Here is a 72,089-nt window from a genome sequence, read left to right as displayed (position 1 = left end):
TCAACATACCATAGAAAAAACCAATTTTAAAAAGCGAATACCTTCTGTTACCTAATTTAATAATTTCAATTAAATAATAGAATATTAAACCTATAATAAATCAAAAAAAAAAAAATGTTTAGTATAATTTAATGCACTAAATTTTATTATATATTTTATTTTGTGCGAAGCAATAAATGTATTAGTTTTACATTGATGAACTTTTTACTATTATTATTTTGTGTGTGTGTGTGTCTGTCATAACTTTTTAAAGAAATAAAACTGATTAGATTTTTGATGTTGAGGGTTATTTTTGATTGCTAATTAAATTTATTTGATACTTTTGGAAATAGCTATGTAGAGATAAAACACTTAGAAAACTTTGTTTAATTTCGCTTAAGAGTTAAGCTATCTGTTAAATAATTAATAAAAATATCTTCGGCTAAAACTTCAAGTAATTGGAATTCATATGATAAATTTATCATATATTATTATATATATTTTTGTATTATATTATTATATTATAATATTATGATTATATTATTTACCTTAACGTTTAATATAATCAACATTTTAATATTATTTTATGTGACTTATTAATTTTAAACGTAGTTTTACCTTTTGTAAACAATTATAATGTTCGCATCATATTAGAGTCTACGAGATCAGTACATAGTGACCATAGTGCTATATATATGAAATGTAATGCTATGTTTCTAATAAATAACAAAAAAAATATTAAATAGTAATAAATAATTATTTTATTTTGTCTTGAACTTTTAAAGCTGAAACAGTCAGCATTCAGTTCAATGATTTATTACCTTACAGTCTATAAATTAGACAAACAAAAAAACTAAATATTTAGGTACCAATACGTCGTGTACTAACAATGATATGGAAATGCAACTGAATGCGTAACTAATTAGTTGACAATATTTTGATGTTTATTTATTTATTTTTTACTTTTTATTTGCCATCAATAAAATGTACCTATAATATATTCTTACGGTGAAATAAAATATATTGTTTAGAAATTTAGTTATTCATTTTATAGTTTAAAATGTTTAAATTTTTATTTATCAATATAATGTCTAAATTTATTCTTATGTTATTCATAAGTTGTTTAATACACACTTAAGTATAATAATAATTAATAATATTATATACGTGGAGGTATTTTAAAAGATTTTACTTTCCACGTAGAATTAACTATAGACGAATTCATAACAATCGGTTCTTATGCATATGATAATATGATACATTGATATGTATATGTAGAATTTAAAAATATATTTTTTTTGAGTTGGTACCGTTTTTTTGGTCAAAAGAATTTGTACAATTCAAAGTTTATTGAAACTATTTCAAGTTTACATGTAGGGATTAAATATCATATTTGTAAAAACATGATTGTATTCATACATGATTCAAATGGGCCTAATTGATTAGGTACCAAATAAATATAACATTAATAACATTTATTAAGATTTTTATATTCATTGTATATAGATTTATTCTAATGTTGCGGGAAGGGAGGAGAATGAACTATAAATTTAAAATATCACGTTTTACATATTTTTTATTCATGAATATAAATGATATTCATTATATTATAAACATGTCAAATTGAAAACAATTAATCTGTAAAATACATGTTTAAATTACAGGTAAATACATTTATATTTTATCTTAAAAATTCAGTCACTGTCATCGTTACAAAATTACAACTTTTAACTTTCTTATTCTCTTCATCCATTTATAATTCTTTTATATAAATGTTTGGATAAATTTTTAAATTCTTCAAAGTCTAAAGATTACCAAATTTACTCTCGATGTTCAAACTCCAAATATTTTGCAGATTATTTTATTCATTTTGTGTTCACTATTATACTTATCAATATATTTTTTAATAATTTTAATCGGGAAAAAAATGTTTCTACTAGTACAGTTCGTACATATAAGAAAAAGATATAAACGTAATGATCTTTCGACTAAAATATAAGTGTACTTTTGGTACACTATTAGTTATATTTGATTCAATTATTAGAAAAGTGTTTTCATACTTATTTTCAATCGATATAATCAATAATAGACACTAACGCAATACGCAAAACTAAAAAAGTAAAAACTGTTCAAATTAATTTTTAAAATCTAAATTTTAATTTATAGTCTTCATTATTAGCTTTTTTTATGATATTACTTTTATAATAATCATATTAGCCCCTAATATTTTGGAACACAATTTTAAGATTATTAATTAAATTAATTAAATATATTATATTTTATATCTATATAATATGTCCTCTGATATGGACTAATATCTTTCCAAATATTTAGCCATTACGTAAACATTAGAATATCATGTGCTAAAAACAATAGAGCAAACAATAGAGCATTAAAACAAAGATTTTAAAACGTTGGACTAAATTTGAATCTGTGCTCACATATTTTGTTATTGTTATTATATATTATCAGATACAACTGAAATAAAATGAAACGTAAACAAATTCTAAACTTTTTGTCATTTATAGGAACTAGAATTCGAAAAAGAAAGAATAATCAAAAATATTAGATATTTCTAAATTTCTGTGCTATTTTATTAGGTACTACGGTTCAAATTTTAAGCCAGGCTTCACATTCAAATCATATCATTTATTTAGGTTTCAGATACCGAGTGCTTTCGGATAAATTCACGCGTTCAAACATCGGAATACAAAATTTAAACAGACTTTTAGATGTTAATAGCAGTTATTACTTAAATTAATATGGATTAACACGAGTGTGACTTGTAGACCGTAGTTCAGTGAAAAATGTTCCTAAAAAAGTATTGAAAGAGTGATCAAATAAATTACTTAAGTATATACCATAAGTCATAACTCATGAGAAAAAAATTTCTCGAATATTATTATGTAGTGATTATTATTATTATTAATATATTTTGCTTACGTCGTCGGCGTGCGTCGGCCGACGATTCGGACCGACCACGACGACAACGAAGTCTTATTATCATAATTTTATTATCAGATGACAGAGAAGAGAAGTAATTCTGTGTCATTCTGTGCCATTCGCTTACTCTATGTTATGTAGTGTGTGCACGATAAAAATAAATGTTTTCTTGTTTTATTCTTATTTTCTTTTCTTTTTTTTTTTTTAAATGAATGCAACCACTCTCCCATCAGTTTTCAGAAGTGGAATACAACTGAATAAGTTATGAATGTGTAATTTTTTTGTTTACCTATATGAAAGTGAATTTTAACCAGTATGCCAAAAAAATAAATGCGAATGTCGGAACTGTTACATGATCCCGTGGTAACATGAATGAAAATAACAGAAATAACACTACCACGATGAAGGACTTGAGAATGAATACTTCATTTACACTTCATTGATGAACATCAACTTGAGGACGATGTACAAAGAATTAACGTTGAAACGAATAATAAATCGAAGATACACAGGAAGAACATGTCAATATACCGAATGTCAACATAGGTAATATAAATGGGAATACACTACTTAGTTCTTTCGTTGTCACAAAACACCATGCTTAATGGAGATGTTGAAGTCACAACAGGCTAATAAATCATCGAACGATATGATGATTGCCAAAAAAATCTATACCAGTTTTTAATGGTCTAACAACGGGTGCGCAAGCTCAAGATTGGCTACGGACAGTGAATGGTGTCGCAAACCTACATCGTTGGCCAGATAATTTTAAACTTCAGTCCGCGCGTGCAAATTTAGATGGTGCCGCCCGTCATTGGTTTATGACGAGAGATAATGAGGACTGAGCTGATTTTGAAAGTCGATTTCGCAAAACGTTTATCGGTGTGGTGATGACAGGCGATTACTGAAAAGAGATGTATCGCAAAGTCCAAATACGAAACGAGAATTTACGCGAATATTTTCATGAGAAAATGTATCTATGCAAGCAAGTAGGTCTATCTTTCTACGAATCGAAAATACAAGTTCTGGAAGGTCTATATGTGAAGGATTTGAATATGTATCTATTGGGCCGTGGTCATCAAGACGAAGACGACCTATTGGACGACATGGTCGAGTATAAACGATTAAATATATCACGTGCTATACGTTTTGGCCAATTGTCAGTCAATAGTAAAGACAGCGGTTCACATACGCCTATACCACGACAGCAGAATGATACGCCTACACCTATACTAACGAAGAAAGAAAGTTCGAACAATGCAACAACAGATTGCGAGGGAAAACCAACATTCAGATCTTATTTTAATTGCAGCTCGAAAGCACATATTTCACCCTAGTGTAGTAGTGTCCTAAACCAAAAAGAAAAAAAGGAGCATGTTATGAATGTGGTTAGATGTCACACCAAATTGGAAGTTGTTCAGGACGTACGAGACAAAATCCCGATGCATCAACAAGAAAACAGCCAGGGCCAATGAACATCGACGTAACACTGTAACAGATGACAACGTACCAGCCGTTGACTACCCGAAGTCGTACGAGGAACAGTGCCACATCAACGTTCTTGTTGCCGAACACAAAGTTTGCGAAGTCAAGTTCAATGCGGTGGTCAATACAGGTAGCCCTATCAGTCTTCTAAAATGTGAGTCCGTTCCTAATAACTATTCTGTAATTAAACCGGTATGTAATAGTAATTTCTACGGAATTAACGGGGCTAAGTTAAATATATTAGGTGTTTTCGTAACTAATGTCACAATCGATAATAATTAATAATGTTATAGATTTTAGATTTTATACTGTACCAAATAACACCATATCATCTGATGCTATTTTGGGTAGAGATCTCCTGTGTAAATCCGGATTTAGAATTGGATTTGTAAACAATAAAGTTAATATTATTAATCTAAATAGCGATTTCATTGTGAAAGGTGTCGGCGATAATTTTAGTGAAATATTATGTATTAATAACTTTGGCCAAGATGAAAATAATCGCAATAGTTGTTTGTTAAATGTAAATCCCGATTTAGACACGGAGATAAGAAATGAGTTTATTAAAATATATAATGACTATAATATTATTTTAAAAGAAAACGTAGTATAGCGCGACAGTAATGTAAATTTTGATATGAAAATAATTTTAAAATACGAACAATTATTTCATTTTGCCCTAGACGCCTGTCGTATAGTAAACAAAATAAGTTACGTGTTATTTTAGACGAGTTATTGTCTGAAGGAGTGATAAGACCTAGTAATAGTTCATATAGCAGCCCGATCGTTGTAATCGTACTAGTGAAAAAGAAATCTGGAGACTAGGTTGGGCATAGGCTATAAAAAGCTTAACAAAATAACAATTAGAGATAATTTCCCGACACCCCTGATAAGTGATAAACGATCAGTTAGACCGGTTACGTGAAAAGAAAATATTTACTTTATTAATTATTAGATTTAAAGAATGGATTTCATCATGTCCATATATTGTGTGGAAAATCTATGCCGTATACATCTTTCGTCATTCATAAATCCACGAATTTCCACATGGGCGTTATTTTTACAAAATTATGATTTCAATATTTTTTACCGCCCGAACAAAAATATGCAACATGTAGAATTGTAGATGCATTCAGTAGGTGTCATGCTATTCTAATTTTAGAGTCTAATGCGTTTGAACAGATACTCGCTCTTAGGCAAAATACAGATGACATTATTCAAATTCGGGACGAGTTGCTAATAAAGGATAGTAAATTATTCGAGTTACGTAATGGATTGGTATACCGGAAAAAAAATAAAAATGTTAGATTTTACTTACCTAAGTCTATGGAGTCGAACGTTACACGAACGTGCCATGGAGATATGGCACATGTTGGGTTGTTAAAGGTTATTGAGAACATTTCGCGCATACCAGATAAAAATAAATGTTTTTTTTTTGTTTTATTCTTGTTTTTTTTTTTTTTTCTTTTTTAATGAATGCAACCACTCTCCCATCATTTAAAATGACTTAGTCTTTCGAAGTTCTAATTGTATTTATGTCTTTATTATATATTAGTAGTTATTTAATTTCTTTTTAAGCAATTATTTATAAAAAAATAATTTAGTTAAATTGATTTTTTTAAGGCTTTTTATGGATGTTACGAGTTTGGATTAATTTTAATGCAAAGCACTTTATATAGCCTTTGAAATTTGATCACTCTATGAAACATGAAAGTATTTTCCACCATGTTTTTGTTTAAAAATATAGGTCACGCGAAGATTCCTTAAGTAATAAGCATTGCATAGAATAGTCAAAATTTTAAATTTAAGTTTAATTAAAATAATAAAAAATAGTAATGAATAAATCATAAATCAATTTTATTTATTTGTTATTAATAATTTTATCATTATTAACTAAAATAATTACAACGATTGAAATAATATTGTTTATAAAGCACTGCACTATATAAGATAACACTGGAAACTTGATAAATATTTTAATTCAACAGTAATAAATAATGATTAATTAATCATTAGTACTTATTTGAATATTTTGTACAGAGGATTGTAGTCTATTTTTAAGGAATCCAATATAGGCAACACAAAGAGTAAGTATGTACAAGGTGTGTACATATTACGTACTAAATTATTAAAAGTGCACGCGTGCAATACTTTTTATAACGCATAATAATTTTCGCAGCATAACTCCGACCATAAGCCCATCACCAAATTGTCATTACACATCAAGTGTTAAATAATGATGAAATTTAAAAGAAATTAAATCAAATTTGTAAAAAATTTGAATTAATTATAATGTCTACTTGAGGTCGATCAGTTCACATTTTTAAAATTCTGATTTAAATTTCCGAATAACCAACGTAGAAATCCAGAAATTTCAAAATATTCAAATTAAATTATAATTGTTGGGGGGGAGGGGAAGTGAAATTGGGAAAAGTGGACTGTCCGATCTCAACAAATTCAAATCAGTTTTAAAAAGTATTATTGCATTTCTAGGTGTCAATCAGTATGACAGACAAAAGATTGGTATGTTTTGGCTAAAATAACTGCCTGTCATCGATCCCCTAAAATTTAATAATTTAAAAGTTATTTTTTTATGATAGGGGCGGTAAATTTTATTTGGCATAGGGGTGAAAAATAGTTAAATCCGCTCCTGTTACAACCACTCCCCAGTCATTTCAAATGATCGCATTCATTCTAGAAATGTACCGTAAGTGTAATAATAATAATAATAATAATAATTATATTAAATATTCTATAATAATTTAAGTAGGTATATTTTTGTATTTTAAATATCATCATCACACTATATTCTACTGCATTAATCAAGGTATTATTATATATTTAGAATTTAGATATATAAATTATAAATTATTTACAAAAGTGAGAATTAGTAAAATGTATAAAATATAAAAATATAATGCATTTTATAACTGTTGCATATAAATGCAGAACTTCGACACAGATTTGAGTTTTGGCAGTAAAATAAAAATAATCATCTGGAAAAAAACGTTTCGGTGATAAAATAATCGTCAGAGACGAAAAAAAACCATTTCGGTAATATAATAATCGTCAAAGACAACAAAAAAACTGTTTCGGTACGTAATAATAATAGTAATCATTACTCCTTGTGCACTCGAAGTGCTGCATCGGTCTCTGTCAGTCTTTCGTACGTACAACTGTAGAATATTGTACATATATACATCATATAAAAGTACAAAAACGTCACTCCCACTTGTCGCACACACGTCGATCGTAAATAATCATCAGACCGCAGTCCCACGGTGTACAAAATGTATTTTTATTTTACGTGCACCTCGTGTTGTGACGCGTCGAGCCGTGCGACATGACAAACGTATCGTATCAGCTGCAGTGTATTACGGTATACTATATTTAATATAATAAATTTATCATATCATGTGCACGAGGGAGGCCAAGAGAGCCATAATATTACAATCCGTGCACGCCGGTCTATCGTCACCGTATGGATGAAACAAAAAAAAAAAAAACAAAACAAAACAAAATAAATAATAAAAAACCGTTTTTAAACGGTCGAGGCCGTCATCGTACGTCGTGCGCACATGACGTGCACACGGTATACACACTTTCGGTCGAAACGCGGTCGTTAATTGGCTCAAATGTTGATAAATCCGATTTTAATATATATATTATTTTATATTATATTATTATTATTACGTCGGGAGCGGCGTTGACGCACGGGAAGACCCGTTACCCGTATATACGCGATGTGTACGCGTGTGCACTCGCCGCCTGCAGCAGTGCAGCGGGCGGCAGGCTTGAATGGGTTCGAGCACCATAATATAATATTATTATTATTATTATTATTATTATTATTACAATCTATCTCTACGACTTGCGGCGGCGGTGATGTATGAGCACACAAATCACGGTTTGTCAATAACAAAATTATTATTATTATCAACATTAGACGTGCATTACGGTTACGATCAACGCGTTAAGTGACCCATCAAACGACACTTCAATTTCCAAGGGCCCTGTCTCATCATTTTACACGACCGAGGGGATGTGTACACTCGCCGGCCAAAACACGCGGTGCACCGTATACCTATAACATATCATATACTATACCGTATAATGATAATATATTATCATAATATATAATATATATATTATAATATTGGTTTTAATATACACATTCAACAGTCTATACTCTATATTATAAATTATTATAAATATTTACGATGACAATTTTTATGTTTATGTACACGCACGCCGTGCCTATGCTATATGTTTGAGAACGTAGATTTAGAGACATATTTTTTGTGAAGAAGAGGAAGGAGGCCTCCAAATCTAACCGGGCGAGGGGCATATATTTTTTATTTTTTTATTTTTTTATGGGTACTTATCTAGCTAGATTATAAACGTGGATCAATTGATAATGGAGTGAAAAAATTGTAGTGCTATCTATTTATTCATTCAATTAAAAATCGACATTGGTTTGATATCTCTGATATTGATTATAATATATACGTATTTCGTTCTAATCGAGCAAACGATTCGAAACGGACCGACGGAATAATTGAGTTGTTGCGGTGCTGCCAATGTGTACTTGAGCAATTTTTTTTCGATTTTTGTTTGCTCTTCGGCCTTCGTAATAAATATTACTGGGCGTAAGATTTTTAATATCGTCAAATGAAAATAATACATGCAATCTCAAATGTATCATTATTTTACACCTAAGTTGTTTCCTAATTTTTTGTTTGTTTGTTTTTTTTTTTGTCAGTTGCTGCAGTATGTCGGTATACCTTCTATAATATAGCAGTAAATTACCTATTTTAATAACATTTAGTGCGTGTAACGACCGTGAGAGGGTTACTGCAATGCATTCGAGGTATCTTTATGTGTAATTTATATAGGCTTGGCATTTTGACGCATTCCCATATTCAATAATATGTAACGATCAACTCATAAAACCACATTATTTTAATGTAGGTAAGTGTATTATATTAATTATAATGTATGTGTATTGTATAATATTATATATAGGTGTTATTTTGATCACTGATTGCGATTTGCGAGTGTCATTATATACACGTGATCTTCTAAACAGCTATAGCAGAATTACGATGATTGTTTTATTAAGGTTGCACTTCATATATTGTTCTAATGTTAGACTTTGAAAATAAATAAATAACAATTATTATTTACGAAATGGTTCATAACGGTAAAAGATCAATTATTGCATGTATATAATAGTCTATATAGCTTATACATATAGATAGGTAGGTAAAAATGTTAAGAACATAGGGTAGAAATGAAAGATAATTCGTTAATTTTGTAGAAAGTCAAATGAAAAAAAAAAAAAATCTACACTTAATATTTTCTGAAATCCGATAGGTTTAGGTATAATACGCAAGACGTAAAATAAGTCCTGGAATATAACTACAATTTTATGTATGTGTGTGCCGCCTGAATTGTGAACCGTTATTTCTTCAGAAAATCGTTTAGGGTGGACATTATATTATACGATCGAAACGATTATTTTATAGACACCAATAAACTGTATAATAAACATATATAAAATGTATTATATAGACTAACCCCTATATTTAGGTAATTAGGTCACAAAAGGGTTACTATTATAGCGTTATCCTCAACATGTGGTATCATATCCTTAAAAATTTCTTTCGGAATATTGTAAAAACATAAATGTTATTATTACGTATGAAGTATTATCAATGTATAACACATTATACTGAAAAGTAAACCGTATGTAAATTTACGACAATAGATAACGTTTAACACATTTTTAATGACCTTTAATGTCATGATATTTATTGTTAATCTTATTTATAGATACGTATCACATTATGGTTTATTATAATAATTTATAATATAATATTTAATTCGTATAATAGTTACTACGTCGTCACAAACCATGACAATAATAAACTTTTTTTAAACTTTTAAACAAGGCTATTGAATTTTTTTAACAAAAATATTTTATTATTGCATTATTATTAGTAAATAGATGGAAAAAATATTTTTCGACCATATTCAAGTATATAGGTGTAGATTATGGGTACAATATAATGCAAATCCAATAAGCATTGATTACATAATATAATATGATGTTTAACAATTTTACACTACCTATTATTATTAAGGAAATAAAAAAATTAAACTAGACATTTCAAAATTTAAGTCTAATTTTGTTAATTGATGTAAAATATAAATATTCAGTCGTTTTCAATATCATTAGTTCACAGTTGTCACAAATTAAAATGTATGTGTATTTTTACGTTTTTAGTTAATTATAAATTTATTATTTTTGAAAGAGGTAGCGAGTGAGAATATTAAATTTAGTATATTATGTAAATATGAACCTATAATTAATACGCTTGTTAATTGCTATAGAAACTACTGAGCCACAATTATTCAAAATCTATATACATTTTAAATCATTGATTTTCCCACGTTAAAATAAAAATTATTGAAAGTTGATGAAATAAAACCTAAATTTTTGATAATTATAAATAAAACGTATATATTCATTATTTCTAATTAGCTTTCTTTTCATCAATATAATTCTACATAATGATTACAAACGACCGGTCAGTTATAAACTATTTTTTCATTGATTTATTTATTTCATTAATTCTATATATTTTCTGTATAAACTGCATTTTTATCGAGCGCATCAAGATCTACCACGGTTTAATGCAGCCTTGGACTAATGTTATGTAGCCATGATAGACCTTAACGGTTTCATTTGTACTTTTTAGCATTTATGAGCATTACATTTTTCCACACAGCGTTTATTTTTAGTCGTCGTTACTTGTATTGGCACATCAAATAGGTTAATAAAATCAAGTATTATAACCATAGATAATTGTTAAAAAATTCAATAATTTAAATTAAAACCTTATATTTGAATTCATATCGTTTTACGGTACGTCATTATTGATATATAAATTAATAATCAACATTAATATAATATTATTGTATATGATGATTTTTAAGATAATTAGTTTCCGGGCAGAATTGTTTTTCATATGCAATGATCAATCAATGAAATTATTGAATTCAAATTTAATTGAACAATCATTACGTCATTACAATAACTTATTTAACGACAAGGTACTAAGCATACAAATGAGTGACTTCTCCAGTTTTTTTAATCTGAATTCGACGTAACTGAGCAATCGCATTATATTATATTTTATTATGTTTTATCGTCCGTTCGTTGTATTTATTTACCACGTGGATTAGATAATGAACTCAAAAAAAAATTTTTTCTTGTGCAAATTATCAACACTTTTGGTCACACGTTGTAAAATTGCAAAGGCGAACGTACACAAGATTTACGACTAGACGACTGACCCGATTTTTTATTTTTACACTTATGCAATCTCTTGTTAATTTTTTCATTCATTTAAACCAAAATCGTTGCAGATGTGTCTCGTCTGCGTACATGCCGCCACCGAATTAATACGCACACATATATTTATATATTATACACACACTAAAAAATATCCGCTCTCCCGCGCCGCCTGTACCGGATCCCGTGTAATAATAATAATCTAGTCTGATAATAATAACGACGACTCAACTGTTCCGCTCCCACGGGAGACGGGGCCAAAAGTTTTGTTCTAGCAATATAACTAATGACAGCGTAGCGGTTCACACCACAGTCCTGTATTATATGTTTATAAATGACGTAAGCTGCTAATCGAAATATATAAGCGCGGGCGCGCGCGTCTAGCTGATTAATGCGTGAAAACTATACAAATTATTTTGTCAACAACTCAAAACACGATATTATTTGTTTTCATAACGTTTCTCGTTATAAGAGTAGTGTTGTTTTAAAGTGCGGTGGTTTAACGACAGCAATGACTGTGGAAACCAACCGTTTGGTGGCAATGCCATAATGTCATAATGTATATATTAATATACATTACATACATAATTTAGTATACAAAAAAAAGTTGTGATAAATATTAAGCCTACTTAATCTTATCGGTCTAATTTATTATATTTTGACTCGATAAACTATATGCTTTACTGTAAAGTCCAATTGTACAGATCTGGCAGTTAAAAAAGAACTACCCTGCTGTATACCGATAGTCGTGGTATAATCAGCATAGCGACTGAATAGTTAATAAACGAACATAATAATATAGGTACATATGTAATTTTATACATATACGTATAATAGCGTATTACAGGATATAGTGTGGACTTTAACGTCAATAACCGTTGGCCGTCGGGTCGTGATTTATCTAATTATCTGAATTTTCAATAATTTTAAATCATAAATTATAATAATTTGCACGTTTCGTATAAATTTATGAAATATTAATTGTAAGATAATAGGATATGATTAATAGGTATAATTATATTTTATTTGTTCAAATTGATTCCAATTTAGCTTCCTAGTAAAATTAATTAAGTATATATACTTTAAATGTGATTATTTGTTGAGATATATTTTCACTCATTGAATCCACCATGGGTAGCAACAATTATTATTATAACCATATAAATGGGTCACGTGTCAAAAAGGTTGAAGACCATTGGTATTAATGGTATTATAATACTCCTACTCATTACTATATTGATGTGCTTGAAGGGTAAAAAATAAAAACCATTATGTTCAAGTTTAAGTTTATTTGGATAAGTCCCTTAAATCGTATACACACGCGTGTACATGTATAGGGATGATTCATTGTTATTTCAATGAAACAAAATAACATAACCTAATAGTATGATATAGTATATTATACCAATACTATATAATATAATATAATGAACGGCAACAAAATTACATTATTTTACGTCAAGTAACTAGTTTTATTAGTAAATCGCGCCGTATATTTTAACGACTATAATAGACTATTGTATGGAATCCGAACTATCAGTTTATTATTATTATTAATTATACTATTATGATGTTTTGTTTACGTAGAAATGTTTCGACTATCCATTACTCTTCATTTATGAACTTAAAAATTTACTTTATTATTAAGAACATTAATACGTCTTATTAATGTTTGATGGAAATAGATAATGTTATTTTATCTTTCACACAATATCTATCTAACTAGCAACACTCACGAAATAAATTCGAAATAAAGCTATTATACATAATATTTAATTAAAGTCATCCATTACTTACTAAACATTTTAACTTTAAATTGGCAAACTATATATCTGATTTTCTACTTAAGCGTTTGAAGTTTTCATTATTTCTATTATATTCAATAACTATTATAAATTTAAATAATTTAATACAATTAAAAATTCTAATGTTATTTATCTGTGATAAATATTCCAGTTTAAATCTGTTATACGCAGTACACAAAATATTCCTGTACAAATTTAATAGGATATATAAATATAATAAATTGCATAAGCACAATGAGGAGTTGCAAAGAAATCCTTAGTACACCCAAAATATTCCTACTAAATCAAATATAAAGAAATTAAAAATTAAAATTAATAATAATATTTTGTTGTTTATTTAGATACATACACTATATAGGTAAAGCTATTGCTGCTGATGAACCTATTTATAACTTATTACCATATACAATCAATATCTATATAATTATAATCGTACTTTCATATTTTACTATCATAAAAACATATCACGTATGTTTAAATTAAATATCCATGTAGATGATAACATTATTATATGAAAAAAATGCTTTTTATCTACCTTATCGAACTCAATTTCTTCTATCTAAATTCATAATGATAGTATTGCATTTACGATTTACGAATGCTTCATGAATATCTATCTACCTACCTATCAAACGTCTTATTATTGTCAAATCAAATAGTCTGAACATATCTGTTAAAGTTAAAATGTTACTAGGTACGTTAATACGTATATATCTTAAATTTTAGAAAAAAGTGCAAACATCTTATTATTAGATTCTAAAAAAGTGATGAATTTATTTATTTTACAATCAAATTAATCAAATTTAACATATATATTACAATGAATCACTCGACACAGTCGACACTGACTGTGTAGCAGAATAGTACCTATACCGACTTTTTAAAGTTAATTTTTTGTAATACCTATATATTTTATTATTGATTTTTACACTATAATTACACTATACATCAATGAACTCATTATGTAGTAAAACTATTAAAAAAAAATCAACTAAAATTTCATCGAAAGTAAAGCTTTTAATATATAAACAATTTGAAATATTATAACAGAAGTATTTGTTAAACAAAAAATAATATGTTACAAACAAAATATAATAGTATATATGAATACGTATGTAAAAATAATAATTATATAACAACGGATTTGGAATAGTTTTCTTTTTTTTTCGACTTTTGAGTCTTTTGTCATTTTGTAGAGATCATTTATAACTTCACCTTATATAGTTATATAAAATCACAATAATTAAATGTTGGTTTTTTGTAATATTATACTAAGTTCTTTTTTTATACTAACCACTAAAATAGAAGCATAATAATCATTTTCAGAGTGTTTATAATTTTTATGTTTCCTACGCTTCTTTTGTTTCTTATGTTTCCTATGTCTTTTCTTATGTTTCATCTTAAGTGTTTGGGCACGGTTCAATCCACACCTAGGATCGATTACCCGTGCAATTGAGGTACAAGTGGACTGTATAATAATTAGCAAGTTTTTCTGTGTAATTGTTGTATAATTGATTAATGTGTGTCCCTTGCGACATACATACATAAGATATTGTACAAAATTAATTATGATATAATAATAATACTAGAAAAGCACATGCATCCCACACTATGCATGACACTGCAGAAAAGATGTATAATATTGTAATGACAATTAGGTATTTTGGTTAGAAAAACTTAGAAAATAATATAATAATTAACAATGAGAAATTTAATACAGTAGAGTCCCGCTAATCCGGTCATCGCTAATCCGGACATCCGGATAATCCGGACAATGTATGTTTCGTATTTAGTACTCATGTATAATATATATATAATCGGGAATACCCATAATTAAGATATTATCGTTTCGATTATATATTGTGATTTGTGATATTTTTAAAACAAAAAAATATCACGGAGTTTTTCAAGTCTTAATACAAATAAAAATAATAATGTTATCTAATGTAAAATTGTAAATCAATAAATTTTGAATTCGTATAAACATGAGGTGTTTTTTGACAGCATATTTATTGTGTTATTATTTATAGTGTTTATTAATGAGTAAGTTAAAAAAAAACGTCATTTCGTTTAATCCGGATTTTCGATAATCCGGAGAGAGTCCGGTCCCATCTAGTCCGGATTAACGGGACTCTACTGTATATTGATAATAATAATAATGTATGGAAAGATATCAATATACAGGCAGTGCCGACGACAATACGATCCGGCGTCTGAAGGCCAGCAGTATGGCCAACACATTATAATGATACATTAGGTCTCCTATGTTTCTTATGTTTTTTTAAAGATGGTTCGTACTTGGTTATTAATAGTTCTGTTTTGCGTTTTACCTATACAATAACAACAAATTACAATAATTAACCCTGTATTATAAAGTTATAAGTATTTTTAATCAACTTGTAAAGAATTAGTTGGGGGTTTGACAAAATCACAGCTATTTTCATATTGTAGTTCGTTTACTTTCGTGGATATATTTAGGTTAGCTTTAATATTATACTGAGCAATAACATAAAATTACAAAAATTAACAGTATACAAATATGAAAATAAAATGATAAATATTTCATATGAACTTGAAAGAAATTGGTTTCTTCTGTATTGAGAATACGAATTTTAAGTGACGATTCATTATCATCTAGTAGTTCTAATTTAAATTTTTGTATAAGCTATTTAATAAACATATCAAATAACAATAATTCAATGAGTCTATAGTATTAATATTATACTTGATTAATGAGATCCTTAAAAAACTAATTATACCATCATGAATGTATATTAGTAGCAGTTTTAAATTGTAAAGCTTGAATTTTATAAAAAGACAAGTATAACTGTTTTTTATGAGATTACATAATTAATGATATAATATACATAATACCTAATGCATTATATATACTTTATTTTTAACTGAATTTAACTTAAATTGCATATTATATTCATACGGTATTCAATAATAATAATAATACTAAAGCTATGCAGTTTAAATGACACGAATTTAAAAATGTTGGTACAGTTTAAAAACGTTTAAAATGTAAAAGTTATCAGGAATAGAAACAATCTTGAATAATCAATTTTTTAATAATTTAATAAGTACATTACGCGATATGAATAATACATACATTATGTTCTTCGTCATTATCTTGTATTCTTAATTTTGAAAACTCGGTTGTTAAAATAGTGATCTAAATAATATTACCAAATTTTAACGATTGAGTATAGATATTTATTATTATGCTGTTATAATACGTAACATATTATATAAATAACGAACGGAGAAGATATAATGTTTTATTGACAAATAATATTTTATTAGGGGAAAAAAACTATATAGAAGATTTTTAAACAATATAACAATATAATACGTACTAAATGGTCTAAATGTACAGTATCGTAAGACAAACTATTTGTTTTCGGAGTTTCAATTCCGATTATTCGTTGATTAATAAACATAATTAATATATAACTTGCGATAATTATTTACAGACAACAGACTTGTGTAAAATAATTATTTAAAGTTAAATATTGTTTGTATTATAACAAATCGTTGCTATGATATTAAAATAAACTGTTTTTAAACATAATTTTATAAAATAGATGTTAGCTGGATAAAACATTTTTTTTTTAGTCGATTTTGTGACGCCACTAAATTTGATAAATTTAGGTCACTACCACTATTAATATTATTATTGAATCATATTACTCTAAAGATTATCACCTATCACTAGATCTGATAATATTATTACCTACGTTAAAATAGTAACCTCATTTAAACATAAATTTTTTTAATCATAGACTTTAATACAAATACTCCATTATTTAATTGAATAGTAAACTAATTGAAATTTATTCACAGTAGATCTAACTGATTTTAATAATTTAATCGTTCGTTAAATTGTGTAAATTATTAACACATAACCTAATAATATGCAATATTGCAGAGTTACGTATACAGGTTAAGTTTATATTCTGTTGAAATACTTGAAAATGTAATAAAAGATTCCAGATAGTGTTCATATATAGGTAGCTATTAAAAAATATTGTAAACACATTTTTTTTTATAAGCATTTAAAATTAAATGTCATCTTTGCGCATATTTTATTTTCTATGCATAGCGTAAAATTTTTTCGCTAAGGTATGAACTACTTTAGAAATTTTTTTTTTTTAACTATTATCAATCATTGAACATTTTATACATTTTAAACTGCAAAATTACTTCCAAGTTTTGTGATTTTGACCAATTGCTTTCAAAACTCGAACTGTTAAACTTATATATCTTTAATAATATTCATTTAAATAGTTAAACTTATAATAATAACTCAAAACTTATTTTTAAGCTTTTACATTCAGTGAACAATTTTAATCAACATTTATAGAAAAAAATACTAAAAGCTTTAAAATTCCTATAGTATATTTAATATAGCCAACTAACCAGATATTTTGAGTGAGTCCCAAAGATTTTCTTCACCGAACTATGAGACATTGTAAAATCTGTATATATTATTTTTTTCGGATGCTGATATTGATAACCTAAAATTATAACTAAGTATTTATATCATTAGCATATTATTCAAAAAATATTGTAAAACACTATGTGCATGGAACACCGGATTTAGTAAAAAAATTAAAATATTATCAGTTTATTACTGTTAAAATAATAACTGCTGTATTCATCAATAATCTGAAATAAAAAATGTATGTTAAGTGTAATTGCAATTTTATGTAATAAATATGGTAAACTTAAAATTTAATATTAGGATGAATTATTAGCCTATACAGTTATTAATTATGTACAGGTATACAAATATTATACGCTTAAAAGCATCTTTTGAAAAATACTTTTTATGTGGCTTGTGTATATTACACTTATAACCCCGTTAAAGAAATTAAGAAGTCATAATCTTATAAAAAAATAATTGACTTCGAAGTGAACACTGGTTTTTAAATAAACAAATCAACATTTTTTTTTACTAGATTCTTGTACAAAACCTAAGGAAAATATTCTCAGAGCACGTGTGTTGCGTCGTGTACACGAATAATATACTTATACATATATATTACTATTTCCTTCGACGGAATCGCAACCGAAAACCACAGTTCCCATATACTGAGTGCGTTATGAGAACCTATACACAATATCGGCGATGGCAATGAGGGGAAATTTCGTGTAAGTTTTTTTTTTTTTTTGTTTTCGTTTACACTTTTTCTCACTATCCCCCTGTAACATCGTCTGTAACAATGTCTCCGCAATCCGCAGCCACATTCCGGTCCGGCGCTGTTAATCATAATATTTCTACAATCATATAACGGATAGTCGCAATAAATTTATTTGTTGGCGACCCGATCAGTGTGAAAAAAAATAAGTAGACACGTACAATATGCGACTACATAGCGTAGAATAATATTGTTACACGCAGTATGGTATGTGTCATGTGCAATATATATTGTATATATTTGTAAGTGCGCCGCCGTCTCCGTGACGATATCATTATATATTATAACATACATAAAATATAATATCTCGACGATTAATTTTATTGCAAATCTGAAGAAATATAATATTATTTACAATATATTATGATATAATATCGCAACGTAATACTCTCGGTTTTCGTTTTGTTCGTTGTACATTCACACCGCACATGTTCATATAAACCTGTAGATATACATAGGAACGTGTCACGTACTCACATCTCAAGTATAAATCTTTCGAACTTTATCCACCCATACATCTGAAGTTTTCGATGGACTCTTTGCTTAGCGTACGTATTTATTTTCCTATACGCGACGACGATGATGATGATTATATAATATTATTAGAATATTTATACAAAAAAAAAAAAAAATCCATGCAATTTTTATTATTAATTGTACGTGTTTATAAGTCACCTTTACAAATCGTATATAATACGTGTGTACAATTTATTATACCGACAATATATACAAGCATAAGGTACATGTATTTTTTTTAATTGTTGACATATTTTATATAATTATTGAGTGACACGAGAGTGTTTAGTCACAGCGATTAGTTGCACAGAGTGGAACTAGAAAGCGACGGTCTCGGATGAAGTTTTCAGAAAGATAAAAATCTCGTTCTCTGTCTCTGTAGATTTTTTTAATTGTGGTACATCCACCTACATATAATAAAAAATAATAAACATATAGCATGCATATGTCTTAGAACTGTTCAAAATCAAAAAAAAGAATAACGTGAATTTAATGTTTTAGAGATCTCGTACAAATGGTTTCCAAATCCAAAAATTTTTTTAAATAAAACACACCATCGTCAGTACCTATAGTGTTTATCATTATTTATTATATATTAATATATATTATACGGCAATTAAAAATTTTTTCGAAGGGGAGAGGAGTTTGATTTTAGTCCAATGTATCACACAGAAATAAACATGAGCTTTTAAAGAAATTTTTCTCGCTCCACTCCACACAACTCGCAATTAAATTACCATACATGTCTCATCTGACACGCACTTCATTATTGTGTATTATTGTATTATATAGTTTATATTTATTAATTGAATAATTATAATGAAAATAAACGTTGTTACGTCCTTCTACTTAACATGATTTAGTATGTGATTAAGAACAAAATGTATCCTTGTATATATTAATTTATTATTATTAGTTTATTACTATGAAAATCACAGAATATTAAAATGATAAATGATGATTGATAATTAAGTTTAATTTATTTATTATTTAAAGTTAATGTTATATTTTTTAGAATGAAGAAACATTATTAAAAAATAGGAGTAAAATTAAAGCCGAATTATATTTAGAAGAAAAACATGTAATGCCTTTGGTGAACCATCTAACCAGTACATTGCTAATACACGAACCTAAAGACCCGATAGAATTTCTCGTACACCAAGTAAAAGACATAATACGCTTCCGGAATAACCGTGGAAAACCACCGATATTATTCAATAACAACCATTTGATAAACGTTTTTAAAGGAGTAGACTTTTTGAATAAGGGCACGATTGATCTGAGTCAATATTTCAGTGGTGAGTACACGATTAATTACGCAATAATGAAAGAGGTTAAATATTAATCTTTCGGAAATTGATGGTAGTGCATTGCATTGAGCCAATTGCTTACTCGCAACTCACTTTCGAGTTTATTCGTTGCTACCAAACTCGCTCAATGCCTTAATGGCCAAGTCGCGCGCCTACGCTTCGCTTGTTTGAACATAATCTGCTTGCCAGCAAGTAAACTATTGTCGACCGGCCTACTTTAGGCACCACTTTTTGCTGAATGAAATCGTATTCTATAATTGACGTGACTATCGGAAAAGTGAATATTGTGCTACAGATTATATAGTGCCTATATAGTGACATTATGGTCACGAGCAAGTTTAAGAATACCTTAGGTATATTCGGATTAGTCGCTACACGCTCGTAGTGATTTAGCTCAGAATAACATATGCTTCCAATATAAATAGCTAGGTAATATAATATTATCTTACATATTATACTGTATCAAATATAGTCTTGTCGACTTCCTACATTAAACGTATTATTAAAATTTTAATATTAAATATACGTGGTTTTTTGATTTATATATTATTGTATCGAGTATATTATAATATACCGCGATAGGGTTAGGTTAAGATTAGGAAATGTAAACGAATTGTCTAAATTAAACAGATTTACCTATCAAAATTTGAATTTTTCATCAAAACCTATAATTAGAATTTGACAGGTTATCTGGAATTATTTAATTGTCACTTGTTTATGGAATTCAAATTAATAATATAAATTTATCTATTACGAAATGAGCATGGTAAATAAAATAAATGTCTACTTATTAACTTGTTAATGAAGTAATAGGTTATTCCAAAAACATATACCTAAATACTATTTTGTTAAATTGTTTTGCTATATTTCTAAATGTTATTATTAAAATTATTAAATGTAGATTAGGTAATATACAATTGAATACAAATTGTGTGACACTTATTTATTTATTATTTTCATCGAATAAAATAGAAGTTTAATAAAATATAATAAATATGTTAATACATTTTTAATATTAGAATAATTGTATTATTTTTAAATATGAATATTCATTCCAGTCCACATTAATATCATTCATTTAAAAATTTACGTTTATTTATTCAGTATTAATGATTGATTGTTAATGATTCCTAAATAGCTATGAAGATGCTGGGATTGGATGAAAACGATTTCAACCGGAATCCACAAGTAGACGAAAACAATCAAATTGAATGTAAAATATTCGTATACGAGGCGTAAGTAACATATGCTTTTAAATTTCATAAATTACCTAAAATATCATCAAAAGCTGATTTGAACAACCAAATAGTTTTAATTTTGAATAACAGTAATTGACTATTTAAGATTTATGGTTGATTAACATATTTCTACATTTATTAATTGCTGGTTATTTTACTGTAAATTTAATACGTTCGAAAATTTTAATTTTTACTAGAATATAAGACTGAAAATATGTAGTTCTTGCCGTTTCTTGTAAATGTAATTTTGATATTGAGGAAAGGAGTTATTAATTAGTATATACTACATATTAATAACTCTAATATTAGTGATAAATCACCTAGATAAAAAATACGATTAAGGTCGATATAACCTCTAACTTGGCTTGAACACGTCATTCAAATGTATACATATATTCTAATATTCAATTTTGTTAAAATGTTTAATAGATCAAGCATTATTTGTAATGTCACTTATGTATTATGACGTTTTAACCTGTATTTCTATTATTTGGACATTGATTTAATAATTAGTAATATTTACAATTTACATAAGCAATATGCAAATTATCATTTAATTTATATTATATTTTAAATGCATAATTTATAAAAAAACAATTAACCAACAATCTTGCAGATATTGTGTTATATATAACTATTATGTACCTATGTTTTAGATAAAAGTATGTATTTTCGTAATTGTTATTATTTATAAATTATTTAAAAAAATTCAATCACGTGGTTGTTAAATTTGCGGTTATTCGTTTTTCAGTAACATCAAAAATAAATAAATGCATTTATTTTTTTTTTTTTTTATCAATAATTTTTTCAAAAACTATAGTTTAGCATAAAATTTCCCGTTTTTCCTGAATTTTTATTTTATAATATAGATAACTGTAAAATCAATATACCTACTCACTACTTAGATAAAAAACAAAGATGAAAAAATGTTTTGAAATTTTTTAGACGATATTAAAATTGTTTTTTTCTAATTTTATAGAAAGTTTGCGTTAATAAAACAGATGACCACGATGATACAGTAAACACAATGACAATAATTATGGAACACGTGTACAAACGACATTAGCGATGGAAATATAATTGTTGAATTAGTGAGAAACTTCTTTCTTCAGGAAATATATTATATAATAATTACGTTAATGGTTGTATTTTTTTTTTTATTTACCGTCTGTTATACTCATCGTTGTGTAATAACATTTATATATTATATACATGCACAATATAATGGTCTCTTGAGTCTCTTATTGACAGTTCACATACAGTTGATCGTAAAAACCGGGAGAGGAAATGTAGATAAACTCAAATTTTTTTTCCTAAGCCCATTTAATACACAGTCGTCAGTCGATTCTTCATTGAAAGAATCCTGTAAACTCTGTATACGATGACCAATGGATATGGACAGTGGGCACTTACACTACATGTGAAGTATCACAACATTCACAACAATAATAAAATTTTCGAAATGTACCTACCTACGCACAATAAAATATATTATATATCAATGTTATTTATGTTCATGCTACATCTAGGTACATCGGTCGTTAAAACAAATTCAATTGTATCATTATTTGTATAATGTTCGTCCCTTTCACTCCCTTTGTACAATATCAGTCCCGAATGCGAGTATACCTTTCGTGAACGAAAAACGAATGACCTAGTTTCCAAAACGATTATCCAAATTTGTTACGGTGACCAAAGCATTTGTGTACAAAAACATGTTCTTTTGTGTTCATATTATTAATGTTAGTGTATAAGGGTCAACAATGACTTCATCCCAGCAAAAGGGTTGTTTGGAATTATAAGCGGAACACAATAAAATTCGTTTCTATATAATATATATATTATATTTACTTATATAGGAAGAAATGTTTTGTACTTGTACCGCTGGGTCTGTATAAGACCCTGTCGCTATTGGTGGAATGTTTGAACGATGTGTGAAACAGTATACTAATCCTGACATATTTATCACCTGGGAATCTACAAACGTAAATACATATATATATATATATATATTTAAATTATAATAAAAGTTGTGAAACTGATTTAAGTCTGTTAAAAAAAAAAAAAAAAAAAAAAAAAAAAAAATATAATATAAAAAAACCTATTGCTCGAAGACTAATTTTAATTAAAAAAAAAGTGTCCAGACTGTTGAAAATATTCAGGTGTGATTTAAGTCTGAAAAGCCAAAACTAATTTTTATACATGAAACATTATTCAATTTCCTATTAGTTTTCATATTTGTATAAATTTATAAATTTATGTACCAAAATATGTAAATAATAAAATCTGACTGACAACCGTGTTTTATGTAATATGACAGTTCTCAGAGTTAAAATTTTTAGAGCTGTAAATAAATTTAAAAATTATAATGAACTACGTAAATAATAATTTATTTTGAATGTGATAGCCGGTAGATACCTAATACTTATAGAATTGGGTTCAATCTAAATCGTGTTCTCCGAAAGTAAATCATTAATATAATTATGTTAATTACTTCAAAACATTCATTATTATTTTTTTTAACGATATCATCAAGATAATTATAAAATTAAAAGTAAAAAAATATATTTTTTTTTACCCATTAAGGTTTAATAGTATTTTTCTATTATAATTATTTTTATTTATTCTTTAATCGCTAGCTATCCATTAAAACACATGTATTTTTATCTAATTGAATTTTAATATATAAAATATTCAAATGGCTTATTAAAAATTTGTTTGTCTAGTCAGCTACATAATATTTTTCTGTATTTAAATCGTTTTTATGCGTGAACCTAATAACGTGCATAAGACATTTTTTGGGAAACACTTAAATGTGCCAATTATGGTACACAAAAACTTATTAGCAAAACAGGAAAAATAACTGAGTGGTTAGTCTGATAAAATTGTAATCATGATAAATTTAACAGAATACAGTCGAATGCGTAAAAATAATTTTTTTTAAGGTATAGTTTTAGAATAAAATTAAAAACAATAATTACAATTGGAATATCAATTATTATAGAATAATATTATTTTTTTTTTTTTACATTTAAAGTGATTCAAATAAAATAATCATTTACATTTACATAGGTGTACTATGCATCTTAAATTACTTTATTCTTTTAAATTATAGCTATTCCCGTCATACTTAATTAAATCTGTTGACTCTTATGTTGATTTTAAAATGAATTAAAATTGTTGTTTTCATATGAAAATTATTTTCAACAGAATAACATATTATTACAAAAAAATTTTGGTCTTTAAAATTATTTAAATTTAAAAAATAAATATAATTTATAGTTTTATTTAAATTTGTATATAATTAGCTTCTTTTCATATTAATTAAGATCACTTATAATTTATAATTTTAGTTAGTATTACTATTATTTATTTTATTACATTTTTACTTTTAATATTTTATTAAAAGGACATAAAAGGTACTCGTATAATTCAATGTATATGTAACTAACCTAATGGAATAATTTGTTTATAGATACACTAATTTAGTAGTCATTAGAGGTTATAGTGAGAAATTGTAAATATTAGTATAAATAAAATTGAATACAATTGTATTTCTAAATTCCTAAGAAACTGTAGGGGATTCGTTAAGAATTTATTAACAACGAATAAAATTAAAGTATCCGTAAGTATGAATTTTACAATGATATTAAAATTACCTAGCTATAATACTTACATCAGATATATAACAACTAAAAATTTAATTTAGATATAGATCATCATATAATGTATTATAATATTATTATTCAATTACATATTTCATAAGTGGGAAACAAAATAAAAACAACCAATATTTTGCATGTAAAATTAAATACGAAAACATTTTATTGTGTATTTAATCATAGATATATTTATAATATTTCATACTTAAAAACGATGCATTTTTATTAAAGACAACTATTAAAAATACGTATTATAAATTAATGTTGATCTCATTTAAATTATACAAAACTCAAATTAATAATATACGAGTTCGTTAATTTAAAAAAAAAATTAACTGCGTCCACAAGTGAAACTAAACAGTTTAATTAGTTTGAATCAGCCTAGTATAAATAATATCCATAATATAAATTTACGGTAATTATATAATATTTATATGCCTTAACAATTAATTCGATTATAATAATAATCAAATTGATGATCGAACGTATCATTCGATCAAGATTCATATTATTTGAGCGATATTATACTTATATATGTAATATAAATATAGCTCAATATCCAAAATAAGATATTATATCTTAGTATTTGTTATATAATATCAAGTTAATCTTCTAAGATTTTATTCACAAAATAAATCGATATAATGATCAAGAATAAATTACAAATACTATAATTTATAGTTAAACCATCAATTATTAAAAGTTCCATTTTAAAGTCCGCTATTAACAGCATTCTGAACAATCTACCGATAAAACTTAAAAGAAAAAGGTCACGCAATGCACTTTATTAATATTGCAGAAAAAAACCAATACATTATTAACACGTTTAACTGTTTAAAAATCATTAAATTTTGATAGTTAATATTAAAAAAACTCAAATACAATATTTTTTAAACAGAAAAAAATATATTAATAATAAGTATCAACAACCATACTACCAAAATATATTATATTTATAAAAAATGACGTCAATAAATAATAATGAATGAATACATATTATTATACTAATATATAGGCACTATACATTAAAATATTTATCATATTTCAAAATCCAAAATAATTTTAATAGTTTTTGAAATTTTGATGAATATAAGCAAACTTATAGAAGTTAGACTTATTGAGTTATATAACGTAATTTTTAAATAATTTATTCATAGAATAATCTATAATTCATAATTTTGACCCTATAATAATAATTATTCATTAATATACGATGAAAATACAATACTATATTCATTTTTCTACCTTTTTTAAACATATTTTACTTACATATTTTGAATATGCACAGCCCTCCTATGGAGTCAACCACAGACGACGTTATACATTTTATACCTGATGTATACTCGTATGAAATTTCAAAATGTATTTTTAAATAATTAATCTATGTGGGTATATTCAATTTTATTATAAAATATGTTGGATAATTATTCTGAGGTACTTTATGTAAATAATATTATCACCTAATTTTTAAATTGTATAATAAATAATTCTATTTTTATTTTAAAACATTTTTCAAAAATCTGACAGATCACGTAGGTATTATAAAAATATACATATAAATTGAAAACTAACAAAGAATGTATAATGGCGAAAAACCGAAAATTAAGTACATTCTAAATAATAAGTGTAGGTAATGTACATTTTATACTATTCTGAAATCGAAGCACAGTATTTTGAATGGATATATTTTGTTATCGTTGAAACTGTAAACAGGACATTGACTACAGCAGATGTAAAGTTAGACAATTAGTTATACTTTTAAGTTTTAAGCATACCACACAAGCATAAGACATACAGCATGTTATATTCTTATAAAAGTAGTCAGGTACCTAGGCTATTCGTACACTGAACAGACGAACATTGATCTGTATTGGGGTGTAACTTGGTATTCGTTTCGCTTGATATTAATAATAATATTGTTAGTGAAATTATGTGGCACCACTCCACATTGTAGTGTCTTACTAATCACGTGCACCATATATCGAATGTAATAAATAATATTTTGTAGTAAAAACGTATAGTATTTAGTTGCAATTATTTCCACGAACAGTCACGTAATAATACACCAAACCTGCATCGCCCATCAATCTCCCTCTCCACACAACACCGTGGACTCCTGCCAAATCTATAGCCTAAAGATGTATCCCATGTATATAGGTATATTACACACTATATCCTTATATTTATACACACGTAGGTACTACCTATATAGTACACACCTATTTACACTAAATCAACCTGTCCCGAGGGTTGTTTTACTGACCGTAGCACGTCGTTGGGTCAGCTTCAAGCCGGAGGGGACGATTTTTCGTAGTTCCGCCGCCGGGGTGCGTTTTTGTAATATTATTTTTATTTTAGTTTCTCGCTGAGTAGAGTTGAGTCCGGTGGAAACGTGTGTAGAACCCCGCGGCACAAAACCTCAAGCTGCGGCGGCAAACCGGTTCGGCTTTTATACTGTGCTCGTCCTAATAAACCCAATCGTCTGCGGCGGCCCCAAGGGGTTGTGGTGAGGGTGGGGATTTGTGCCCGCGCTCGTGCGCGCGCTCTTGGTCTCGATATGAGCGCGACCGATCGAGAGCGGCGACGACACGGCGGCAAGTGGCGACGCGTAGTACGATTCAACAACACTGCAGACGAGGTCAGTCTGTCGACGGCAACCACTCGTGTTGGAAGTGTTCTGTACCGACGTCACGTTGTCGTTAATTTATCGTCTTCCCGACGAGTTCAACTCGCGCGTATATATTTTTATCCGTGCGGCGGCGTGTTCTTGCAGTGCGCACATCTTCGGGTCGGTTTAAAATCATTATTTATTACGACCGTTTTTGACCGATCCCGATTGGATTTTGTACCTTGGCTGAATATTTATTCACATTTTTTTTTTCCTCGTCCGACGCGTATCGCGGGTGTGCGGTGGCAGAAGTCAACCCGAACGTAAACCTATGTGGCTATACAAATATCGGTACAAAAGCGCGGGCGAACCATCGAGAAAATGATCGCCGCCGCGATTTCGCGACTTTGGCCTGGCGGCGGCGGCGGTGGTGTCGCGGGCCATCCGTCGCGCTGTACTCGTTACGTTTTCGCGATGACGAGGACGACGACGACGACGACGACTACTATTCTGCTGCTGGTGCCGTTTTTCCTGCTGGCCCTGGCGACGGCATCACGTGCGTCCGACAGTTGTGATTGGAGCGGAAGGTAAGATAATATTGTACTTTGCGCTCGTCGCATTATGACATATTATAATGATAATATATTCAGACATAAAGTAGACACTAAAGGTAGTACACTGATTTTGAAACGGATTTTGATCTACACGCAGACGTTCCGTGTTTGAATGATTTGATTAAAATCAGAGTACTTTCCGGAAATCAATAAAAATCTCTCAAACGTATCTTTAAACGTCAACTGACTGTAAGATCAATGACTATTGTCGTGATGATGCTACAGTCGCAGTATTTTATTTGGTGGTTTATTTTCACCTAAATGTTTGAATACAATAAACGCAATAATCTTTTAATTTTAAACACAATTTATTATTTACAGTATAAATATTTTTTTTTATACGAATTAAATCTACATCATTGTTAAAATATAATTGATTTTATTTATACTGTCAATATTGTTGTTAGTGTCAATACATTTGTCTTATGTAATCTTAAAGATTAGGAAAAGAAACAATTAGTGTGTTTGTATTCGCATCTCATACTAGTCAATATTATAAACATATTATGCATTTTTCGATAGAATATATTCATAATTTATAGTATAACATACTGTAAAAAAATCATTATGATAACAAATATAAATGTTTAGATTCGTTTCAATCATGTTTGAATAGAACAGATTTTTATTTTATATTGATTTACATTGTGACATTTTGCATGGTATTTTTACTTGTAAATTAGTTGATGACATAGTAAAATTATTATAATGTAAATTATTTATGATAATTAATCCTAAAACTTCAACACATGTCAAGGGGAAATATATAAATACGATTATAATGTATCTGAATATATTAATATTATTTGATTATATTTATTCATTTAACTCTAACTGATCAAATATAATTAAATGAAACATTGATACATAATAACATAGTAACACAATGTAAAAATTATTTTTAATACATTTTTATGAAAATCAGTTAACCATTGTATACCATGATACATCAATGTTATTTTAATACAATATATTATGTTATTCTATCTAAAGCCAATTAGGTTTCGCTCCTTTACTGGATCGAATACCATTTTTTCTACTTCAATTAGGTCATGTGCGCAAAACTGGTTCCAATAAAGCTCTTGAAACGGACCAACCTGTTGAATACATTCCCTCCCCCGTGTTTTAATTATAACTGACAATGAAAAAATATAGTCAGATACAGATAAGATATAAACCAGAATTATGTGTTTTGCCAAATTCGGCATGATATTTATCCGATCGTTAGATGTAACCAGTTTTCTAGTCTTTTATTTTTACTTTAAGACAATTTTTATCATCACACACAAAAAATAAATTAAGAAAATAATGCGCCCGTAGAGAACGCGTTATTATCACAAATTCTTGATAAAAAAAAAAAAAAGATATTCTTGTAGGTAAGTGAAATAAGTTGTTATTTACGATTTTGGAACAATAATAATAACATAATACATTTATTGTTCAACAACTGCTGACTAGCTTATTTTCTATTAACGTTTCATTCTTTGGCTGTTTATATATTTATAGTGCGTTTGCATATTTTAAAGACATATAAACTAATTGTATCGACTAACTCAAAACGCGTGCCATTTAAATTTCATTGCAGATAAATTTATTTAATAATAATTATATAAAACTATAATAATTAATGAGACTTCCTGTAACTACTGGCAATTGTGTGGCTTATAAAGTAATAATAATTGTATTGTGTATTGTTTGGGATACTTCGAGTTCCGGTCAATCAGAGTAATATTGTTGTACTTATAATAATAATCTTGCACGTTTAAATATGAGCACCTACTTAGTACTTAGAGTGGTACTTGTACGTGGCTACACCTATCTGTTTTTCTTTCTTCTGTGTAGCGTTTTCTATTCAGGCCATATAGCGAAAATTGTAATACTAAATGTAAAACAAAAAATTAACTTATAATAGTTATATTATAGAAAATAAATAAAACACCCTATTACACGTATAAAAAATATATGATTAGAATCAGAGCTTTATACTTGTGTAATACGATATTCAGTAACAATTAAAAAATGTTTTTAATTAATTTATACTAAACAAAACCTATTTATGGAAAATGGTTTTGTAGATTGCGATACTGCATTAGGTGACCTAGTTGCAGTATCGGTTTGTTTTTGCTACACTCAGTAAAAAAAAAAAAATAAAAAATAAATATTTACTGTATAATACGTTGATAACATATATTATGACACGATATCGTTATTATACAGCTATTGTTTTTTTTGTTTTTACTATTGCTCTGTGTATATTTCAGTGATAAATATATTTATTGACATGACTATACTTAAAGAATTTGTGTACTTTTATTTTAAAATTTAAATAATTATATTGTATAAAATAATTTAAAATTTAGGTAACCAAATTTATTTATATTGCAATTTGTTCCATATAAATATTTATTTGTATACTTTGTAACTGTCGAACCTAATAGTATAACTAAGGTTTCAATAAAAATAAAAAAAATAAATATTTATGTAGGTATATGTTCAATATATACAAATGTTTTATAAATTATGACCTCAAATAAAATGGGGTAATAGTTTTGAGTCTTAACTCCTGATAAACGTTTATAAACAATTCTTATGAGTTCCCACGAAATCGCGCATTACTGTGCAATTTCTCTATACAAAACGTTCCTCACGGCCGCCGATTCGTGACGTTCCTCGTTCATCTGAAGTTTTATAACAAGATTAAAAGAGCTGTTTTCTACTTATACTTTCTCTGATTCGTGATCAAGAAAAAATTACTTACCATTCATTTTTATTTTTAATTAAATGATATGTCACGAAATACCAAAAATATAGAAAATAATATCTTTGGAATAATATAGCAGAAAAACGAATCTCATTATTTCATTGAAAAAATAACAGTCATTATTCAAATAATATCCACCCCCAATAATGCTATTTTTATGTTGATATCCGACGCTTATAAGTATATGCGTATTTGGTATATTATACTATCATACTAATAAATACATACTTTTTTCTATAATAAATAATATATAATTTACCATGCGGTGAACATAAATTAAAAATTAATGGATTTTTTGATATTAACTTTAGAATGATACACAAACTTTATTCTTGTCCGCTATATTTCCGTGAGAATAACGTTTTTTCGTCGTGACTTTTGTGGTAGAGTAGCCAATTACTTTCAAACGTGCACTACTTGAAATTTAAGATTTTAAAATAGGGTTTTAAAAAGAAAATGAACTTCTTTATATTGTATTTTTCAATTGCAAAACACTTTTTTTTTTGGTTAAATCATACATTTAATATACTAGGTACCATGTACTTACTAGTTACTACAATATAATACTATGCAAAACCGTTTAAATAAAAATATTAATTGTTATTTAATTACCGAACAATAATGATTAAGACATTAAGTAAACCTACCTAAATGTTTAAACCATTTCGATACCACGAAAAAAAAAACTGAATTCATTATAAATTTTTATATTGTATAAATTTAATAAATTAGATATTTAATATGTAATTAACTGCAAAAATTGTTCAATTTTAATATTTTGAACATTTTAGTCTTAATTTTGTGGATTAAATTCTTCGAAATATCAAACATTGTACTGATGAAACCAGTTCTTAAATAATAACATTAAGAGTATAAGTCAATAATAGTTATGGTTTTTTTAATTGAATAAGATATATATGTGTTGGAACGTCCACACGTATATAATTATCGACACCATTAATGGATAGAAAATTGTATGAGATGATTAGTAACTGGCTACCGTCTGTACACGGTCGTCTGCAGTAATCACATATTCAGTTGTTAAAATTTTCATTTTCACGATTCCCCCTTCTATTTTGTTTTTTATTTTTATGTTTTTATCTTTGATTACAACACGCTCTGAGAGGGCCCGCAGCATGTAAAACGATACGACCCTTCAAATATTGTTTCAACACCGGCCGTCTTTATTTTATGAATATAACTATATAATGTATAACAACAACAGGTGGCGACAAAAGCCATCAAAATTTCAATACACACTTGTGTACAATAATAAATATATTATTTACTGTAAATATTCATAGTTTAATGATTATTGATACGCATAGTGAAAGTAGATAACATGTTATTTTATCAAACTTCTGTATGATTATGAACATTGATGCAAATTTACCACCCGGAGATCTCATAATTCCAACCACAATACAATTTCTATAAAATTAATGGAAACATGTGTTTTTATATTAAATCACAGCATGACTCTGAAATGGTAACAATGGGCCCACCTCAGTTTGATTACTTGGCACGTTTTATAACAAAAATAATTTTCTCTTCGATCAGCCCCCTAAGGTTACCATTACTATACGGTATCTAGATTTGGGGATGATCACTCAAACGTATCGATCATCCGGGTGCGATTCTTCTATATACTAGTCTTTTGGATAATTGGCCTTATTTCTAAAATTCGTGCGTGCACACATTATCTTTTTTACAAAATTATAGACCTTTTTGCGGATCAATTGTATTATTATAGAGTTTTATATTGAAGTTTTTAATAACTTTAAACGATTACGGGTAATTGCACGTTGGTAGGTACTATGGCAATAAATAAAAGTATTATGCGGTGCTCGAGGGCTTGTGTTATATATTTTACTTCAGGAAGGGTGGGTAAACGTTTTTTGGCGCCACAAACACATGCAACACATAACCCTGTCAGTGGAGGGACACCGCCACACTGGACCAGATGGCCATCAATGTAATCGCAACATGTGGTATTGTTTTTGCTACTCAGTAAGGCAGTGGGGCGTAGTTTACAGGACCCCTGGAAATTTGTCGCTAATTAAATGATTTTTGTGACTAGTTATAAAGTCGTGTTTTCTGCGAGGACAAAAAAATACACCATGTATTAGCCAGCAGATTCCTGAGTGTCTGGCTAATCAGTCTAAATTACTACGCAGTCTGTATGGTTAATGAACTCAACAAAAGGTCCATTTAATTGCAGTTCTCCCCGGATCGTTATTTATTTTAATAGCCATCTATTGAGGGCTTATCTTATTATAATTAAATAGAATTTTTTTTTATGCATTTTCAACAACTTCACGGACAATACAATTTCAAAGCATGTCACTGTTACGAACGAGTTGTCTCGACAAACGAAATGCTAAATTATCCTGGCTCATTTGTGTAACTCTATATTTTTGGCGGTTATTTTAAACAAAATTTTCTATTATGATTCTCCATTGGTCAATTTTGTATAAAAATTATTCAACTGGAAAAAGAAACGTACTCACATTTGGTCAAACTTCGCGTGTGTGTTGTGGCCGAAACACGATACTGGTGGTGATGAACAGCTAAAATATAACGTCTAATCACTTGGAAAAACCATTAGGTAATTTAATACATTTTTGTCCACTGCGGTAGTCCGAGGATAAGGGAATAATATTATAATATTATAACATAAAATATATTCTTGAAATCAGCTCGCACAGGACGAGAATATGACATATTTGTTATCGTTGACCCCGTACGAAGATCCCATAAAATATCACGCGATCCAATCCCCTGAACACCCTCATCAAAAAAAGGGTAGATGTTTGTATGTCTAGACACTCTAGAGTTCAGACGACCGAAAATTGAAGGGAGATAACACAAAATCTTTTTCTAAATAATATATTGTCAGCGTAATATAGAATCCGGCTGCAAAATGACCGTACTTCGGTCAAAATGAGCAGATTTTAATCTACATCTGTTCTTATTCTATTCGCGTCGTCTTAAAACCAATATCGAAAATCGTATAAAAATAACAACAATAATATTCGTTGTATGGTACAGTAATACATATTAGAAGACACTACTGATTTTACACTCTTACACGGAAATCGTATCGTATGTACGAATTACGAATTGCATTATTGTATTGGCTCACGCGTATGTTTGCGGTGTATATTTTATTATTTTATATAATGGTGTGACGATACTTATGAAAATTCTCATACCCCGTTTAATCAATCGATTTGTCTCAGCATATTTGAAACGCATAGTTTTAATAATATAATAAAAATAATATTACAGCTACAACTTCACTCAGTAGCACGATAATTGCGTGTCGCGGTCATTTGTAGCGATTAACATTATTCAATTCTGCTATTTTTCTCTCATTCCGATCTCATGGACTTTTGTTGCGAGTGGCACCGACACGTCGTTTACAAGTGACCACCGGTATAAGGTAATAAACATCGGTAAAAACGGTGAGAACTGTCGTCGAATATTTCTGATGGCCTATTGTGAGAAATCTCTAGTTTTTATTTTTTATTTTTTCCCAGGAAAAAGGTTTATGATACGATTTTAATATGTTCGATGCATATTACATGTATATAATGTATATGTTATTAGTACTTACCTATACCTATAGTTGACCAAGGAACTCGGCATTACGTTTTGACTGTTCTATTGTCTGTCGACAGTCTACGAAAAACTACCGAAATCCATGTATATAATTACTGTTGTAACATCAACAGTGATTAATACATTATATGAAAGGAAAAACGTATAATATTCGGGTGGAACGATTCGAGTATTCGATAAATTTCTTTGTCGGAACAATCTGCACGTCTCATAAACCGCGTAAACCGTAGGTACGAGAACCGCAAAACTAAAATAAGTGTTTTTATTATCTATAATATAATATATGTGTGTGTGTGTGTGTGTGTGTTCATAAAGGTTAAATATATTTATCTAAATTCTATATGTGTATATTTTATCGTCGACGCTAGTAGTGTTATTTTTTTGCTATTCTTTTTGTAAGATAACTAATTGTCTGCAGTACAAAAAATAGATTAATTTATATTATGATGTCTTAAATTTTTCCTGTACACGGACAATAAGTGAAAGACGACTAGCGAGACATCGTGCATTGAACATTGTTCGTCTTGCGGATTTCATTATATAAACGCACTTGATTCATGAAAACGATTATTCACCGTATCTACGCATACGATGTGTAGAAGGGTTCTATTTTCTCGCCACAATAGACGCCCCATAACTGACGTCATAAACGCCCGCTTGTGCGTTAGGTATTATAATGTATTTATGTATTAGGTTCTTAATAATTAAATAGCCTTTGACGAAAAACGTGGGCATGGGTAATTCAATATACTATATAATACAGTGAACGGAGCAGTCGCAATAGCCAATAATATCGGCGGCGGTATGGCCATTGTGCATTATCTTTATATATTATATATACCTGTCTACCTGTTGAAAGAAACCCCAAACAAACTCTATTATAATATTTATACATATGCAAGCAAAATGATGGAGGGGGGACATCTGCCAGCTGACACTCGAATTTCTGACCCTATAGTGGGTCCTAGTTTCACTATAAGCCACCGACGTCTGGACTGAATTACCACTGTATGCTGACCGTGTTATTATTTCTTTTGTAACCACCATAAAAATCAAAATAATATTTATAAAACACATTATTATACCAAAAGAATAGGTCACTATTTTTTCCACTTTTTTTTTTTTTGAAAATAATATTTCTTTAGTAAAAAGGATAGGTACATAAACAGCACTGCTACAAAATAAAAAAAATGAATAAAAAAGAGCCGCTGCTGTCAATGCGTCCGAAAATCAATTACTCCAGTCGAGTTGTTATTATTATTATTATTATTCATTGAAGTGACAAAATTAATAACTATTATTTATGGTACGAAAAAATCTCATAGACGTCACTTTACGCGCGTGTTACCATTTATCATGTGTTCGGATTGTGTATAGCGAGTACACAAGACGGAAGGGCACTCGTAAGCGGACCTTTTATACAATATAATATAATGATATTATTATGTCCTACCATTGATGGTAGTGTGTTGATAGTTTCGTGTTATCCTTAACCTCCATCATTAATATCCAAGACGGAACGCAATAAGCCGGGTAAAGGATAATCGGAACTTGGCGGCCGATGCGCAAGCCCCATCTTCCCCGGTGGTCCGTTGTAACTCTTCGTCGTCGATCATTTAATATCATTACTGTCGGCGCAAATCCCAACACGAGGTCTATTATAATTATACTTCATGTATATATATATACATAGACGCTTGCTGTGTTACATATAAAATATATTATGTATTAATGTATTGTACATTATTATATTATGACCATGATGCAATATTCTGTTATGGTATGTGCAGTATATACAATATACTTAGTGCGTAGCATGTATATTATATTCATAATATATTATGTTCAATACGAAACCCGGGATGACATTTTACTTGTCATTAAAGTATTATACTATTATATTTTTATACTTTAATCCAGTGTAAGTACCTACTACACGTCACGTTGTGGGTCGACGTTATTTCCGAAATAATTGTCGATACAGATCATTAGAGGCGTGCGTATAGAGTCATCTATACACATGATTGTTTCAACTCAAGGTTATCCTTATTTTTTCCGAACTACTCGTACATTTATCTACGTATCCGACCGGTACTTATATTATCATATATATTAATTTTACGGCAGTTGTTGTGCATCTTACACGTACCTACATTTATTTCTATTTTCAAGACGACAAGACATCGAAACAATATAACATGTATAACGACCTCCGTGTTAAGACATTAATCATCGAATTAATCCGTCGTGGGTTATATATATAAAAAAATAATAACACGTAGGTATCTATAGTATTAGGCACGACAATCCGTCGGACGCGTTCGTTATCGCACATTATCGATGCTTCGCGTCGTCGGATCGACGTCGTCCAATTTGGAGCTAGAGGGTTGTCTCTCAGACATACCACAATACTTAAGAAGTGATTGTCAGACGATTAAAAAACATCCAATAGACTACGGCAGTTGAGACGATCTTACACGCCGTTCTTCTTGACACGTGTTGAAATCTGGTGTAGTTTACAGCGACGATGGTGAAGTACGCACGTTGATGCGTATTATTATGTAGATAATTTATTCGGATTGTTTTTATAGTTCAAACGAAATAATAGAACGTTATTTCGGGTTTTGGTGCAGTAATAGCTCGATTTGCATATACTATAGTCTATAGTCTATATTATACACCTATCTAGTGCCGCCAGAACTCGACTACATAACTATATACATATATTTTTTTACAAATATTATGTAGGTACTAGGTATACGCTGTGAATATTATTACTCGTGCAGGCGTTTTGTACACTGAAGTTTGTCGGCGGTAAAATGTATATTAATATAGATACATGATATTAAATTGCCCACAGGGAAACTGCAGTAATAAAATTTACATTTCATCCGTAAAAATAAAAAAATCCTAAGGGCGGACTGGATGAATTTCGACCTTACGTATTAACGACAAAACGTAATTTTGAAATATTTTCAAAACACTGATTCTAAAATTTTTTTTCTTGGCTCATTAAAATAATCAAAAATTTATTTTATTACATGCAAGTTTATAACAGTCTTACAATTAATTTGACTATGGAAATAATTATTATTGTTCATTTATATATTATATACGTACAATAAACAATTATGCATCGCGTTTAGACGAAAACAATTATGTTAATATATTTGTATCGTTAATGCCACAGCTAAATTACTCAGTTATTATGTCTGTCCGGAAAAAAAAAATGTTAAGTCTGACATCGATAACTTGATTAACGTATTATGTCCACGTAAACTCTATATAATTCTTACACATATATATATATATATACCATCTAAAGTAACTAACGCACACTTCAAGTGTGTGTATAATATATAATTATAGGAGTTGACATGTCAATTTATATACTCCAAACGGGTATATATAATATGTAATATACATATTTATTATTAGGTATGTATAAAGACGATATCGCTTATAAATATGTATTATATGTGTTCGGTGCACTATCTAATATTTTATCTTATTGTTATCGGTAAATGGCTCGAACACCGGCCCGGGTATAACCGTGACATTTTTACTTTCGTTTAGTTGTTTTAGTGCCGTGCTCCCGAGTACACTGCCTAACATAATTTGCAAGTTCGAATAAACTATATTATGAAATAAATGTTTTTCATCGACTAAAATAAAGCAACCTCTATGCCGAAAAACAGTATACTATTTGTTTCACGAGTACCTACCGCATAACATGGGCAAATCAATATGACGTGTTACTGGAAATACAAATCTGACTATAATTTTAGAGGAGTGAACAAGAAATATGTCAATACCTTTCAGTTTCATCTGAAATGTCAACGGAATCGAACAGGACCGGAAAAAAATACCGTTTCAAATTATAAGCAATACTAGTGTAGTGGTCGCCGTCGTCTAAACCTTTATGTATATATCCACTTCCGCGTTATAACCACCATACAGTTCCTATAACTATAATAATAGTAGACTCTTTTACCGTGCGTATTAAGTGCAAACCGGGATGTCATATAGGTACAACTCATATTATACATACGCAGGTACATAATATTATCGTGTACGATTAAAGGACACCGCTATGAACCGCAACGTTGTGTTATAAATACCCATAATATCGTCTGACTGAATAATAACTACACACACATGTGATCATAACATCGCGTGTGATAATATTGAAAACGTTTAACGATTATTTTTTGTTTTGTCGTTTTCCAGCGGACTGACGTCGGATTCGTCGGAACACTCGGTGCGGCCCGTCCGATTGGATCGGTGCTGGGCGGGCACGGTGCGCTGGTCGTACCCGCGCGGCGCGCTAAGGGTGGTGTTCCGGTTGACGGGCACCAGTGGCGGCCGCGAGTTCCGCGTCTGCCTCAAACCGGACCGGCTGGACGGCGTGCGCGTGCTGTTGGACAGCGCGCCCCGTCGGCTGATCGCCGTGTACGATTATCGCACGACCGGCGGCGAACCTCTCAGGTCACGGTGCTTCAAGAGCGTCGGCGGCACGGCCGCGTTCTACGTGGAGGCGGACAAGACGGGCGACCGGTCCGGTCCCGTCCGGTTCCGTTACGATCTCGAACCGCTCGCCGAGCCCGCGCCCCAACTTTTCGTAGCCGACAACCTCGACGACGGTAAGTGCACGGCGATTACTATCGCGTATTATTATATTATGAATTGTGCATATCTATGCATCTCATCCATAAACGCAGTTATAATAGGAGGTGCCTAACCCGTTTGTATGCATGTATATCTTAAAGGTATTGTTTATAAATAGTTGACACGGATAAATTTAAATTTGATACCAAATTCAAAAAATTGACACGGGTCGGGCTCCCGATTTTTTTTTTTCCGGTGCGAACAAGTTAGGTTAAACTAACTAATTACTTAGGCTGTAAACCGGAAAAACGTATACAACAATATTTGTTTTTGATATTTTGCAATATAGTTTAATCGGTTCAATTTTATTCAAAACAATAAATTATTCAAAACGTGATGTTTCAAACCGTTATTGGTATAATTATTTACTATTTACAAAATATAATCGTAATAATAGTAACATGTACACACGGTTAAGCAGTTATGTTAAAAGAAGGAGAATTGACAACTCATTTTTTAAGCAATTTTAACTGCTTATCTATCGCGGGTGTACTGATGAGCTTGAATCTAAACATAAGAACCCAACTCTGGTTCTTGAAGTCGAGACTTAACCCCGAAATGTAGCAATTTTTACTAACTGATTCAAGTCGTGTTCAACAAGTAATTAAGTATAGGGACCAAGGGAGCAGGGACCTAATGATTAAATTCGATTAATACCTATCATCATAATATTAATTATTATGAGTAAGTAGTGCCAACTCAATACCATTATAAAACAAATAAAGTTAGTTTTTAAATCAAATTCTTATTCAGGTACTCTGCTGTAACTTATAAGAGTGCGTCGATTACAAATTTACGTTGTTTACAACCAGTGCTATGAGGATTTACAGCGATAATATATTTCAGAATATTATTATTTATTCGTTTGCGTCTAATTTTTTTAGTTGTCATTTTTTATGTTTTTTTTCGCAGTATTAAATAACTATTAAGTATATATTGGCACTAAAGGTGGACAATTGGTTAAATTTTCGAGGAAGCTAGAATATTCAAAACACAAATAACAGAAATAACAGTAATAATAACATTTTTAATAAAGTTTCAATTATGGGAAGAGTTTTTAAATGTATGGAGGCTAACCCCTCTAAAGATACCCGACTATGATTGGCTAAATAAGGATGATTGAATTATACGATATTTATTCGGTTCGGCACTGATAAGTTGAGTAATCGCGATAATTTAATTTGTTTTATCACGGTCGAATACATTGTTTTGTCGAAATTGGACGTTCTAATAACATTTTAACAGTCCGTGACTATATTATTTGCCGATTATTATCTAATATTTACGGTTCATCGATTAAAATAATACATTGAACTTAACTTTTTAACTTTTTTGTTGATTTTGAAATTATTGACACAATTGACACAGCCATCTAATGCATTAATAATGATCAATATAATACTATATAATCAACTACATAAACATAAAATATATTTAAGTATATTCGAAACAAATCAAACACCTAACTATAATAGTTTTATTTCTGCCATAGCGGCCGTGGTGTAAAATACAAATATTTAAAAAGAAAATTGTCGAAAAGTCATTGTCCAGTGTAGTAATTGTCAAGTAGTTTGAGTCATTGAGTAGTCACTATAATGGATGTATTAAATTTGAATAATTCTATGATAATATCGTTGCATACAAAAAACAATTCTAAACAGATAACTGTTTCTCAGCATGTATTTCTAAATATATAGCATATTTTATATTTTTCAATGACCAATACAGAAAAATTGAATAATATTTTAAAAATATCTTTGTGTTAAATGTATATAGTATATGTAGATAATGTGAAAAGTTTTAAATTCCTATGGATATTGTTTTTCAAAATATAATAAAAGACTAAAAATTACGTAGGTAGCTTATTTTTTAAACATCCATAATTTATTTTGTCAAAGTGTGAACTTGAAATATTAAAAAATTATTTAATATGTATTTTTTTAAACCTGTGAGATATTTTGTATTGAATTTTCAAACTTTTTGACTGATCCTAAAAAAAATTTATCAACAATATCCTATCAGATATCATCAATAAATTGGAAAATTGAAGCATTTTTATTTCTCCATGTTTATGGCAAACAACATAAAACGCATTTAAAATAATTTTTTAAACCAATACAATCATCGCTTCGCTTAGAATAAAAAATGGAATGAAAAGCTTGATAAACAAGAAACTGTTGTATAATATTTAATTGGTCTACTCATGAACTACAAAAATACTTTAACCGAAAATATTTTTTAGTATTTGAAAATAAATAATACATTTTGTTATTGGCTATATAATAACGTATTGGTATGAATAAAATAAATTGGAATCGTTTAACAAAACTCGTTTTTTAGTCCACTAAACTACCGCAGAACTCAATCGCCGCTGTGCAGTAAAACATATTTTAAAATCGATCAAATTACATTTCATCCGATGTCCGTTCTTCACATATTATTATCTGCTTGAAATAACTATCGAAGAAATAAACTATTAACACCATTAACATCCAAATGTTCTTTTCACAAACATATGTAGTTTTTAATCTGATGGGGCGTGACAAGCATGGCGTTAAAACTTAAGACCAGCAGTTTTCGACGGTACACAAGATCAGCTGTCTGTTACTATAAATTAATAATAATAACAAAAAAATTAATCATGTATTTGTTTTCTGAAATACATATTATTCAGCCTTACGGTGTTACGTAGGCGTTTACCTTGCAGGTAATTTATAATATAATGTATTAAAATGTAAATAAATAGGCGAGCACACATATGGTGCGTATATACTATAACATTTTGATATTTTTTTAATATACGAATATTGCTTTTTCTATCAATATGGAATTTACAATCTGTATGTATAACATCAATAATAAAGTTAGATTTAAAAGAAAAAAATCAAAAAAAACATGACGTTAAATAAAAACAACTTGTGTCATTTAATAATAATAATTATTATTTTAAATAATTGTTTGATATAATATCATTTAACTACTGTGATTCAAACTGACGTTTAGCGATATTAAAATTTAGAACAAACCGTTTCATAATAACATAAATAATTGTTCATCGTAAATATATATGATCGCCTTCATATATAGTTTTTACACACGTCCGTCCATCAACTAACCAAGATTACAAGATAGATATAATAGTATACATTATTTTTTTTTTTGTTCCTACCTCTACGTTATAGGTATTATTTTTTATTTCGTACATCGATCACGCTTGTCTTAAGCCGTCCAAGTTTGTTAATATATTATAATATGGAATAACAATGACACGCCGGCGTCTCGCCGATATTTCTGTACATGTAGGTAGGTACCTATACACTACGAACGAATTAAATCGGGCAGGTGTCCTAGGTATATTGTTCGTTGAAATGATCATTGACCCTAATTTCCTTTACTTCATTACAGAAACAATAGAAAATCAGCTTAACAATACATATTTGTCTTAGATTTCCGACCATCTCGAGTATATAGGCACCGGCTTTTCACCATAAGTGTATAATATAGGACCATAATTAATGGACGAGTGTAAAATAATATATTTGAATCGTATATTATATTTCTATAAAGACGATAACGATTTTTCATAAAAGCATTATATTTTTGACAACTTTAGAAGTGTTTATGCATTATTACGCTATTAAAATGATTTTACTTCGTTCAATAACTTGTTTGAAGTACGTACCTAACCATAATTTAAGTAATATTAAAATGCACGCATTGCTATGTATACAGTATATATTATGCATATAAATCGTACAAGCTATAAAAACCAAGACGTTTTCTAGATAATTTTGCTTTTTTTTAACTACGTATACTTAAACAGTTGATTTTGACATGAGTATAATCTCGATATTATCATTTTTTCTTCTCTTTTGGTTTCATATGTTAAATGCAGATTTAACCTACGTTCGGCTAATAAACGCGTACTATCAAAGTCCTTGTTGGAAGTCACAAAAAAAAAAAAAATAAAAATAGACCGACCATAAATTTACTCGAGAAACCTAACGATAAAAAAAACCACATAGGTACGCGTTGTTTAAAAATACCGGTTTCGCCTACATTATCAAAGTACACGCTGTATATACACTTTTATTTCTGTTGTATATATAATACTATATTATGTATAATTTTTTCCTTTTATTACTCGGTTATAATATTTATTTATTATCACCATAAACAATAGGATATGGTGGTCGTCGAAGAAACACGCTAATGGTGATTTTTATTTAAAAAAGTTATAGGCCGTTGAACATAAATTTCCCTTTATTGAATATATATGTATATATTATATAATGCGCATTTGGAGTTCCTTAACCAGAGACAACGCTAGACAATAATTATAATTATATAACACTAGACAAAATTATAGACGGTTTATTGGATTTTAATACTACGACGGAGTCAAGAGTAGTAAATAATATGATAATTCGTTGTGTAAAGATGCATTCAACTATACTATACCTATGTAATAAAATAATACTACTTAGACTAATCTAAAAGAAAATTACGATTACCGAGCCACGAAACGTCGTATGATTATATGTCAATTTAAGAAGAAAAAACATAGACATTACAAACAGCAGTCGATTATTTGGCTTTATTTTTACTTTTTAGTGATATAATAGTAGAAAAAATAATTTTTTTTACAATTTCAACTTTAATACGATTTTAATTATATATTTTTTTTTCTATTTTCAGAATGTCGGCCATGTACTATAGAAGAAATGACACAAGCTTACTGCACAAGTAGTTTAGGTGAGTTTAGTAGTAAATTTATATTTTATACTCAATTTTTACAACTGTTTTATAAATCTTCACGGTCAGGCGCGTGTTTCAAAAATCAATGATCACATTATTAAACAAATCTTCTCCGTTATGTATAATCGATAATAATTATCGCGTGTACAAATTCAAAATATCTAATACATAATAATCTTAAGTTCTTTGATAAATTCAATATATAACATATACGAACGATGAAATAATTTACATTTTAATTATCATTTTCTAATTACTGCCCACTTGATTTTATCATTGTTATTTTTAAATTATATTGGTACTGGCTCTATACTTATCTATAGAAATAAGGAGAGTTTTTTTAATTATCATCAAATAACGATATACGATACGTGTTACCGGTACCTCCCAATAAACAATACGCGGTTAGTCAGCGGGTGTGGGAAACGTAAATATATATATATAGGTTTATAATAATCATAGCAATATATAATTATATGTTTAATACAATAGTGATGATTATGATGTACTTCTTAGGTTTCTATTTGAATTAATTATTCTTTGCATCGTTTTTAGACTACGTAAAATAATTAATAATACATAACATTGTTTTAATTACACGCAAATATAATATATAATTTATTATAAATAGTAGTTAATTTTTTTTATTGAACAACACTCGTCAATTCAAAATTTATTAATGTTATTGAAAATATTTTTTTACTTAATATATCTAATCAAAATAAAACAAAATTAAAAAAAAAAATTATATATTTTTAATTTTTCTTTTTTTTTTTTTTGAATGACAATACATATTTTTTATCTCATATTCTGAAGTAGAATATTTTTTTGTAGAATGTTTCGATACGATTCATAGAAATTTGGACGAGTAGTTTATATGAATCATCGCTGAAAACTTATCAGTATTTAAAGTTTTGGTGACCGGAGTGGTAAGGTACGGGTATCCCCGGAAAAATGTTGATCTAACTACTCCGCTTACCTAAACTTAAAATACTCATAACTCAATAATGACTCGAAAATTCGATAACTCTTTCGAAATCATTTCCACTATACCTATATAGGTACCTGGTACACGTTTAATATTATGCGCACGTGTCGTTATATTAAGTAATACCTATACCTACCGAGCGAGATAAGAACACCTAACAAGAAACAAAATATTATTTGAACATCCGAAACAATAATTATATTTATAATTAAATTTTGATTTTCTCTTTTGCAGTGGTCCAAGGCACCATAGTGGGCGTTTCGTACGACGGCGACGTGTCGCGCGTGCGAGTGATGCCGACCAAGGCACACCGTTTGCCGCCTGAAGAGGACGACCGAGTGGTGGTGCAAGTGTCGCCGCCGCAGCAGCAGCAGCAACAGCAGCAGCAAGAGGACGAGAGCGGACGACCGCGGCGCGACGACCGGCCGATGACCATAACGTTCGGCCGGGGTTGCAGGCCTGCCGCTGGGCCCGGCGAGTTTGTGTTCATGGCCCGAGCCAAATTCGACGAGTTGGCCCTGCGGTGTGCTCCCAGGTTGGAGGAATGGCGACAAGCAGTCAAGGCGGACAAAGCTCCCGGCTGCATTCTAGCCGGTTGACCGTCGAAATTACATAGTGCTATATACGCTCATTTGTGTATATTTCCGAGACAATATGTAGGTACGCGTTTAGTACCTATAACCTAAGTAGGAACTGTTATATGTCACATGCTATACAGGGTTACCAGAACCGTTGTTGAATTAAGTTTTTTTTTTAAATTTTTTTTTAATTTTTTTATTCAAAAGTCATCATGTTATAATATTATGTTATACTATTTTGTGTAAGAATATACTTGTAAAAAAGGCCATATAAAGGTAATGTGTACATTATACTTTCAGTGGACGCTTAAACAAAAATCGCTTTAACTACTACGGCTAATGCATATAAACGATAATCGTTCCGCAAACGAGAAGTCGTCGTATTGTACTTGCGGATATCGCATAATCTAATAATTATCGTTTTAAAAGTTCGTTCGGTGCGTGGAGCTTGCAGAAATTACGTTCGGCCAAAGGGACTCGTCAGTAAGTGAGAAGGAGAAGAAGGAGGAAGAGGAGGAAGAGGGAGGTAAAGGCTCGTGTACATAGTTTCTTTGACGTAGAACAAAGGTTCTGTGGCTGTGATTTAAACATTTTACGAAAATGTTAAAAACAAATTCAAAAAAATATAAACAAAACACAATAGACGTGCGCATACTATTAATATTTAATACATTTATAATTAAAAATATGGAAACTCAACACATCAAGTCGTGTTTGGTATAGATACGTAATCGTTTATTTCTGATTTCCTATTAGAAAATAATCTAGCTCTTGCACCGCTTTTCGTTTAAATTACCGCATACTCTATATGATACTATACGATGATATACTTAAATATTGTATTATTGTTGGTAATTTAAGAACTTTAACGCACGCCAAGCGCAACGTCGACGAGTCAATAAAACTGTATACGAACGAATAAAATATTATACTATAATATATAACGTATGTACAGAGTTTTGAATATTTGTTTTCTAAAAGTATTATAATGAATCGCAAGATAGATATGTTTCTTTCTTTCGAATCTCTTATTTTACGCGAATGTCACTTTTATTATACAATATTTTTATTTTGTATCCTTTATTATAATTTCTGTAGCCAAAAGGTACTTTTTACTCTTTCCTCTATTACTTTTATGTAATATATATGTGCGAAATATACATGAATTGTATATCGTTAACATGTGAATCTATGTGCCAAACCTTAAATAAAAAATAAACGGAAAGTTTCTTTTTATAGAAGTTATATCATTATTGGTTCGTAGTTAAATTACGATATATCATATCAAATGGTTTATTCGATTTTATTATATTATTTTACTTTATTTATGCGCTTTAAAAACAATACCTAAATTATAATTTTATTACTTCTAGCGAGCTTCATATTATGCATTTCGAAGTGCAATGTTAAAATATTAATATTAAGATAATATTGTGTTTGTTAGGATTATTATATTAATCATTTTGTTATGTTTTTAATAATTGTAAAATCTCATATTTTGTAAATTATTTTTGTTTGTGTATGAATATATTGTCATTATTATTATACGATGTATTATGATCTCAACTTTTTAAAACAATATTAAATATAGCGAACAAAAATTGTAATTAATTCGACTAATATTGAAAATATATTTGTGTTATTAGTTAAAAACTGATATATATTTTATTTTTTATTTTTTAATGATATTTTTCTTCCCTTACCTGAGCCGTATATTATTATTATTATTATTATTATTATAAATGTCTATCTATCTATATAATATATATTATATAGGCACTTATATAATAATATAATATACATCGTTTTCCTCTTCGGCGTATTACAGCAAAATGCATTTATACGGTATAAAAAAAAAAATAATAAAATGTCATTATAAATGGCTATTATAAATATATAATATCAGATATATATTACAGTCGGTGGCATTACACGTACAAACAGTCGGGCCGGACAATGGCCGGTCGAGAGTGAAAAAGAACATATTATTATTACAACAGGAGATGAAGGACGAAAAAAATAAAATAAAGGTACGAATCGAAAACCGGCCATAAATCAGAGGAGCCTCTGTGCGAGATGCCCTCCGGAGGACGACCGAGGTATGCCGGTCTCATTAAGGTCCGATTTTATTTAGAACACGCGCCGCGGTCATCTCTCGCGCGCGCTCGCGGGACGTCCTCTAATTAGCGGCGGCGCGCGCTCGTTTCGACATTCCCCGTGCTCGCGACGAACTCGTTTGTCTGCCACCGCCGCCGACACTGCCGCCACCGCCGTCAACCCACCGTGCACCACCGAAAGACGTCGCGTCATCCGGACATACCCTGCGCGGTGACGATGCCCCTGCGACCATTTCTGCCCACCCGCAAAGCGTCTGCTCTGGGCGAGGATATATTTTCTTATATTTTTTTTTACCCATTATTGTATTCAGTCCCCCCCCCCCCCGCCCTCCATCGCTCGCTCGGAGATACGATCATCTCGTGTCCTCTGCGCCGCCGCGCTCAGATCGCCATTTCTATCTCGCGCAGCGGCGGTCAAAAAACTGGATTTTCTCGTCGATTTTTGCTATTTTTTTTTTTTTTTTTAACGACCATACAGTGCGCTTTACAGCACGGCGACGGTTTGTTTTAAATTACAATATTATCATAACAAGTTGCAGCAGTATCGACCGCCGAAGTTGCGACAATATTGTCATAGAAGCGAATGCGAGAAAAATAACCTCCTCTGAGGCACCTGGCACCTACTATTTGCCAGGTAATAAGTATACTTATCCCGCGTGTATAGTATTGTCCGGTATTTTAATTAAACCCAAAAAGAATAATTTCACTCCTGCAAATATCTAAAAACAGAGCTAAGCTTATCACGACGGTATTAATTACGTAAACTAAAAGAAGAATTTTTTGTTGGTTTTGCTAAAACGACCGAAAACTCATTATTATTTATGACGCATACCCGTCAGTTTCCGAAATGTTAAATAGTCTGCAGAAATAAAATCTGAGTAAATTATAACCTTGACTTATAAACATTTTGTTGCATATTAAAAAAAAAAAAAAAATTATAAACAATATGTGACATAGAGAAGAGAATAATATACCTACTATACAATAATTATTATGAATTTTCTAGAAATTTAAAAACAATAAATTAAAATTATTAAATATTATCTACCGTGTGTTTTCCCTATTACCTATTTGTGTTTTTAAAAAAAACATAAAATCGGTAAATAAAGAATACGCCGATTACGGTCAGTTGATGTCAAACCGTCTGTCGGTAATATCATATATTCATATCTATTTTCGTCTTGCATTAATATAATTAGTATAATATTCTAGATTGAGTACAGTTTTTATTTGTGAAGATTAAACTAAAAATTTCTAATTTAATAATATATAAATTTATAATTTTCGGTTTTTAATAAAAAATAAAATATTTTTTTAGCATATTTTAAAAGGATATATGATAATAAATTTTAAAAGCATAAATACATGTATATTTTAAAGTTTTTTAGATCATATAGTTCCTAGCCCTAGTAACTAATTATTATAACATATAATATAAATAATTACAAATACCTAATAGGTAGGTAAATATATAGGCGGGTACATATTATATATTTGCGCATACATGCAATTACTATCAAAACAGGTATTATACCCGTAACGTGGTGAACTTGAAATTTTTCAGTGGTTATTGTATACAGACCATCACCACCCTTACATGATAAAGGCATTTACCGTCATATTTTTAACTATACGCCTATTGTATAGTTAAATATTAAATTATTATCCGTCAGCCATGATCCACCCACTCTACCAAACCTAGCCGCCTATTGATTATCCCTTTGCCACACCACTAGAGAGAGAGATATATACACTTGGGATAAGAATACGTATACACAGCGAAACTGTCGTCTACGCGGCGGAATAATAATATTATAATATGTATGTAGGTAGGTACCGTACTGCTGCTGCACCTATACGACGTTCTGTGCGGTTTTTATTTCCAATTTTTTTTTTCATCATTTCCGCCTTTTCCGACGTTTTCTTAATGGTGTATCACTGTTATACGAATTTATATACCGACCAGTATCTATAATATTGTGTATAGTAATATTACATTACACCGCCGCACCGACAACCTAATCCAGTGTGGTCAAACACTAATATATATAATAATAATATGTATATGTGTAATATTTTCAGGCAAATAGCCATTTACATGTGTACGTACGCTGTATAATTTTCTGTATGCGCCAATGTGAACATTTTTGTGTGGGTTTATGCATGGTATCATTATTTATTATTTTATATTATATACACACGACGTTGTAATATCTCGCACAGCGCATTAACCGCGACATCATTTTACAATTATTATTACCACTTCAGTAATAATTATTAACATTATCAAACCGCCCTATCAAACGCATGTGTGTACTTAACATAATAATAAATAAATCTTATAAATTATAATAATGTAATGTATACCTCACATACTATACAATATACATGTAACAAGTGTTTGAGATTCAAGTTTGCTGAATATTGTTTATTTTCGCTTCTCTACGCTATTGTAATATGAGGTTATAATATATTCGTATACCGTATTGTACGTAGGTAACTATAATGTACACAACAGATGTTCACAGTGGATGGATATCATTCGTGTTGCTTAATGAAATCTACTATCTTTTGTATTACTTTTATTATTATTATTTTTTTTTTTCATAAATTTGAATAATAATTTGAAATTCTATACTGTGAAAAAATAAAATAAAAAAAACGTTTTACAGACAGAAAAACAACTACGAGGTGGCCACAATACACTTTATAGTTTTAATTTATATTAGGTACCTATCTACAATGTACATGGTACATATTATATTATATTATATCTTTGCAGGTTGTTGCTACTTAAATTTTTACCAGATAACATGGTAGGTGTTTAATATATATAGTACATCTGTGAAACCATTTCTAAATACTACCTATATGGCTATATACCTACTTATTTTACATATCTAATGAACAATAACAAAACAAATAGCTGGTTCGAGAAAATGACTTCAATATCAATACTTAAGGAGGGCGTTGTTCTTTCATGCGTCGAGTTTACGGACATAATTGGTGCCTCAAACAATTGTTATATAGAATTTTTGATCAAACAAAAGTAGCTATACCTACATATTATATCATTCCCGAAGACCTATATTCTAACAAAACTGCAGTGACGGCCAGAAGTATGTACGATTGTTGTTTTTTTTAACACCTGTTAAGACGCGTACATGACACATATTATAAAAATATAATACTATGTAATTTAAAATAACTTTCGTGTATACCAACGGTTAACGGACAACGAAAATGTTTAATTTTAGACACATCCGGGGATGTCATTGCGATACTATGTGTACTGTGTAGTATAAAATCGGAAGTAGATATTTGAACACCTGTTGAAATTCGTTTGCAAAGAATTTTCAGTCATTTTTCCACAGTTGCGCTTTTAGAACGATTGTTTGCTCACCAGTGGTTTTTTTTCGACCATTATATCCACTTATTACGTACATATCTACTAGAGTTCGAAATTTACGAGGAAATCAGTTGAAATACAACATAAACCGCAGTTATTTGTAATAAAATTATATCCATTCACACGCGTAAGAGTTTGTGCATTATTGTTTTATTTTATTTCGATTATTTGCATATTTTTCAAGCATTTTGGTAATTATTATTTCAGTGATTTTTATGACAACAATAATAAAAAATGAAGATATATAATATTATATTATTATACGTACGTTTCGACCCCGCGATTATTATTCAGATACCGATCGTTGTCGTATGTCTAACAGCTCCGTTTAATATAATATCGGACTGGTACACCTATATGGCTATATAACACTTATTAGGGGTATCTGAAGACTATAATCTCGAAGCGTAATTATTTTTGTCGGATAAATATCATATAAGTATCATATTATGTATATTATATGCATAGAGACACACTAATAAAACGGTGTATTTTTTGTATATACTACGCAATAATCACGACAATAATATTTTAATGTTCGCCGCCACACGCCCGCGGCAGTGGACGACGCGAAACGTATAATATAGTCCGTACGACAACGCTATATAATAAAATGTCCGTAGAAACTAATGACAGAACGAAAATAATAACTATACGGTTAGAATATATTATAAACTTATATGTAGTCATTTATTACGTTATATATTTCGTATTCGTGTTAGACGTTGTCCGCACGCGTCATAAAAAAAAGGCGCGGCGGGGCTGTTAAAGAGCATATATTTATTTAATATTATACGAAAAACACGATGACAAATATTAATATTAAATATAATTAATGTGCATCTGTGCATGGACTCGGTTACCTCCGTATATACGCTTATAAAAATATGAAAATATCGCTCGGCGAACGGTGACCTTTCGGTCCAGGTCGTCCGCTGAGCACGTGGTGACGCTTCGGCGACGAGTGTAAACGTTATAATGTTTACCTAATGTGACACCATAAAACGTCGACGGGCGATAAATCGTGGGTAGATTTTTTTCGACCCGAACTTTCGACTGGTTATAGTGGAATCCTGTTTTTGGCGACAACACAATAATATAATAATACCTATATATGCGAGTTGAAAAATAAAATATTCAAAACGAAATCAGACGACGGTGTGAGTCGTGTTGTAATATATTATGATAAACATTCGCAGATCACAAGAGCAACGACGTGTTTTGTGTAAAAAACATTCCTACTCGGGACGTGCATGCGATATGGAAAAAAGTAAATTTGCAAGTGTATTGTATTAAGTCGTTGAAAAAAACCTTCAGAAAACTGTGAACCCTTGGACGCGTCAACGCGATCGACTTCGGCAATCGCATATTATTATTCCCATTCGACATGACAATAACATCACAGGCAACGGTACGAGGCGTCGGCCATAATAACAACGCCTACGTTGTTGTCATTACTAGGGCCCAAACCTTGATGGATTTGCATTTTTTTCTTTACAGCTTTAGGCTTTTCTTTACAGCAATATGACTTATGTTATATAAAATTCAATAGAACCATTTTTATTCAGCATTTTTTCTTGCATTTTTCGGTAAATTTTGGTTATACGGTAATTTTTTACTGATTTTGATGCAGTTTTTGCATTTTTGTAGATCTATTTCCATTTTTTACATTTTTCTTTTATAATATTTTGAAAAAATTAAATATTTAAAAAAACTAACGTATTGAACAACCCAATTTATTTCTTAATTCAGTTTTAAATTTCATTTATAGGCCCTATAATCTGAAAAAAAACATATTTAATGTATAAAAATATTAGCATTGTTTAAATTCAGATGTATAAAATAATAAATGAATGATTAAAAAATATTAATTTAAAAGCTGATTTATTATTAAAAAACGTGATTTTTGAAAATTGAATGTTATTTTATTTTTTTGGTATTTTTAGGGAAATTTTTCAAGTCATTTTTTGATGTTTTTATTCATATTAATACTTTTTTTGAGTGCATTTTTTAAAGATTTTTAGGTCATCAAATTCCGGGCCCTAGTTATTACTATTGGTTCGGTGTGGTGCGCGACGTTGCACATGAGACATACGCGTCATCGTCGTCGTCGTCGTGTCATAATAATTACATGGCCGTCCGTCGGCTCGCGCGATTAATTATCGCCATTACGTCGTGAACGGGCTGGGCGGCGGGACGTAAACAATACGCGTACGTCGCAACAATCACAATATTAATAACGCGTGCGTACCCCTCACAGCACGTTACAGGTGCTTGCGCTACGCAACGCACAAAATATTATACCTTCTGCGCATATTGTTACACCATCATTGCGTCGTGCGAGGTAAGTTTATATAGGTGGGTAGATAAGTACGCGACGATCGAAGTTAAAAGTGATCGATAACTGCATTGCACCGTGTGTTATGTTATGATAATGTATACATAATAACCAATATTATTATTATTATTATTATTTTTATTATTATTATTATTATGCGTATAATAATATTAATACGGTGAACGCGTCGATAAATGGATTTTATTATGTGCTGCAGGTACAAAAACGAGTGGTAGTTACGCGCGGGGGAGAGGGTCGCGATAGATGGGAAGAATGGATAGATGTGGTGGCGGTGTGTAGGAGGAAGCGGAGGAAAAAGAGTGACGATATATCTGCGGAGACGGAGAAGTACTACACATATGCGTAGTTAATTGGTGCGTGTGTGTGTACATATATATATATATATATATTATTATTATTATTATGAAAAAAATAACGCGTATACGCGACCATGACGAGGTGTGGTCGGGCACTATAAAATTAACTACTTAACAGAAACCCGCGCGCAGGTATTGTGAGTGTATTGTACGCGTATACAGGTATAATATGGTACCTGGTATAATAATATTATATACGCGTATATGCGCGCGTGTAACACTCTCGCGGTAGTCTGTCGGGCTGCGGCTAATGGAAGGTGTGGTGTTCGGTCGAGATCGGCCGGCCGTGCAGGCGGTTGCAGAAAGAAACATTTTTTTTTTTTGGACGTCACTCCGCCACTGAAATCCGGTACATTTTACCTTGTATGTGTGTGTGTGTGTGTGTTTGTATACGCGTGCTTACTCGTTTACGAGTCGACTCTTTGTCACATTCGAAGAGCCCGCGCACAAGACGTGTGAAAAATTTACATAAATATTATTAACGTTGTAAAAAAAAAAAAAAATATATATATATATTTATATAAAACGTGCAGCGCGCGTGTGTTTATACGCATTACGCACCTATAATGGGACGCGGCTGGCTGGAGAGAGACGGACCGACACGGCGTTAGTGAGCGGATAAGTCTAAAAAACAATCGTGTTATATATATATATGTATATATATATGTTACACGGTTCATATAAAGGTAGGCGCGCAGATACGACGACGACGACGCGACGGCGGTGTCGGCGGCGTGTCCGGGCGGAATGGCAATTACGTGTTTTACGCGACGTGTACACGAAGATAAGCCAAAACGAACACCTGCTTAAAGGTTTCTTCTAGAAACGCGTCATAATACAATATTATAATGTGGTACTGATGCAGTGACGAAGTCATGTATGACATTTTGTAATTTTATACGACTTGTAAAAGCAAATAACACACATACACGTTTCACAGAAAAGAGGGAGTGATGGAAGGGGCCGAATTCCGGTTAAAATTTGGTATTTACATACATGATTCAATAACAATTGAACTGTGGTCTACCATAAAACAATCGGTTCTTCAAAATAATATTGAACTTGCTTATTGAGACGCGTTGATAGTATATTTCTTTTTAACATCACTGAAGCTTATGAATAATTTCTTTGTTTATTGAATAAATAATACATTTAACAATTAAGTTTTTTTAAATTTTATCATATTACTTAAGAATCGAAGAAAAATATAATAAGCTACTCACCACTCACCTATGAATTCACTTTATACGATTTACGAACAAGATAGTATTTATTATTTGCTTTGTAAACACAAAAATTTATTGTTTTCCTTTTATTGATAAAAAAGCCTATTGAATCATAAAAGCCTAATCCATTATTATAGGTAAATAAACCCGTTAAATATGTGGTTTATTCTACAATATCCGAGTAATCTTTATAAACTTAGTTCGCTTCCGAGATTTAGATACTTGAGATGTTTGACTTTAGTTCCAATCTCCAAAAATATCTACTTATATTTAAAATGTATAATATACTATAATAAATTATAAAGATAAATATTTTTTGATAGTAAAAAAAAAATATATTATTATCATGAACTACTTTACACTTCACATATACACTATTCCATGATTTGTTTTATTTTATCCTTAAAAAATTATTTACTTTTTGATTTTCACAGCAATAAATTATTATCCTCATAATATTTTTTGTCTCCTTCAATAAATCAGTAAAAAGGGATAATTAATAGGTTAGGCATTAATTAGTAATTGATTAAAAATGTCCGAATTATTATTGCACGTATATTATGATTATACTAATTATTGGAATTGTATGTTAAAAATAAATCAAATAAATATAATATAAGATGGAACATTACATTTTTGTTGCATTAGTTAAAATAAACGGCTTAGCGTCCCTGGTGCCCCATATATCAGTTATCTAAAGTCTTCTCTATTTTTATTATTTATTATGCGATGTTATCAAGTCGATTTTCAACAATCTGCGTGATTAAGTCTATGCGCGTCATGTATTATGCTCTGAACTGACTTCTAATTATATTTTGTCGAAAAAACAGCGGCACGTCTTTGTTAGGTTGGTTCTCAGTTTCTCACGTATTACATGTTATTTTTATATAGTGTAAGTTCGATTTATATATTTTAACACATGCAACTGCAACCCAATAATAAAAATCAATTTTGACATTGATTGCGACTATTGCGGTGTTGTATACAATAATACGTCATATAGGCATGCTACATTTCGAGTTTAATTTATCAATGCGAAATGAAAAACACAAAATAATCATTCAGCAATGAGTCGACGTTTCACCAAATACGATTGTATATGTGAATGCGTTATATGGCGATATAGCATGTTATCGATGTTATATATTTTATATACAAACACGAGGTTACGTACGGTATATTTATATAGAGATTTCCTTGTGGTAGATAATTCGATTTCAATCCAATCGTCGTTAGGTTAGAATATGAGAATGAAAATATAATATCGAACGCGTTGTGTTATGTTATTATGATTGCCGTATATTATTTGCCTATTATATTATAATTATGTATATATAAAATATGCATAGGTGAATACTGGATAGTGGCAAGTATATATGGCAATTAGAGCACTCATTGATTCCCACGTATACTAAGAATATATAATACTTGTCCGTTCGAAACAGGTAGTGGGATAGTGAAAAAATATTTCAAATACAAATCGCGTTCTTAAAGTTTTTAAAACATGCTTTTCACTTATCACTGTTTTAAAAATAATATCTTTATGTATTTATTTATGTATTGAGTACACTTTAATATCTACGTATACAAAAAGTTGCGCATTCGTTCCATGAGATGTTTTGAACAGATTCAATATTATAATACACTGATACTATGTTATTATAAGATTATACACTATACAGTCAAGATTTCTGAGAACATATTGGTACAGTATGCAACAGTACATTCAACTGTGTATAAAGTCTGTGACTCAACCTGGTAATATATAATTGTCTTAGTTGAGAAAAGCACGTATATTTTATAATATGTAAACAACTATGAATAATTATTTTAGTTGTTGTTAATGATTCCGTTTGTTATCACTTATCGTATGTATAATATGTAGTATACATATTGCCATACCTACATACGAGATATAACACATAGTATAGGGATGTGTTTAAGCCTTTATACGTTTTTCATAGGTAATTATGTTCTTTCAACTAATTTTACAGCTATTAAATATTTAAAAATATTTTACCTTATTTGTGCCAGTATATATAATATACGAGTATATACATAGATACTTGACAAATATTTATTTTTGAATGACCAACGTACCAAATGTTGTTTTTTCTAAGTGTATTTACCTCGTCCAACAAATAAAGAAGAGTTTTTATAGTACATATACGTGGTAAATAAGTACTTTTTTTTTACAACGTATATTATAGTTCTTTATTATTCGTTGATAATTTTAATTATTAGCTAATTCAATTTTCAAAACATTAAAATAGATAAATGTTTATTTAAATATATTTATTATGTTTAATATGTACTTATATTAGATTTAATTAACATTAATGGTATTACATTGCATTACTACTGTAGATGTCAATTTTTTTCGTTATTTTACGAAATTAAAAATATATATATATATATGTGTGTACTTAGCAATCCATTTGATTTTAGAATAATAAATTGATGAATAATAATGCTATGATAGGAATAGTTGGTATAGATATGTATATAATTATGAAATAAACTAACGCTAATAAAAGACGAATTAGTCACTCAAAACTGTGTCAAGTTCCTCTTAAAGTCAATACCTTGTCAAGTAAGTTCTAATTATATTTAGTTTTAATTTATATTTTTGTAATTAAATTAAATTAAATAAAAATTACTGAAAAAAAAATAAACATTTTTAATTTTTATTTTCCGAAAAGTGATATAAAAATACCCATCAGTTCAAACTACGAGCAAAATAGTTACAAAATAAAATAGAATTAAATGTATTATTCGGCAAAAATCAGTAAATACAAACTTCACATTTCTTCGTTTTATGATGTTTAAGTCATTAGGTAATAACACCTTGGTGATATTTATTAAATTATAAGTTTATATATTTTTTTTTTAGGAGTTCCCATAAATTTGGTACAATTCTTCAAAAAGTTTGTTTTTGATATTCTAAATAAGAAACAAAATATAAAATTACGACAATATTATACTCTCACTCTCACATATCACATAATATAATATTTTACCTATATATATTTATATAAAGTGTATATGGTAGCGTGAACAAAATTCTCTCTAGACTTGGCCTGATTATGAGTTTCTAGTAGTATTTTTTTTCTAGCACATACTAGACCGATATATAGGTACGTTGCCTTGCTAAAATAATGCACGGACTTTCGCAAAACGTTTCGTGGTACGCGGCGAAGCCGATACACATCTGTTCACGACTTTCGTTCACGGCGACCAGGTGAATGGTGATATTATATATATGCATACGGTTGTTGCTGTGCAGACTCGTCAACCGATGTTCCAATACAGTCTCTGTCTGTATACATTTACCTATATTATATAATATATATATATAATTCAATATAAGTAATGTTCCGCACGCGATCCGGACGGGCCACCGCCTCTGTTTTACCTATATGTTATTTTGATTTATGGGTAATCATTATAATTCATACACATCAGCCGCTGCAGCTAGCTATAATATAAAATATATATATATATATATATATATGGATTTACGATCGAAGAAATCGCTGCACTGTTTAATAAGCCATGTGCAAAGACGAGTTAACGAGTGAAGAGGTGTCGGAACCAGTTTTGCGCGATATATAAGCAGGTACATCGATAACTGTTTATTCGTTTGCTGGGCACTGCAGCTGACTGATGAAAAAGAATAGGCATAGATTTATAACGTACTATATCTATAATGTACACTTGTCTTATATTATTCATTAGATAATCGTGACACGAAGAGTGAAATCCGAAGTCTGCTAGTTTATACTGTTTATAGGTTGCAGAACTATAGTTATTTTCACTAGACGTACAAAAATATATCAAATGTGATGAGTTTTACACGAAACGTCATTATATTTTTCTCCTACAATCTAAATTTAAATATCAAAACTTATCATCACACAATCGTAGTTAGGTTAAGCCTCCTCCAAAATTAAGCCTAACTCGTAATACATTTTAAAGATCCTTAAGGCTTTAAAAATCAAACGCCTAAGACAAAATACAACCCAAACAATGTTTTTCCGTCTACATATTGTATAAGGTATAAAAAATACACATCATTAATTATTTAACTATTTATTGAAGTACAAGCTATCAGCCTTATGATTACATTACAAGAAACATTTAAGCGCTTATATTTGAAATATTATAATATGCACTAGTTTTAATATTTAATAGGTACCTATATTTTGAAGATAACTATATATGTTATAAAAAAATTGTTAACATCTATATTTTTGATAAAAATTCATAAAACTCGTTGATTTGTAATTATTTTTATAAAATACATTTGTCACTACAACTACGGCGTGTAGCAAAAAAATTATGAATGACGCGAAAGTTAACTAATTAGGTACTAACAATGTATTGTTATTAGTTTATTACATAAAAGCGTACATACTCTATTGATATTAGGTAGTAGATTTATCGATAAAATCACATATTTGGCCAAGTACTTTTCATAATCAGACACTTGACGAATACCTTTAAATAAAACAAATTGATCAATTTAATTTAATTAAAAAATATTCATTCTACTAATATGTGTATATTTTATGCATATTATAATTATTAATTTACATGGATATATCGCCAACTTATTAAATATACAATACTGCAGTCGAGTACTCGAGTTGTAGAAACCACGAGTAATAATACGTGTGCGGCCTATTATTTCGAGCTTCTTCAATGACCGTTCTTCAGTTACCTTTGGCCAGTTTGCGCTACTGTAGCTGCAGAAACCTGCGATCTGTGTAAAGATTTCTCATTTATGTTATTATTTATTATTCATTTCAATAATTTCGTAATTTCTAAGCTCATAATACGCGCGGCTTGTCGACGACGATCATAGTAGATCGTAACGCGAGTTTCATATTTTTAATGCACTCGTATAATATATAATATGTAAATAGTATAATATTGCTAAATCGTGTTTGTACGTATATAATATACGCTACCGCATAATAATATTATAAATTAAAATACATACATTAATAATTTTACTGTCTAGTCTTTTTGCAGTCTCTATCTCTCTTAAGCCGTGAACACGCCGGGTCCTGTATCAAGTTCTCTTTAAGTACATAATATAATATACTCGTGCTCATATTTACATATTTATACTATCGCGTAAGTATTAATATTCAAATCAGATTTATAACCACACTTAATCTTCTTTTTTTTTTTGGGGCAATTTTTTCTTTTACCACAAACATAAAAGTATATAATCTTTAATAACGGTTTTGTGGCGGCTTAATATGTTGTCTTTTTTATTTTCGTTATTCATACACTCGCTATTTGTTGTTTTCGGAATCGGTACATGCATATTTGAATATTTTCTTATTTTTCACAAAATTATATAATATATTAATACAATGTATATTTGTCAAAATTATATTTTGTACAACAATATAACATATATACATATAGGTACGTCCACTTTTACCATAAATGTTTTAGTATTTTTATAGTGACTATAGTCGTCATTTTTAATAAATCATAACAATACTCGTATATCAATATATTATTGTAAACTGCTTACAAATCGATGTATATTTCCCGTTATTATACTACTCTACAAAGAATAATATCGAGGTATAAAATTGTAAAAAATATCTATAAATATTATCAAAAGTAATTCTAGTTTCATATTATGGTGTTACGTAAATAATATATACTATAACTAATTCCTTTTAAAATTCGTCATGAGTAAATACCCTTTTAAAGGATTAAATATTGTTTTTCCCAGATAGCCTGTCTAGATAATCTTCTTCGTTCTTATTTACACATTCAAGTGAATATCCCCTTCCGAATTTAAAAGATATTTTCATTTATTCCTGTATTTGTGAACATTAGCCACTATTTAGTCTTTTTAATACCTTAATACTTAATACTCGTTGTTTCACATTGTTTTCGCATTCTATTGCGATTATGTACACGAGTTTCTTGATTTTGTACCCATTATTTATTATTATTATTATATAGTTTACTTCCTTTACCGTTTCATTCTTAATGTTTCTGTTATTTCCGTTATCCCAGTTACTATTATCTTACGGCACTCAATTTCCTTTCTCTACAACACACCTTTTTACTCGAATTATTAACATAACCGTGGAAAAGTCTAAAACCACTACCATGCCCGTTATTCACATTCGCATTATGTTATAGACTAGATGACATCGTTATTTGCCATTCGTGAATGTACATGATTTTATAAAAATTGTAAAACATTTTCTACGTTTAACCCTAAATGTCAATATTTTATAATATGATATTATATACTTAAGTTTTAACTCAGTATACTTGAAACTTTTATAGATTTTAGATATTATAATAATATAGTAGGTACTATAGGTAGGTGTACATGGAAATGTATTTATATTTAATTTTTTTTTTTAATCTAAATACTTTTTTAAATTATCTTAACAAAATTTAAAATAAACTGCACGTACCTAAACAAATATACATTCTCATCAAATATTTTAATTTAAAATAGATGATAAATATTTTAAAGTATATTTTAAAATCAATGCTACTAGTGTTGCACATTATCTAGATAAAAAAATCATGTTTTATCTTTAATGAATGAATAAATCTTAATAAATATTAATATTTTTGAACAATTTTATGCAAAATTTATACAACATTTAAACACAAGTAAAGTTTGAAATTCTTTATGGACACGACAAACATTATTTGAATGTCTATGCAATAGATACAACACATTACACAACATTCATTATTTTTATCAATAACAGTAGTAGAGTATTAAGTGTATCATATAGCTTTAGGGGCTTCGACTGTATAAAAATTCTGTGAACAAATGTTGCAAAAATATTAAATTTAGCAACAATAAATTTTAAGAAATTTATTTTACTACGCAGTAACGCCTCGTGTATTTTTAATTTTTCAATTTGAAAAAGTGATATGTGAAAATTTTGTGACAAATCATAAATATTCATACTATATTACTATAATTACTTAAAAAATATTAGCATGCAAATATAATTATGTTAAATTATATGTTTTCTTTAATTATAAATAGTTATAAGTATATTTATATAAAATTTTTATCATTTACTCTTATCTAAATATGTTTTTATATTTTTTTAGTTTAAGTGGAATTTGATTTATAAAAACTATAAACCTATTTATACATACTTCTGACAATTTTCTTATCCATTATATAATATTACTGTATTAAATATAGATTAATTTTTTTGACATTTTAATATGTATGAGTATAAATTAATTTACATTTACACGATTTAACCATTAATTTATGTATAATATTGTGTTTTTTTTATATTCAATACGCATATTATATTTTGTTTTTTAATGAAGTTTAATCGTAGTAATTTAATAAATTAGGAAGTCGTTTTTTCAAATGCTTACTCATGTATATGTATTATTTCCATGTTAAAAAATTAATTACTTTTTGAAAGAAACTTTTTTTTCTAAATAAAATACTTAAAAATTCGTGAGATATATTAAGTTAAATTTGGATTTCACTAAAAAAAAAAATCATCCACAATTAAAATATCAATATTATTTTAAAAATAAAAATTCAAAAATTACTTATAATAATATATCAATTATGTAATTAGATATTGTCTACTTACATTACTCATATAAATACTTTAAAACAAAATTTTTATTATAATCCATTAATATTATAGGTACTTTAAAACAAATGTATGTTAAACAAATAATTGAATACTGTATTGGTTTTCTTTATTAGAAGTCTATAATATAAATTTAAATTACTACCTATTTGCAACTATCAATAATATAAAATAAATTAAATGTTTACAGAATAGGATAGATTAAAATATTTTAAATATGAAGACTTCACAAGATTAAAATTAAAATTTATAAAAAAAAAACAGATCTTTGCGTACTTGTCATAACATTAAAATGTTGAAATTTTCAAAGTAAATTAATTTCTTATCAACATATTGTAAAAATACTTGCATTGATATCTTTCTGTATTTTTACATTCGCGTAGTAGGTACTTAAATAAAAAAAATTCGGACTATGATAAATAATAAATTAATCGACCCAAAGTCAATTCACAGTTAGTGACTACGTCAAACGCACGCGAGTGACGAGTGTATAAAAAAAAAAAAAAATTAAAAAAATATTAATAATAACAGTAAAGGCGCATCTTACCTACCCACCATAACTGCCATTTGGAACTGGATAGTGGATACGTATAATTATCACATTAATGTTTTATCTACTCGACTTATAAATTCAGTGCACGGGCGTGTGTGCATTGTGCATATATCATAATATTAAATATTGATATTATTAGGTAACGAGTAAAGTCGATTACGCGTAAATTGACTGTAAAGTGCAAATGTGCCAAACATCAGTCGCCACCACCGGTCGCTAGTAGGTACGCGCTAGCCAAGTAATATGCATATAATGTACGCGCACTGGCGTGTGCGCGAGTATACGAAGAATACAATATAATATATGATAATAAAATACACAGGTGCGTACAAATCGCTTTGAAAATATGCATTTTTTTCCATTAACCCGACCGTGTTATTACTTATGTTACACTTGTATCGTGTATAGGATTATCTGGAGGCGCGCGCGATTTATGTAAAACGTACGACTTGGTTTTTATTTTTTTTATCGATCGACGGCGAGCCCTATCGTGCCGAACCACGCGTATTACAATAATAACACATGATACAATTTACGTATTATATTTATGTACCTATACGCGTAAATAATATAACCTGCAGCTTTACTGCAGTCATTAAGTTCCGTGTAAAATATAATAATATACGTACATACGAAAAGAGCACTCCCGAAGGGCTTGCTATTATTAACATTATTATCATTATTATTATTATTATATACACGCTGTCGAGCGAGCGTGCGCGATCTCCTACTTGTGCACGGCTATATTATACTCGATACATTTAAACGAGCGAGCGTTAAATCCGGTGACTGATGGCAGCAGTTTGTAAGCACACACACACACACAAACACACAAATTTTGAGTTTTTCGTATCCCGTTTCATCGGTAACGTACCCGCCGGGCCGCCGCGCGTACGAAACCGGTCCCCTCAGCGCCACGGACACGACGATTATGATGACCTGCTCAGGCCGACGGCTATGCGGTGTGTGTCGTGTGAGTGTGTGTATTATGTATATGAGTAGCGGACCGACTGGACGTCGTGGCGTGCGCAATGATTGACGGCCATCGATTATTATACACTCTATTACGACTTACCTATACATTATAATATAATATGTAATATATTAGATATGTATACCGTAGATGTATATAAATAAATAATAATAATAATAATAAATTGTATTTTATCTATATATGCATACCGTTCCGGGATCGATACACTTATTAGGTATATTATACGTCTATGTATCAATATTAACGTTTTCGGATTCTCGCATATGTATGTGTGTGGATGATTTATAACAATAATTGAGGTACGTAATCAAATTAGAAGAATAACTCTCCCTCCTCACCACGAGTTCACTTTGTCCTCGATTGCGTAACCAGCACGTATATAGTGAAGGTTAGAGGAGGAGTGCTTGGAGTTTAAACCATACCTAAAATGTTTTTGAAAATTATCAAAGGTTAGGAAAAAAATAAGCTTTTATAGATTAAGATAAAGATCGATGTCAAACACTTTTATGATAATGTCACATTGTCACAACGCGATAAATTAATAATATTCTAATTAATTATAAATACGAAAAAGGTTTAATTTTTATTACTTAAAAATCCCCTCTTCTCTGTAATTGTTTTCTGAAACATTAGACACTGTATATATAAATGTGTGTGTATTGTGTATGTATGATACTCTTCGATGCATCCAAAATGAGCTTCTCGTCAATAGTCTGATCGTAAATTAATAATGCGTGCGCAAATAATAAATAATTTATAACCGCCGCCCGTCCATTGATATTACACATAATTATATGGGAATATACTTGGGCGCGTGCGCTGCGTATAATATCGTCATATATCATATTTTTATATTAATAATGCGTATTATACTGCCCTGTTTGCAATCGCTGTTATGAAAAATTATTTTTTTCTTTTCGGCAATAAATACTAAAATTTAAAGTATCTCATGTTTGAATCAATGTAATATAATAAGATAGTTTTTGTCTTTAGCGTGACGCATTATAATTGTTTAATCCCCATCGGATTATATAGCGTTGAAATTGTAAAATGTAATCCCGAACACCGAGTAATTAGAAAATCCTAAAAAAAATATAGAATTTAAAGCTTTGCGGGAATGACGTGACATCGATGGTCCTCCGATTCGACCTTGACGATAAATAAAAGAACTTAAAAGGTTTTTTAAGAACACGCATTATATATTAACTGTATTAATAACGCAGTGTTCTAAACAATTTAATGTATACGCCGTACGGCCTCTGTAATATTATATTATTATACACACGTACACGAGAAAGGTTTGAAACAACGTCTCATAAAAAGTCGACCGACCGTCGCCCGTCAAAAATCGAATTGTTTTACAACGACGACGCATTCTGCGGCGCATATAACCAAAATTACAGCTAAGTGCAGTACCCAACTCTCTCCGTCAAATAACCTCGCCTATAGCATGCATATAAATACATCACTTATGTCTACAGAATGTATATTGACGTCTTATTAGTATTCGTCCGAGTTGCATGCACTATAAGTTGTATACATAATATAATATATAATATTTATATATATTATTTATTTAACGCATTTATACAGTATCATAACCTGTAAGTACAGACTACGAATATACGAGTATAAATGTGCATAAAAATATACATAAGTATAATGTGTTGCGAGTAACAGAGAGAACTAATACGAGTAATTATCTTACTACTTATAGGTATGTAATGTGTACTAATAACTTTTATTCTAATTATTATTTTTATAGCTGTTATTAATAATATATTTTAAAAAATAGGACAGATATGATCTACAGTTATTGCATATTTAATTGCATTTACCAATTATTTCTATTACACCCTGTACGAGTATATAACATCTAAACCTCTGAATCGTATTTCAGATATATAATAATATAAATAAATAATACTATAGTCTATATATTTTGTTTAAGGTATTTTATTATATAAAGCGAGAATATTAAGTACCTCTAATAGCTAGGATTTGGCGAGACTAGTTTAGGCCAGGGCAAGGGCGGATCCAGCATGTATTTAAGGTTGGGGTACTTTATAGGAAAAATTTTATAATATAGATATATTCCTCACAAAAAAAAAAAATGTTGATACTAAAATTTTTATTTTTTTTTCCAACGAGGGTGGCACTTGCCACAAATGTCCCCCCCCCCTAGATCCGCCCATGAGCCAGGGTCGTAACAAATAGAAGGACACAAAACCCAAAATAAAATATGGGTATGTTAAAATTATTCATATTTATAATATATACTTTATTTAGAATATGCTCAAAATAGTGTTATAAATCTTAGATATAGGACAATTTTAGGCTATTCGAGATAGATTAATTATATTATATTGATTATAACCAATCAGTCCTACACAATATTGGTACATATTTAGTATACAAATATTACGGCGAGTGTTAGTAATAAGTTTGAAAATTGATTTGCATTATTACCTTATTATTCAATGTAAACTATATGATAAAGTTAAAAATAGGATTAAACATTCAACACTCGTCAATAAATTCTTATGTATTGGTAGATACTTATACATATTTTAATATTTAATCATTGATATTATATGAGTTTATAATAAGAAGTTCTAAAAAAAATTCGACAGTGAGCTGTTTATCATTGTCACCATACAAAATTAAATGAACTTACTTAAATTAATATAAGTTTTAATCTAGGTTTCAATGAAATAAATAATAATTATATACAAGAATGAGAATATCTAGTAGATATTTAAGAAATTGCTTTTACCATTTGAATTAGAATAATGTAAAAACAATGGCTAAAAAACAAAATTTGAATTCAAACATCTATATTTTATTTGGAACCAAGTAAAATAGTTATTTGGGGCGAAGTTAAGAATGTTCAAGTGCAGTCAGGTTAGGTTAGGAGAAATGATAGACTTTGCTATGGCTCTCATCACAATATTTTAAGCAAGTGATTTTAAGAACATTGATGATAAAAATGTATTGCGAAAATATTATAATACAGAACTTTAAATACATAAATGTATAATTAAGCACCACGTAGCAATAATTATATGATTTTAATTACAACAGTGTAATTTATAAATTATTATAGAAATTAGAAATTGCTTACTGCAGACTATGATAACTGCAATATAATAGATTTAATTTTAACCGGGCAAATGTACTGTTGAATAGTAGAGTTTTCGAAGTAAAAGTATACGCATATGTTTGTACCACGAGTCCAAAAGGTATAAAAAAATAAAATATTGATATATATTTACCGAAAAAATGATTATTTAGTGATAAAATAATCACGCAATGTGTACATTATACTATTAATAATATAATATACGTAGAAAAAAGGTATAACAGTTCTATACCGCATGTTAGACAATAAGTCTACAGGATATATTGTATAGAAATGAAATGGAAACAAAAAGAAAAACGAAGTAGAAAAGAGAGCAGCGCCGACTCAACTAAATAAGTGATTTTTTTTTTTTTTTACCTTCCGTTTGATACACAATAGGAGTACATTACAATATTAAAATAATAATCTGGTGTGCGCAGTGAATATAGGTACTTCGTTCGCAGTATGTTTGTCCATCGTTCTTGTAATAATCCATTTTAACTCGACCTTTGTTATGATAATTATTTATAATAATACATATAATTATATAAAATTGTACTTAACTGTACGCGTATTTTTAATATATAATACACTATATTATACAAAAGTACACTTCCCGCTATATCGCCTGATTTCCGATAAATAAATCATTCTGTGTATATAACATATACGTATAATACTCATGCATTTTACGTATCTGATATATAATGGCAGATCGTGTAGCTCGTGCCCTGTGTACAGCAGTGTCCAGTGTCACCCCCGTCCCACCATCAAATTCCACGTCATTTAATGTATGTATGTATGTACCTTTGTTTAAATTTATGTATGTATGTATGTATGTTTGTATAGTGCGCCCGTTTGTCCGTACGCGTGTATAATAATAATATTGTTATCGCTGTTCTGCAACCGCAACTGCTGGACGACGAGACAAACTCTTCGACGTCGGTACAACGACCCCGATGGGTTCTGCTGCATAACCGGTGCGGTGGTCGCATACGACTCGTACGTCGTAACACTCGTAACCACGACTCGTATATATAATAATACGTAATTATCGCTAGTATTGTGTAAATATAATATTATGTACATTATGTGGATGCACCATCGAAGAGTACGAAACGTTAGGTACAGGGAGTGCCTTAGAGTGTCACGTCACATACTACTTACTGATTGAGTTTTATGGTTTTTTTTTTTTTTTTTTTTTAGTACAGGATGGAGTTCACAAGATGGCTTTAGACCTGGTCCGATGACAGTTTTTGTTTGACGATTCATTGCATCACAATATCACATAATTAAAAGTAATATAGTATAACGTATGTACATATCTATTTGTAGATTTTTTTAAATATTAATAAAATTCCCATATTGATTACTTCAACGTTCGATAAAATTATTTATCTCAGTAAAACAAATAATATTACTTAACACAGTGAATTTTTGAGATTTCTAAATAGATTTCCATTTTATTAATTTTATGTTATAAAGCAGAATATTTTTGTAAAGATTCAGATCTATTATACTATAATATCGAGTATCGAACCAAAAGTGTAAACAATATGCTAAGTGAATAGTTAGACTAATTCACAACAATAATTATTGTGATGAAACATGCACGCCCTACTATTTTACAACTCCTATAGTCCTATATAAATTTTTTCTTCATAAATAAAAATCTAAATAGGTAGATATATTATTTCAAAATAACATGACAAAATTATCAAATAAATATTCTGCTCGTATTGTGAAATTAAAATATATTTTTAGCTTTTTTTTTATATGATATTAATTAGAGTGATCTCTCAATCCTGAACTATTTATTATAATTAAATAACGTCTCTTTTGACGTAAAGCGTATATTACATGTCTACATGTAGGTAGTTAATAGATATATTACATTATGCACCTTACTTCGGGACTATATTTCATCGTATAACGGTTTTAAACTAATTTTTATTACGATGCATCATCAAAAAGAATAACTGTCGAGTGTTGAAAGATGTAGGTCGTAAGTCGTTGCAAGTTAATGCTATATTTGTATTTTGTATTATAAATAATTTGATAGTTATTACAGTTATTGTTAACTAAAGCCAAAAATTAGTGAATGTAATAATTTTAAAAGGTAATACATTTGTATTTGATATTTTGATGAATTAGGTGTATTAAAAATATTTTCATATTTGTGATCGCCTGATTATATTAATATACGTACCTTTTATTATTAAGTACGGTCCGCCATTAAGAACGCCATAAGGCTTTGATTTATGTATTCTTCGCTTTATACATAATTATGCATGGCTGATTTAACTAGGGTTCATTTATTACCAGACGTTTAAAATTGCATTTAATATGAGTATAATTCAATAAAAATATGATTTATATTATGTATTGTTAATATCATTGATAGATACCTAACTATAATATTGTGTGATTATTTAAAAACAATTTAATAAGTATAATATGCATATTTACATACTGATTTTACATTTATATGTTTTTATAATAATTAAAAAGTACAAATCTAAGACATTACTATGATATTATTGTATATAAGTACCTAATAAATAGGTCTCCTTCGAGTCCTAATATAATCGGTATACCCGGGGCGCTGTCGATCGAGTTTAAGGAGTGCCTCCTAAATAATATTATTATGCCTATATTATGCTATGCGTATTATATATAGCCGATATAGGTATAATATGTGTATAAATATTTTATTTTGAGATAATTATCATTTTTATATCGAACGACTCTCGGACAGACAGCTATCACGAAGGCAATATTGAATATGTTTTATATACTTAAGTTTGCAGGTATCACGAATAGCCTAACGTATCGAATGTTTGAAATCGATTTTTCCGCGATTATATTTTAATAACGTATAATATTAAACACGCATTAATACGCGTCATATATAATGTATAATATATGCACATAACATAGCCGAAAGGAAAATGTTTTCTAGACATACGAGCTGGTATAATAATTAATATTATCTTCACGCAAAGTAGTATATTATCGATAGTTCTTTTTATAGATGTCCTAGACATTTATATACATACATATATATATATATATATGTGTGTGTAATATAATGTATGATATAAAATATCGAGTTTTTATGCCAACAACAACAATTATTTATTCGTTCTATAGGTACAACTCTATGCATTGGATTATATTTTATAAAAATTAAAACTTATATAAATTGAGATAGCATTTGCATATTATTTTTTAATATATTATAATTTTTTTATATATATATATATTAAAAAAATTATATATAAGATATTATTACATTTTTTTTATTAATATTTATCAGGCTGTAATGGAAATATAAATAATAGCTTCAATAAATTTCTATTTTTCATTTTGTTATAATAAAAATGTTGATACCTATAAGGCTATAAGTTGAAAATTAAATGATTAAGTATAATTTATCACATTTTAACAGAAAAGGTACGTAAGTAGTTTTAAAAAAACATGCATACATACGCATACATGCGTATACATAATAACATAAATAGTAACGCTTGCACGGGTATGATAATGTAAATATGTCCACTATACAGAAGTAGTTGTTATTAAAATGATAAAATGTTCTAGGTTTATGTACTTTAAAATATCTCGCTCTACGACACTACAAAGAAATTTTACTGTACATTTCAATTCTACAACTATATACATTATAATATGAATCAGTAAATATTTTTTATTTTCTATTAAAATCAATAAAATATATTATGATCTACCTACATACACATTAAATATCTATATAAGAATATGTTTGTTGACATTAGGATTTTATGAGGACAATCGTTTAAACATAACTCAAAAAAGTCGTTAAAAATAAATTTTGGCTTTTGAATATACACATTAGTATTAAACTATAATGCAATAATATTGATGACTCAATAAAATATTTATTATTGTTATTTACCTTTAACGTGCGTTTCAGTTAAAAATCATTGATATTGTTGAAAAGTAAGTACTGTATATTATATTATTTTTATTGGCAGTTGTCAACAGAACGCACCTGTTCGTTGTTGAATTAAATATTTAAATGCTGTTTTAAGGTGAAAATCTTATTGTCAAGACCACCCCGCTGTGAAGTGTGTATAAATGTGATAAAAGCGTACACGCACACATTGCACACGCATCACATAAGTGCGAGGAAATCACAAGAGGGTGTGAAATACTGAACAAATACACAATG

The 72,089-nt window shown here is 29.2% G+C and overlaps 2 protein-coding genes across 2 annotated transcripts; both read left to right on the top strand.

Moving 5' to 3' along the window:
- Positions 1-20,316: 20,316 nt before the first annotated feature.
- Positions 20,317-22,929, top strand: LOC112604399 (the record flags this gene model as incomplete). The annotated part of the gene is made up of 3 exons (XM_025353425.1): positions 20,317-20,593; positions 21,744-21,840; positions 22,823-22,929. Coding segments are annotated over 3 exons (417 nt in total), but the record flags the coding sequence as incomplete, so codon positions are not given.
- A 5,187-nt stretch (positions 22,930-28,116) lies between these two features.
- LOC112604289 (meteorin-like protein) lies at positions 28,117-47,474 on the top strand. Its single transcript, XM_025353255.1, has 4 exons — positions 28,117-28,700; positions 39,343-39,755; positions 44,479-44,535; positions 45,761-47,474. The coding sequence occupies exons 1-4, from the start codon at positions 28,495-28,497 to the stop codon at positions 46,123-46,125; spliced, it is 1,041 nt and encodes a 346-aa protein (XP_025209040.1). The 5' UTR covers positions 28,117-28,494; the 3' UTR covers positions 46,126-47,474.
- Positions 47,475-72,089: the final 24,615 nt, after the last annotated feature.

This window comes from Melanaphis sacchari, unplaced genomic scaffold (assembly GCF_002803265.2).
Source record: "Melanaphis sacchari strain LSU unplaced genomic scaffold, SCAv2.0 Contig11_pilon_pilon, whole genome shotgun sequence".
In the NCBI taxonomy this organism is placed as follows: domain Eukaryota; kingdom Metazoa; phylum Arthropoda; class Insecta; order Hemiptera; family Aphididae; genus Melanaphis; species Melanaphis sacchari.
Note: the sequence above shows the minus strand (reverse complement) of the source record. Positions and strands in the feature narration are given on the sequence as shown.

Coding starts and splice junctions, on each gene's coding strand:
- LOC112604289 (XM_025353255.1), top strand. CDS start 28,495: ATGATCGCCGCCGCGATTTCGCGACTTTGGCCTGGCGGCGGCGGCGGT. Junction 28,701..39,342: donor AGTTGTGATTGGAGCGGAAG/GTAAGATAATAT, acceptor GTCGTTTTCCAG/CGGACTGACGTCGGATTCGT. Junction 44,536..45,760: donor TTACTGCACAAGTAGTTTAG/GTGAGTTTAGTA, acceptor TCTCTTTTGCAG/TGGTCCAAGGCACCATAGTG.